The following is a 72,089-nucleotide window of genomic DNA, read 5'->3' on the forward strand; positions in this document are numbered from 1 at the left end:
CCACCCTCTTCACCTTCATGGCTTTGCTGATGAACACATTTGAAAACACATATACATTCATTTTGTGTGCAATGATTCTGCTCCTTAACAAGAACCACAGGCGGCTTGTGATTTTTACAACTAATGGGGTGGGAATACATGTGCATTATCACTTTCACCCATCCACTCCCAAGAGCACACACATGCTCACACACCCATACCCATCCATTGACAAGCACACATGCTCACACCCACCATTCTCAAGCACGTATCCGCACTAACTTTGGCTTACCCTTTACACACAGGCACAAATAATCATACATTCATACATACACCCAAATATTCTAAAAGCACTTACTGGGCTGTGGAGGTGACGGCTGGACCATCGGGTGGTGGGAGGGGGAAATACAGAGGCACTGGAAGAAGCCCCTTCCCAGTACTGTTGAAAGTGAAGAGCCTGTCTGGAATGTAGTAAGTAATCGTAGACTTTCTCCAGATTTTCCAGAATCTGCTATTTTCAATGAGTAAATATATGCCCAGATAATTCTTTGAATGCTTGTAAAGCGACCAATTTCCCATCAGACAAATCAATTTGTTGAGGGAGCATTTAGTCCTTTTCTCAAACTTCTCTTTAAGCTGCCAGCCAGAGCGCCTCCCACATTTGCAATCAACTACTGGATACATTCGGAAGTACAAGAGATAGAGCTTTATGGATTTGCAAAAACATAGTGTAAAGTTAGAAGCAGATATAGGTTTTTCTTGTTGTAAATGTTAGCTGTTTTTTGGTTTCTTCCAGCCACCTTTTTCTGGTGTTGTAAACCAGAAGCTGGATTTGACAACTAAAGAAATATCACTTAAAGAAGTTAATATATTTAGTCTGTTGATATACATGTGTGAAAAATAAAGGGTAGCATGTTTAGCACTGAGTATGTGATGCTTATATACAATGAGAGATCCAGAGGCATGCTTTGTCCATCATCTACCACAGAGTAATGTAATGTAATGTAGTATACCTTTTTATACTCTCCAGCCTCTGTACCTCCTTGACTTTGCTGATCCACAAATTACAAAGCAGATAAAACTTTATTGCTTGTGCAACAATTCTATTTTTTAGTGAAAACAGTGCCAGGCTTTTCTCTTCATGTTATTTATTCAACCCTTAGTTCCATGATTTGTTCAACATTTATTTATGCTTTATAAGCCCTGTCTTTCAGTCCAGTCCATGTTTCTTCTCTATATTCTCATCTTTCACCCAATTTGCCTTCTGCATTATCACTCCAATACAGACTCTGCAGACTATGCAGGTATGTAAACTTTCTTCAGGTTTTCAAGAACCATCTTCGACATGCACCAATTTGTATGTCTTATACCGCGGCTAGACTTTACGCTCAGAAAGTGGTCCACACCAGCTGAAGCAGTTGTTTGTGAGTTTTTTTTATATTGCTCTATTTATTTCACTAATTATTGTTTGCTACAAATAGCATCTGTGACACATCGGTCAAAGTCCATGCAAACACAATAATCTCTGAAGGGAGAATTCTTTTGAGTTTTCTCCATCTAACTTCTGAAAGTGTTACTGCCCAGAAGTAGGATTAGATACCCGAGGATGTACCACTTGAGAAAGTCATTATATTCAGCAGTTTATATACATTTGCTGAAAGCTTTAGGGTTTCCGGTTCTGCACCGCATCACATCTCAATCTGGCATAGGATGGGGAGCAAGTTTGTCTCAAGTATTCTGAGCACCTCTGGAATGCCTTTCGACCTCCATTATCCATATGGGTCCAAATCAGGTTTGAAGCCTACGTAATTGCTGCCTTGTAAATCTGTTTATTCATTCCTGAATCACTGTTTCCACATCGATTTCTACACGTTGTATTTATTTTACACATTTTGCCATATTTTTTCTGGTGAAATGTACATATGGGAAAAATGTGAAGTGCGGTGTTCTTGCGTTACTTTTCACAATTAAGGCGGCACTACCAGCTGAATCAGCATTACTTCTGCACTTGGAATAGGATTGCTGATGTCCTGCTCTATCAGACTCAAATTTGAAACTCATTAGTTGTCCACTCGAAGCAGTGCCGGCTTTAGGGCGATGCGGCCAGTGCGGCCGCACTGGAGCTGAACTGGAGAGGGGGCACTGACCTCAAGGGAGCCCTGTGTTTAGCAATATGTTTATCATTTAAAGGCACATACTGTAGAGTAGCTTGTGGTCCCAGGTTTCAGGCAACAATAAAAATGGCAAGATAATTGTTGCGATTAATATCCCTGCGAGAGAGAGAGAGTTGGGAGTTTTGTCTAGTAGAAGTTTAGACTCACCATAAAGTAGCGCACAGGGTTAAAATGCCTGCTGCACAGAACAGATCTGTATTTTATGTGGATTGCTGAGTGGATTAGAAAGGCCAGCTTTTACACGCGCTTTTAACAAATACAATGTTTGTGAATCTTGAGGAGGGGCACCAAAAAGGATTGTTGCACCAGACGCCACCGGCGCTAAACCCGGCCCTTGTTCTGCGCTGTGCACAGCCCTTAGCACTACTTTTTACCCGTTCAACTAGTCCATTCATTAGTCTTATGTCGACATTTCTCCAGCCTCATCTTTTCCCATGCTCAATGCATCCTTGTTTCATTTCTTACCATTGTGCCTCTGTATTCCTGTATCTTTGCCTTGAGTTCAATGTTTTTCCATTGTTATATGTAGGTCTAGTACATCCACGATGTAGGCATGAGCAATTTTTGGTGCTCTGTGGTCATGCTGGACATGTTAGAACTCATTCACAAAACCATTTTCGTTCATAAAAACACTTTCGCGATCAAAATTGGCTGGATTAGTGTTAGTGCTTACAATAGACTCACAAAAGGTGACCATACAGACTCAGATCCATTTACTCCTACATAATATCACCCTACTTTCTCATAACATTCACAAACTCATGTCTGACCCTTCCACCATCTAAATAGAGGTGGAGATTTACACCCGCAAAGGCTGGACTCTATCTCTTTCCATGATGTGAAGAGGAAGAGACCTCACCCAAACCTCGAGGTCTATAGGGATAGGGATGTGCACAATTCCAATCTGTGGGGAGTACCTAACCACAAAAAGTTTCAAGACTTTCTCAAGGGCCATCTGGAAAACTGAGAATGGCTCAGCTTTCCAAACATACCACTGGTAGGGATTCAGAAGAGACAACAATTCTTAATTCTGTGCACATGCTTAGGAGTAAATGCACAAGGGTTGCTTTGTGAATCTGGCCTCCTGTGTATCGCTGTGGATTTATAAATCTAAGAGTGTATATGTATAGGTTGTAAAGTAACATCTTTCCACTGCTTAAAGACTTCTTTTCTGTTTTACTTTTAGACTCCTTCCACCAGTACACAAAAAAGTGAAGTTGTCAGACCGAAAATAGTAAGTCTTAGACGCAAAACAGATTTTTGAAAGCTGGTAGAATGCTTTTCTGCCCTCCGAGGCCATTAACACTTTTCACAAAAACAAATTTACTACTTTAAAAAGATTGCATGTTTAATCAAATTAATGCCTCCAGCCAGGCACCAATAAGGTAGATGGCAATATTTAGAAACACAAGAGGAAAACATAGAAAAAGAAAAATCTGGATAATGTATTTTACTGACTTGCATTGAATTGGAGGCAATATTAGGGGGAGTCCGCTAAAATAAGGCCAGGATAAATAAAATTTGGAGTCTCCTGGCTGAATCCAGCGTGTTGGCATGCATGCACCAGCCAATTCAGGATTCTCAAGTAACTCATGAGCTACTCCTCTCTGCAGCTCAGCTTACTAAATTAGAGGCTTTAGTTTGGTTTAATGAATGTATGTATACCAAAATTGAAAAGCATACATTCAAGATGAAAATGTATGCACTCTGAGAACGTTTAAGGTGATGGTTGATGCTAGTGTGTGTGTGTAGTTATGGTAGAGGGAGGCATGCTCAACGTTTGGTATTGAACCCAGATCAGTTGACTGGGGGTGAGTGTTTTTTTTTTTTTTTTTTTTTTTTTTTTTTAAAAACCTTTATTTGAGCAAGCAGAAACGTACAAGGATGGGCCTACAACCACACGGGCCAGCCGCTAAAAAGGAGTAGACACATATCACATAAGCCCGCAGAGGTAACCGTCAATCAACAATGCAATACTCCACATTAAATACAGGACCAAAACAGGTTTTATATATATGAAAGAACAAACATACAAAAAGGCGAGAGTGTATCACTGAAGGTCAGCCCAAGGGACGCAAGGGGGGGACAGCAGCGGAGGTGCAGTAATAATATCCTAAGCACTAAGGAGTATGGAGCGGGGGGGGGGGGGGGGGGCAGATATCAGGAAGAAGAAGGGGGGGAAGAGCCGGTGACACCAGCTCAGTCCCTATATGAAGATTCCGGGAACGCTAGCCTAGGGAGATAGGGTAATCTCGATAGTGTCCACAAGGGGAGGAGTACAAATGTCGCCACGGTATTCGTTCCATTGACCCCACACCTTCACCCATGCCCTGGGTCTACCCCTGGCCACATAAACAGTTTTCTCACGGAACATGGACCAGTCCATATTATCCTCCCATTGCGCGAGGGCAGGGGGCCTGGAGGCCCCCCAGAGTTGCGCAATATCTCGCTTCGCAATCATATAGCCCAGGGTGGCCCATCTAGTCTGTGCCACCGAATAGTCCGTGGGCTCCCAAACATTCAAAAGACAGCGACGAGGTTCCGGTCGCAAGGATATCCCCGTCACCACAGTCATCAGATCAAGCACGGCCACCCAATAAGCAGCCACCATCGGGCACTCCCAAAGAATATGCAGGAAAGTAGCACGCAAACCACATCCACGCTTACACAGTCCATCAGAGGAAAAGCCCATCACCATCAGTCGCGGTCCCGTCACGTACACCCGATGAAGGATCTTCAATTGGACCAGACGGAGTCGAGCCGGTATAGCCACCTCCTTCGGAGAGGAGAGGGCCGATTGCCAATCCTCATCATCAAGTTCCAACCCATCTCCCATCCACTGTTCCCGAAGTCGGGCCAATAAGTCAGTCCGATTGTTGATCAACTTTTTATAGATCAGGGAGATAGTGCTATCAGGAAGATGTCCGTCAAGGATACGGTCTTCAAGTGGGGAAGAGTCAGGCGGAATCTCACCAGGAGCAAACACCGAAACCAAAGCGTGCCTGATCTGTAAATAACGAAAGAATTCCCGACTACTCAGGCCATAGTCAGCCTGGAGGGCCTGAAACGGGCGCACAGAACCCTTAGAATATACATCCCCCACTTTAGAGATCCCAATCAAGTCCCAACGGTCAAAACCCTTGGAAGACCAAAGACCGCCCAGACGTTCCGAAGCATAAAGAGGCGTCGCCAACGTCAAGCGATCCTCCCAGCCCAGGCTCACATTCGCAGCACGCCACACTGTCAAAGCAGTCAAAGTAGGTCCCACAAGATGGCGCCCAGCGGAGCGAGAATAGAGTACTCTATTAAAGTCACCTCCCGGAAGCTGAAGTTTATCCATCTCAAACGCCGGATTACGACCCGGAGAGAACATAGCGTGATTAATAGCGGACAGATGGGAAGCCCAGTAGTATCTCTTAATATCGGGGAGCGCCATGCCCCCATCGTACCACGGGATAGAAAGTTTCGCGAGAGCAATGCGCGGTCGCCCATCCCAAATAAGTTGCCTCTGAAGGCTCTCAATCTCCCGAAAATAGGTCTTGGGGATAGGATCATAATAATTCTGGAGAGCGTAGAGAAACCGCGGTAGTGACATCATCTTAAACAGGGCCGCCCGACCCAGTGGAGACAGGGGAAGTTTGCGCCAGCGGGCAACGTCCAAACGGAGCCTAAGCAACGGGGGAAGGAGATTACGATCAAAACGAAGGGACGGATCCAAGGTAACGAAAACCCCCAAGTATTTGAAACCATCCCGGACCACCTGAGGGGGGTGAGTGTTTGATTCGCTCAAACGCTCCGTCCATCATCCCCTTTTGTATCGCAACGTTTGGTATTGAGCAGGACCAATTTCTGATAGCATTGCATGTCCATTATAATACATGTCCTCCTTACAGCATATTCAACTTTTTAAAGCTATTATTTGACTGCTAAATCATGCGGTGTTGGGGAGATTTAATATTATTATTATGACATTGATGCCAAGAGCATTGCCACTATGGCTGTTATGTATTACCCATATACAAATATTCTATATTAGCAAAGCCTTTTTTACATTTTGCCTGCACAGTGCTTGCATTGTGCTTGCAAAATCTCTTGTAATGAAAAAAAAACTTAAAAGAGGCATAGAGCCCGTCCTTTAATTACCTTTATTTACTATTGGCTGGCTTCTGCGTCTCTTACGGTTCCTGTCTTCTTATTGGTCAGCCGAACCTCCTGCCATTCAACTTCCTCCTAGGCCTCAGAGTTCTAGTCCAAGTTGTGGAGCTTGTACCAAGTACTGCTTCCTGTGTCCTTTCACTATTCGCAGGTACTCTTTTTTAAATTTAACACATGCACTCTTACAGAGTGCGTGTCTGGAATCCTCTCCATCTGTCTGCAGTCATGTGACAGTTTAGCCCCCAATTCCATAACTAGCAGCACCCCTGCTTGTCCCGTCCTCCCTGACCTCTTATCCCCTTGGACAGCTCGGCTGCAGCTTTATTCTTGCTGCTCACCGCGCAGGCCATCCTGCGCCTCGGTCCCCACAGCTTCCCACCAGACAGAGACCCGAGCCTAGGACCACAGCAAAGAGGTACGCTGACTCCCGCACAGGAAAATTCTGCTGAGCTGAGAGCCACTGTGCCCAGAGCAGCCCGAGAACAGCCAGAGCCTCGGACGCTCTCAACGCCGCCTACTGACACCCCTGCCTGCACACACAGAGCTCGAGACTCGACTCTGCCCACTATCTCCTCGCTCCCCGGCGACTATCTGCCATTCTAGTGCTCCACTCAGAACCCAACTCTGCCCACCATCTCTCCACTCCCCAGAGGCAAGGTACCATCTCAGTGTTCTGCTCAGGACTTGGCTCTACCAGCTATCACTCACGTTGACATCTTATTCCTCCTCATGAACTTTTCTTTGTCCTCCCTTACACATTTCTTCATTTCACTACTTTCACTCACTAGTCTCGCTATTTCCTCTCCCCTTGAAGACTTCCTATTCCAGGATCATAGGATGTTAAGCTGACGCCGATACTCTAACCTGGTTCCCTAAGTCTGCAACTCTTTCAGTTATGCTACATCAAGATAGTCACATGCAGGGAGATTAAGGGCCATATGTATGAAGCAAATTCGCATTCGCAAAGGCCGAAATTCACAGAATTTCGGCCTTTGCGAATGCGAATTAGCAAAATGATATGTATGAAGTAAAATCTAGTGAAAAAATAAGGAATCGCAAAATTTGCAATTCCTTATTTTGCAAATGCATTTAAGGAATCGCAATTTTTGCGATTCCTTAAATGCAATGTATGAAGCCAAAAAAATTAGCAAAATGCCTTTAAGGAATCGCAAATTACCACCAACTTCTAGTTGGTGGTAAGTTGCGATTTCCTTGAAAAATGCACATTTCAGCATTTTTCAAAGTGCCATCTGACGCACATACATGCCCTTAGGGCATGTATGTGCGCCACATGTGCACCCATGTATATTCCAGGGGTGCAACAGGGTGTCCTTTGGAAATTATTCTCAATTTGCGATTTTCAAATTGCGAATCGCAAAATTGAGAATACCTTCCAATTCATTCCTATGGGCCTCCTGGTCCATAGAAATGAATGGGAAAGTATTCCTTCATTGCGATTCGCAATTTGCTAATCACAATTAAGGAATACTAACAATTCGCTAAAAAAAAAGCGAATTTGTACATACCAATTTGCGATTCTGAAATAGCGATTTCTTAAAAATCGCTATTTCAGAATCGCAAATCAGTACCTTCATACATATGGCCCCAGATGATTTGCCCACAATCACGGGATGTTGAGTTGACACCAAGGATCACACCTGGATCCCAGCTCCAAAGACAGGAGCTCTTGTTGTTACGCCACATCCACTCCCTACATTGACAAATCCAATAGCTTTCGCAGGCGAAAAAAATCTATTTGCTTTGCCAGTGCTTGCTATGTTACTGTTGACAACTATCCCTGATGAACTGAAGTGATTACTGCTTGTATATTGCATATGGTGGCCACTAATGTGCCTGATGTGGTCCTTATTACAACTCTAATAATATTAGTAGTTCGGTATGATTTTCATCCAACATAAGTAGCTCTAATCACAGAAAAGGTTGGAGACCCCTGAACCAGTTGTTTCTGTTACATAAGACACATTTTTCTCATACTTAAGTGTCAACCCCTGCCGTGGCTCCATGAAACTTACATCAAAACTGACTCTATTAGCAAAACAACAAAAACACAACACCTAAAAACATTTTATGCTTAGAATCTATATTGTTCACACATATGTGGGGAATCCTGCCGTAGGTCCCACCTAAAAAAACAAATATTGCATATGTTCTGACTCCCTTTTATAAAGTTGCATACAAATTGTGTTGTATTGTATTACAACATTTACATAACACGTACTAACCCTATGTGGGGCACTGAGGGCACTGAGGGCTTTGACAAATTAGCTTTATGTAGAGGTTTATAAAGGGAGAATGAAAAATGTCTTAGCTAGCGTAATGGAAAGTTTAATTTCTATTAAGGACTCGGAGACGAGGATTATGCTATTCTTTCTCCACTTTCTCTACTTTATTGAATAGCAGCCATTCAAAGTGATCATTAAAAAAACTACCATTCCCATGAAACATAGGGAATGCCACAAAGTTTTAACAATAGAGATTCCATGCACAGAGTGTTAAGGTGAGTCCACCAATCACAGGGCTCCCAACACTTCATAGTCCTCTGTTTGTCTCCACTCCCCCTCTTTCGTCGCTCAAGGTCAGCCAGCTTGGACGCTTCATGGCTCCTGTTTGTTGGAATCTCCTGCCAGAAGCAAACAACACAACAACACAATTAGGCAACAGCCATGGCTAAGGATTAGCCCTGTCGGGGGAAAGTAACAGAAAACTACAAATGAGAGCATGAACGGTCAAGGTAAACCTGAGTAAACTAAATAATGTAAGTTACAAGAAGTTGTACCTTGGGTGGAATAATCCTTGTCTCCGAGTCCTTTATAGAATTGAAACTTTCTGTTACGCTAGCTAGGAAATTTTTCATTCTATGTCAGGACCGGAGGCGAGGATTATGCTCATTTTAAAGTTTGCTCACCACCAAGTGAACCATGTCAATCACCGATTTGAAGTAAAACCGCTTGAAGGTAGAGTCTGAAGACCAATATGCTGCGTTCAGAATGTCTTCCAGACGAGCTCCGAGTGTAAATGCTTTAGAGACCATCGCCCCTCTGGTGGAACGGGCACCGAAGGCCCGGAGATCAATGCCAGCTTCCGTCATCACCCAACGCACCCATCAGGCTACAGTGGGGGAGGAGAAAGCTTTATACAGCTTTTTAATGGTGATGAGCAGTTGACGCTCACCGGGGGGGCGAAAGTCCTCCAACATCTCCTCATATAGTTTGAGACAGGACACCACGCACAGCTTCGGGGAGTCCGGGAAGGCAGGATAGGAAATGGACTTAGTTACCGTCTTTGTCCGCCTATGGATTGTAAACGTAACCCCTGAAAGGGAGAAAATTCTACCTAACAAGTCCAGAGCCCAGACCTCCGAAACCCGTCTACACAAGACTAGGTAAAGGAGCATGGCTAGTTTTGGCGAAAGCTCCTTCCGTGAAAGGAATCTATTCGGTTGCCAGGAAAGGAACAGGCTCAGGACCTAATTGACGTCCCAAAGGACGGAATATCTGGGCTGCGGAGGTAAGGATAGGCGGATACCTCGGAGTAGGCAACAGACCAAAGGATTTTTCCCCGCCGGGGAGCCATCCACCAAGATGTGACCTGCTGAAATAGCAGAATGGAAGGTATTAATCGTTCTGTAAGCCAGGCCTTCCTCCTCCAGGCTAGCCAAAAAATTCAGAACAGAGGTGACATCTGCTGACATGGGGTTGATACCCCATCGCACATACCAACTGCACCACCTTCTCCAGGTAGAGCGGTAATGTTTAACGGTACTGTCAGCCCAGGCCTTTGACATGAACTTCTCAGCTGCTCCCGAAATGGGGATCCTTGTCTGCGTTGAGAAGAAGTGCTGGAAAGCAGGTTGGAGGGATTGGAGAATCCCAAGAAAGTTCCAGTAGAACCGGAAACCAAACTTGCGAACTCCAAATTGGGATTTCATCACCACACTCGCCCCCTGGCGTCGAACTTGGGCCAATACCGTTGTTATCATTGCGAACGAGGGAAAAGCGGAACCCGCTTCCTCTCGCCAGTCCTGTAGGAACACGTCCGTTTTCTCCACCAAGTGATTCGGTCTCCAGCTGAAGAACCGGGGAAGCTGGTGGTTTAGCTGGGGAGCAAAGAGATCCACTGGAAAGGGACCCCATACTCGCTGGAGATTCGCAAACACTTCCGGGTGTAGCTTCCAGAGACTCTAGTTGTGGAAATGGCGTTAGTGGAAATCCGCCACCTGATTGTCCTGTCCGGGAAGGTATTCCGCTGTGACAGAGATCTGGTGGCCTAGGCAATACTGCCAACAATTTGCTGCCAGATCCGAGAGGGCCTTCGACCTTGTGCTGCCGAGGTGAATGATATAGCGGACCGCTGAAATATTGTCCATTTTGAGGAGGACACTTTGGCATCGGCATTGGTTAGGGTTCAAATGACTAGAACGAAAGAATGGCTTATGGCCATTGATTTGGGCCCAGCAGGAAGTGAAAATAAGAAAGCCTCTTCCCCACCTAGCGATTGTTACTCCAAATGGAAAGCGCAGGCACTTCTGAATGGGTCCGGGTGTCAGCAAGTTACACCGGGAGAAAGTTGGCATATTTCACTGGTCCCAGCCCGGAATACTGATCTGTATCAATAATAGCTGCCAGATAAGGGGTTGGGCTGGATATTCCCCTTATTTCATGCACTGCTTTAACCTGGCCTACAAATTATTTCATTAATCTTCTATTCGTCCCACGCAGTTCAACTCATTTTCTACTCCGTCACACTCCCTCTATTTTACCTCAACCTACTACCCCTCACACACACCTTTCTTATGCTACTAAACCTTTATTACTAGCAGCCCAGAATAAGGTGAGCTATTTACCGCACCCAGAAAATATCTGTCCTCTCAGGTGCTGTATGTAATTGATGCAGTACATACTTATTCACAGATTTCCTCTGGAAAATGTGGAATTACATTTTGAATTGGTGCTTTTTACTTCAGATTTGATATACCTCTGGGTTCACCGTTTTTTTTGTTACCAAGGTGAGTTTTGAAGAGATTTGGTGACTTTATACAGTGATGGGAATTCAATGGCCCACTTTTTTCAGGACCTAACCCAGTAATTTTGCATTCAAGCTTAGATCCGGCCGGACACTTCTTCTCTACTAAGCCTACCCCTCCGAAGGTAGGCACTTCCACGGAAGGGATAGCGTCTTTGAAATACTTTAGTTGGTGTGGCCTGAAAATGTTTTCCTGAGGGCATTCTGAAAAATTCAGACAGTGCAAAGCAAATGTCTTTTGAAATGTAGAAATAGAACTGTACGATGGCAATTGTGGGGTCGACTAACTGGTGTTGTTTTCAACTAGGGGGCTTTCTGAATTGAATTAACTAAATATTCTTTTTAAACAAGTTAAGTTGACTTTGGTATATAAATACACTGAAGAAATGTACACAACGCTGCTATGAAGTGGAAATAATTCAGCCATTCACTGATTTCGAATTGTTCTGAAGAAGGCTGCAATAATTTGTGGGATAGCTGATACATCATATAAACTTACAAACAACAATTTGATCTTGTTTTTAAGTTTTAGGACTCCCTGTAGGTTTGTATTCAAATTAAGTTATGCCGATGTACATGCATTATATGTGTGTAGGCAGATATACATGCAAAATATTTTTTAAAGGATTATATTGTTGTTGAGTGGCTAAGGAACACAACACAATTTTCTTTCTAATTTTTAATGCATTAACATTTTAGTTAATGTCCTTAGACAATAGCTGTTTAGTATTTCTGCCTTTTTTGAAAATAATGTAGTAAGACAATATTTGGTACTTCTCAATATGTGTCAATTTATCAAATATTTACATTTGAATAAAGTATTAAGAAGAACATATTTTTGTGCATATAAACAAAAGAAATATATAGATTTAATCACATTTTCAATCAGTCCCATTTTGGATATTTTGTAAATAAAGAATGGTTATTATCTTTATCCTGTGGGTGGGCTAAGTACCTTTGTTCCACCAAGCTTACATTTTTCAAAGTGAGGGTTCATACACAAAACAAGAGGGGTCACTATGGTTTCTAGAATGTGTTGATACAAGGTCCCTTAACATAGGCTGTTCTGGTAGCTGTGCCCTAGACACACCAGAGCCAGGCTAAAATATTTGGATGCCAGCTCCAGTAACCAACCCAGTTTCAGGTTGGCCTAAGCTTCAGTAAACAAGACAGTTTTAGATTGGCCTAATGTTGCTTAATTAACAAATGCTACGATTAGAAAGGAAAGTGTGAAAAAGGAACATAGATTGGTAGGCATTTTCTAGGCTTTATTGTGCACTTTGATCAAGCAGCCTTACCATGGGAAACCTTTAGAAGCTCTAGCATGATTTAAATATTATTACAACAAACAACAGTTATATATTTGTTTGTATTCTGTAGCCGTTACAAGTCGTAAGAAAAAGGATCCGAAAATTGAAGTCGACTGAGACTAGAGAACAGCCACAGGCCAGACGCACCTTTAATGAACTTCAAAACGCACACCATCTTGGTGGCATCCCCATTCTCAAAACTATGGTACAGTTCTTTCATAGATGTTAAGAGATGTGTCCTTGAATAAGCATTGCAAGAAATGTAAAGTATGTCAAAGATTTAATGCACCAACATTTTATTACAGAATTATCATTTTTTTAAAAGAAGTCTGGAAAAGGAGTATTTGTTCCATCATACAATTAAAAAAGTGATCCAAATGATAGGATATTAAATAGTTGTATCTATGTGTTATCTGAAGATGTAAGCCTCACCCAAAAACCGTAGGTAGCTCTGCATTCAGACAGTACTGCACTAGTGCTTAGAATGTGAGAGGTATAAGTGGGACAAGAGAGTTTGGAACAAAGAAACTCAGGCGATAGGACAGGGAGAGACAAATGAGCACGAAGTCAAGGAACAAGAAAGTAAACAGAAAGAGAAAGACAGAATTCAACGAAAACAAACTTCCTAGAGCCAGGAAGCTGAAGGTTCTTGGACTAACAATTCATGCTAATATGATGCGTACATCCATCAGGAGCACAGCAGAATAGCACTCCTTAAGCCATCACACCCCAAAGGATTACATTCCCAGCTACGCTGTAGCGACTAGTGTGATTACAGGATGTGACTAGAGGATGAGGAAGTGACTACTTTACTGTGCAGTTATGCAACTGATGATAGTGACAAAAAGAAGTGTGAATGTATGAAGGATCCCATCAATGGAAGATCTAGGGCATACCGCAGCTCCAGACACCAAAAACAAGTACAGCGAATATGCTGAGTGAGAGGTGGGAGACCTTTATGCATGGCATTTATTAATATTTCAGTGGGCAAGTGAAATAGATCAAGAGGACAGTCTTTGAGGGGCTGTTTAATCTGCTACTATTAGTACCTTTGGATCTTTTCCCAGTAGAGCTGTGTCAGCGTTTAGCATTCTTTTTTTTCTTTTTCTTTTTAATCCTCATTGGCCTTTACGCCACCCATGTTCGATAGTTTCCGCCCTGGGCTTTTATCTCATATGCTGGCTATGGACTCAGGTATATGCGGCTCTCCAGCCCGGACTGGGCCACCATCCTCTGTACCGCCCTGTGTAGATGATGGCACAGCCACGCTGGAGGCCGCAGCCCGGTCTCCAACTCCGCCTTCACGAAGGAGGAACCTACTCCACATGCCTGCGAGATAGGCCAAGGCCTTAATCATAGGAATTTTTCATTTATGTCCTAATCTCTTACAATATACCAAGGCGGAGGCCCGCTTATTACCCAAAATGTTGCAAAAAAAGTAACCAAAATCTGTGTTTCCTATTCATCCGATCTTTGGAATCTAATGTCGCAAAGTATCTCATGCTTTTTAACCAGTCCATGAGTGTCGGTGTCATAGCTTCTACCCATACTTTACAGATTTCCCTACGAGCTAGCAGAACCCCATAAAAAACTAACTTTACTTTATCATTCATTCTATTATCATGTAAATCGTATCTCCCGGTAATAATTAGTTCAGGGCTTACCTCTATCGTGCGGCCGATTGATTGTGATAGACAATTGCTTACCGCCTCCCAAAATTCCCTGATGTTTAAGCATTCCACAAACATGTGCAGGTCGTCCACATTTATATTTCCGCATTTTGGGCACTCAACCCGTCCTCCAGCTTTAAACTTCGATAATCTGCGGGGAGTCCAATAGGCTCTATGGATAGTAAACAGAACATTTCGCCTTAAATTTGCAGATTTTACTGTTTTATAAAGAATAGTCATCATTACTTGCCATTGATTTTCTGTAGCGATGTCCGGCAAGCAATCTCTCCATAACAGTTCCGGCAATGTGAACGGGCCATCTTCCATCTCCACCATTTCCCAGTACCACATCGCAACTTCCTTCTTGAATAATTGTGAAGAAAATATTTTGTCTTCAAAGTCATTCTGGAGACCGATATCCGACTTATTTGCCCAGCTTTGCATCTGCAAGTATTTGAACTTAGATAACCCTTTACCCCACACCTGTGCCCCTTCTATCCAACCAATCAATATTCCCTCTGGAAATAGTTTAGCATTCTTGTAGATCCCATAATGGCTCTCTTAGCCACAAACTGCCTGACATTAACAGAGAGTCCGCTGGCCTCTCATGGGGCACTAGTAATGGAAGTTGAATAGAATAAGAATAGTTGCAGGGCACACTTAGATCTCAATCTGCACTTATTCAACTAAATCTCACCCCCAGTCGATGCCTCACTCTGTATTGGCAAACAGTCAGTAGCTGATATATTGAAAATCCAAAAAGAAATAATGCTGCACTAAATCTGCTTCCTTGATTTGTGTTATGCCACATCACCAGTCCAAAAGAACCTCTATTTCCGAACCTGACCTTGGGCCTTGTGTACAAAGTTGGGGTCAAAGCGCCCACCTCTCTAGTCAGGTTTTAGCATTTCATTCTTAATCTTGGCCACAGTACTTTCAGCTCGTGCCTCTGTGCTCTATTAAAAATGTGTGGCTCAGGTCCCAAATCACTGTTTTGGCCGTAGGGTCCCAAATAAAATCCCGACCTAATGTCTTTTTTCCCAATGTTGGCTTCAACATCTTTCTCCTAACCTCTGCACGGTAAACAACCTTTACAACAAAACTTTTACAACGCACTACCATTACAACGCGGTCATTACAACGCAAACCATTACAACGCATTGCGCTGGGGGAGGCTCTAGGATAGGGAATAGGTTAATTTACTATCCAATAACCTTCCCTAGTGTCCACGGGGACTGGAGTTGGAATAGTGAATTAAACTATTCACTATACAACACCCAAAAGCACTATGCGTTGTAATGGATTGCGATGTAAAAACCCCGTTGTAAAGGCAGGCGTTGTAATAGCCTGTGTTGTAACATCATACATCCCCTCTGCACTAGTGTCCCTTTTCCAACAATAATCACCGCAGTAGACCTTCAATTCCAACCTTTACATTTCTACTCTAATTGTTTCATTTAGGTGAAGGTGATCTGCTATTCCAGGATGGCCTGATTTAACGGAGTATCTTCAGCTGGCCTCAAACTAGAAAAATGTTATCCAAAGCCTTGGGCACCCCTGGTACCCATGCATTATCAGGTCCATAGGAAGTAAACGAAGTCCAGACAGTAAGGGCTCATTACGATGGTGGGCAGACCTGAGTCCGCCCACCATTGTTGCGGTGTTTGGGACCGACCGTCAAACATGCAGCAGTCCCACCACTGTAATTAGGATGCACCGGCCACATTGGCGGGCGCATTTAGGGCCTTTAACATTGCGGACAGCGCTGCTGGCTGCATTACCATATGCATTGTTAAAATGGCATGCATTGCATTTCCCTGCACTACGTGGCAAGCACCATGCGGTGCCTGCCACGCATTGCATGGAAATGTAGGGGGGTACCGTGGGTACCCCCCCCCCAGTGCAGCAACACTGCCTCCCACAACAAGGGGGGCCCGCTACGGGCCCCAAATCCCTTTCCACCTGTCTTTTTGCTGTGGGATGTTCACTGCAAAAAGACAGGCGGAAAGGTATATTGTAATCTCTACGGCGGTGCCTGCAAGGCACCACCGGAATGCTGCCCTATCTTTTGGTTCTGCAAGGCGGGCAGAAATGGACCGCCTTGCAGAACCCCATGCTGCCCTGAGGTTTCCCCATGGCATCATAATCTGGCAGGGGAAAACTGCTGTCAGATGGCAGAAGGACCTCCACCGCCGGCCCTGCAGTGGTGGTCATTCCGCCATCCTAATCGGCCCCTTAGGCTCAATGTCCCACAGAAGTCAAACAATACTGTCTTTATTACATTCTCATCCCTGAGAGTTTCAGAGCGTATCTCTTATGAGGCCATTTACTGAATGTGAAGAGGCCACAATTTTAATTCATCATGATGTGTGTTTGCAAATATAAAATGCAATTTTAAGATGTTCTATAACTATATGTTCTGCTTGTCTATGCAAGAAAAAACAATGGCCAAAAGTGTTGTAATAAACTTGTCAACAACAAAGATGCACTTTGTAATGATTGCTTCCCACCAAAATGTTGGGCACAACTTTGAACTGCCATTGTTTCTGGATATAAGATGGTCCAGCAGGTCAGCTCAGCGTTCACCCTTTCACCTGAAGCTCTGTACAACTGTGCAGTGCGTTTCTGCATCAAGCGAGGAATATACTTCAGGTTGAGGCAACAACTTACTAATGCTACGTCTGAGTGCAGAAATGGCTTAGGATGCCTGGCTTGTAGATAAACTGACTTGATTCAGCTCAGAGTCCCAGTCTTTCCATGTGCTGCCTTGTAGATGTTTTCTTTGACAAAGGGCTGCCAAGACTTTTGCGTAGCCCAAACACTGCAGCGAGGCAGAGAGAGTGTCACTGGTACAGATTGTTTTGTGATGTGTATACTGGCTGCCGTCTATCACCCCTCCCTGTTTTGCCAAAGCCTTATGGCATCCCTTTAATGTATGTGCACACCGGCAGTAGATTTTCTAATGGCCTGTGAGTTCAATTGCTGAGGACTGCTGAAATGACTGTTGGGGCAGCAATCTCTATGTTGGGCCCATGAGCCCTCTACCCAACACCTGATGCCCTCTATTACGCCTTGTTTCTTCTGAACTGTTAATGGCCTAGAACCACCTTTCTGAATGTAGCTGTCATCACTACCGCCATGATGTGAGAAGGAGAAGATTGTTAGTCACAGGGAGATTGTGATTTGCCCAGAATCACAGGTAGTTGATCGTCCCTACCGAAACTCAAACCCAGTTACCCAGCTTCGAGGTCGACCCATCTAGCCGTTAGGCCACATCCTCTCCCTTGCACTGCATGTAGACTGGTTCCAGAGAATGCACCTAGTCAATTGTAGCACAAACAGTAATACACAGTATCACAGTTCTGTTGAGTTCATTTAGGTCTTGAAACCTGAATACCGCTCATCAAAGTTTCTACATCTGTATCATAATCTCAAGAAATGTGTAAAGTAGGCCCGACCATGCACAGCCGTGTAATCAATGATGTAATTTCTGATGTAGCAGTATTGTCATCAGGATGTCATAGATCACGTCATGATCCTTAAACTTTGGATAACTTGCCTGTTCTGGTAGACTATACGGCAATTACTCCTTTGCACCTGAATGACGTAATCAATTGGAACACATTCAGAATCTTGTGAACTTCTCTCACATGGATTCTGAAAACCCAAACATTGACTGGAGTACCAGCCTCTCAACTTCAGTGACCTCATACTACACCCAAACCCTTCTAGATAAAAGAACACACAGAGCAGAATAGACATGCTTTATAACACTGAACAATTTAGCTGTGTGTTAGTATGCTTGCTTAAGGCACTCAAAACACACAAGCACTAATGTTAAATTCATGCATAAAACAAAACATTAAATTAGACGTTAACGCTACGATAGCTTTATCATACTAATTAAAATAATTAAATGACCGACTTAGCCTTGCTACTCTGCTAATCCTGTGCTGTAATGTAGCTATTTCCAACCAGTAATCAAGCGACACAATAGATATTTATATGCCTAGCAGTTTATTGCCGAATTGAAGCCATTAAGCATGTCTGTTAAAAAAGTACAGTCTTGCAAATACGTGTATTTTACTTGCTTTTATTCTGCAGTCATTGAATAAGGAAGCAGACAGTGCATGTGCTTCAGGTGCAACGAGCAGCCGGCATGGATCTATATGGAAGCAATTACGATCCGGCCTTACCATTAAACGCTCAAAGAAGGACGACTGGAATGAAGCAAATCCCACCAGCTTGACCAACGTGAAGGTAGAGTCCATCATAAATACAGACAGACCCATCAGCTTTTAACTACTGCATTTCAAAGGCAAAGCTATTCAGGTTACATTCGAAATTTAGGAGGAGAGTTCCATAAGGACTTGGTACCTCCAGAAAAGATTGGGTTTGATTCCTAAATTTAGAAAAGCACTGGATATGAACTGGAGAACTGAGAATCGTAGAAGTTCTTTACCTTCTAGAGATATACACCTCTAATAGGTACCGTAGGAGGTTGTTGCATAGCAATGGCCTTACAAACTGTCATTTGTTTGAGTGGTGGGTTGAGCTTTTAGGCCCTTTCACCAAGATGGATTCTCCATCCCCCTGGTGCAAGTGAATGAGGCCTCTGCCTGCCTGTGCCCTCTCAACACCTCCTCTACTGACTTAAAGGCTAGTGCCTAGGCACATCAGTGGGGAATAGAGAGACATATGGGATCAGCTGGGCCTGGTAAATATCAGAACGACCCTTGTGCAGGTGCACAGCTGCAAGAGCCAGTCACCACCAGCTTCTTGCTGACAGAACTGAACATGAACCCACGATTAACTTCTTAAAGGTACAGTGTGACAGTGAATCCAGTACTGTATCCAGTACCAGATACAGAGGCAGCTTTGTTACAATCCAGAAGAGTGCATACCTTGTACATCCATTAAAGACAATTTATTGTGAAGTGCACAACACTGATTGTCTGATCATGATGTTCTTCCCACACCACCTCCCTGAGTAAGCCTTGGACTGCTCTGCCTTGCTATCCTGAGGGCTAAATGCAAACCCACTTCCCAGGGCACTTGTAATGAGGGTATTCATAATAAGTTCAGAGACTCTACATGCACATTTTGTGGTGGTTTCTCTCTGAGACTGCTAAGGTTCACACAAGAGGCACTCAAGAAAGATACAGTGAATCTACCACCCTAAACTGGGTGGCAGTCCACCATTATTTCCAGTGGTTTGGAGTTATTTCATTGCTGTTCTCACTGGTAAGGCCGGTGGCAGTTCATCATAGGAAGCGCTGCCTTCAGCCACTACCTAAGCAGAGCAGCAGAATGATGAGGGCAGTAGACAGACATCCACTATCCTCTAAATCAGACCCTTTGGGAGATGTTTGTTGGCTCAATGACACATTTAAATATTTGGCAAACCACACGTTGATACCATAATAACCTGCAAAGTTTGAATACTTTTAATACAAGGCGCCATACTCCGATGAAAGCAGTGCCAACTATCCAGCACTTCAAATGATACCAACCCAAACATCACTGTCTCACTTCTATCCAATCTGTAGCCACCCAAAGAACAAGAGAACCAGAATTACACATGTAATGAAATGAGCAGAAACAGAGATTCCTCTAAAGACAAGAAACAATCGGGCGATGTGGAAACACGAACTTCCTCTCCAAGCGGCCTGTTTCCTAAAAACATCAAGGTAAGGGTGGAGCAAATGTACAAAAGAACTTTATTTTCAAAGCTTTATTTATTCAGCATGACTTGAAAGCAACAAATTACATTGTGATGAGAGCATGAAGCAAATATAGGACATCGTTCATTCAAATACATCTAACCAGTGTTCATTTTCTCTCTATGTGATGCCCTTCCATCTCACTCGCTGTCTTTGAGTCATGACCCTTTTACCAAAGCAACCCTAAACAAAAAGAAAGAAAACCAGCCCAACGTTGTTGTAAACAAGACCCCTCCCACTACCCCGCCCCTCTTTCCCTGGGGGTGGTGAATAATCTTTCTGAGTGGCAAGGAGTAGTCGGTCCTGCATCTAAGTTAGTCTTGCAGGGCCAAGAGGGATTAGACGTATATCTGAAAGTGTTCGGGCAAGGGTGAGAAACCATCCTAAAGCTGGAAAAGGTGAAGTGCTCTTATCAAAGAAGGGCCTACCACTGATGGGAGGCCACTCGAAAGAAAGGAAACCAGCAGGCCCCACCGATTCTCAAAACTTTTGTAATCATCTATGAAGATATCTGCTAATCTTTTCACTTGTAGGTTGGCTCCAGTAGGTTTTTCAAGATAAATGCAAGTTCAGGAAGAGCAAGTTGCTTACATTCAGTAATACTGATCCCAGAGGTCCCTTTTCGTGTTCTTGGCCAAATTCATTCCCAGTATCATAGCCACCACTGTAGGAATCAATCTGTGCCAAATAATTCATGGATTACATGAAACCTTCTGTAGGGCAAAGGCACAGTGTCAGAGTCAAGAGGCTGGCTGAATGGCTCTGACTCAGTTAAAGTAGCATTAGTCGAGGTCAGCATGGCGCTGGCTCAGCATCAGACAGTCCTATAGGTTGGCTGCCATCTATGGAGCCAAAACGCAACCAGAGGGTCCAGCTGGTGCCAATGCAAACCCACCAGCAGAAGTCCAGTTGGGAGGCCTCTCAGCTCCTTAGTGCCAGAAAGGTTGCATCAATCAATCAGTTCATTTGTTCATTTGTAGAGCGCACTGCTTACCCGTGAGGGGGGGCAAGGGTGCAGCTACTGCTCGAACAGCCAGGTCTTGAGGAGTCTCCTGAAGGCCAGCAGGTCCTGGGTCTGTCGTAGGCGGATGAGGAGGGTGTTCCAGGTTTTTGCGGTGAGGTGGGAGAACGATCTGCTGTCGGCAGTCGCTCGGCCGATGTGGGGGACGATGGCGAGGGCGAGGTCAGCGGAGCGAAGCTGGCGGTTCGGGGTGTAGAAGGTGAGTCGTTCGTTGAGGTACGCTGGTCCGGTATGTGGAGTGCTGTATGCGCGTGGGTGAGGAGCTTGAAGGCGATCCTCTTGTTGACGGGGAGCCAGTGCAGGTCTTTCAGGTGGGCTGTGATGTGGCTGTGGATGTCGAGGATGAGGCGTGCAGATGCGTTCTGTATGCATTGTAGTCGTTTCTGGTGTTTGGCTGAGGTTCCTGCATAGAGAGCGTTGCCGTAGGCCAGTCTGCTGCTGACGAGGGCCTGAGTGACCATCCTTCTGGTTACGGTGGGGATCCATCTGTAGAGCTTGCGGAGCATTCGGAGGGTGTTGAAGCAGGAGGAGGATACATCGTTTACTTGCTGGGTCATTGACAATGCAGAGTCCAGGATGACTCTCAGGTTGCGTGCGTGGTCAGTGGGATCGGTGCAGCTTCCAGTGCGGCCGGCCACTACAAGTCGTCGGGATCACTGAGCCTTCTGTCATGATTTTTTGAGGCACTGCCTCGTAATACCCGGGATACTATGGCCCTTTTTAATGTCCCGGTTAAAGGCTGGAATAAGTGTGAGAACTGCAAAAATGCACCCATCGCTAACTAGGAATCAGCCAGGTTTTATGCTGAAAGGCTGGTCATTTGTCTGCCCTAAATATGCTAACTACATCCTTAGCTAATAAGGCCAACTTATCCTTTGCAGCACTCCAAGTATCAGCATATTGATTTGGCTAAACCCACTAGAGTCCTTTTGTACTGGAAAACTATCAAGAAGGGCCACACTTACCGGTAGCCCAATAACATTATCAAATAACCAGTCAGTTGGCAGTGAAGAAATAGCAATCAAGAAACTCTGCGGAGAGGAGCCCCGTCGTCCACACCAAAATCAGTGCGCCGAGAAGACTGACGATTTACACATGAGACAAGTCATTTATACCTCATTACATTACATGAAATAACCATATTTGGCAACCTCCCAATAGGTACACGATCTTAAGGAAGAACCATATATAGCACACAAAGCCTGCTCAGAAGTCTGTTTTGGCTATTATGGGGAAGGTCAGAAAGGTTAACTCCATTTCGTCTTGGTACATGGAAGTAACGGCCTGGCGCAGGCAAGAATGTGCTTATCACCTCTGAAGCCAGACGTGACCTTGGGTCTTAGAGCAAAGAAAAGCATCGTGAATTCAGCTGTCCTGTAACTCAACTAATTGGAACTCGCTCAGTAACATGAAAAACAACACGTGATCACTACCCAGGCCAGAGTCGACAAATACAAAATGGCGTTAGTGTGGTTTCTCTAAATGAGGTGTAACTTAAACCATAATAAGAACCAAAGGCTACTCTTCGTTATTAACACTAAATGGTACATAACTATGAATACATGAGCATGCAGCTACATCAGGCTAACAATGTCATATTAGTAATGACAGAAACGGAATTTCGGTACCACAGTCCAGCGGATGAGTCATTGGCCACTGCAATATTATAGTGGCACATTAAAAGGTAAGGACATATGTGATCCAAGTATGCCACCAGAAAAGGGTGTGGCACCTTAGAGAAGCATTTGTTTTTGTTTAAAAAAAATTCTTGGGATTTTTATTTCCCATGGTACATCATTGTATTACATTGATAACAGACTTAATATCATGTTAACTCAGGCAATGCAGACAGCAAAAGAAACACACATTATGGAGCATTCATCTCATCGTGTATCCCGTAGTTCCAATTAGAAACATTAAGATTGTACATGAATCCCACCTTCAGTGGTCTGGTGTAATCTTCGGTATGTTGATTAGTGCTGTGTGCCTGTGCCTGTATGCGTGGGTTCCCGCACGGGGGTGGGTTGATATGTAGTCCCCCACTCAATCCCTGTCTATCGCTTTGGTTGATGGCCATGTGTAGGTTCTCAATGTATAGAAACCATCTTGTGGTGTCATAGGGTGAATGTGTAACAATGAACTGTAGAGGGGTGAACGGGGGGGTCCTGGGGAGCCCATAATTAGAAAGTATTGTAGTCGGTATTGTAGCATCTTGCTACAAAGAAATACAGACTCTGATCACTGTCTTACTGGAGCTTTATTATGCATGTCTGTTACTTTCCCTGTCCCTACTCTAACTGCCCTCCTCTCACTCCGTCTCCTCCTCTTCCTGTCCTCCCCTAGCTCCACCCACAACCACTAGACTGCTAACATTACAACATCTCCCCCTTTTGTAACAAAACAAATAAACACACTGACTTCTTAGTCCATTTCTTCGATAAGTCTTTTGGGTGGACGTGTGTCACGATGAGGTCGTGGCGACTTGGCTCTCGGACTAGTATTGTTCCGTGTCTCATCGATTGAACCAGTGTTTTCGCAACCAACTGACCGTGGTTCTTCAGAACCAGGAGTGTCCATTTCACTCAGTAGGGTTCCAGTGGTGTCTTGTGGCAATTTCTTGAAGTGCGAGATGTTTCTCGTGATTCGCCGCTGCTCTGACTCTGCAGTCAACATAGTTCCTTTCCTTTTCGTAATCACTAACGGTTCATCCTTGAATGGGCAGTCGGTCTTTCTCTGCTGCTCTTGCCAGACGAGCACATGGTCTCCTTCATGTAACGAGAGTGACCTTGCTCTTCTCCGTCGATCTGCATATGACTTCATTTTGTCTTTCCGGCGCGTGTCGGTTTCCATCATTTCTTGATGGTCTCGAGTGGATGACAATGATGGTCGCAAGGCCCCTTCCCACGTTGGAATACTGTTCCTCATGGGACGTCCCAGCATGAGTGTCGCCGGGCATTGCCCCGTGGTCGCATGAGGAGTTGTCCGGTAAGCTCGGAGGACTTCATTGAGTGCCACTTGTAAGTCTTTTCCCTCCGCGGTCGCATGTTGAAAAGTCTTTTTAAGCGTGGCCATGAATTTTTCAATTGTTCCATTGGCCTGTGGCCAGAGGGGTGTGATCTTGCGATGATGGAAGTCCAGATGTTTTGCAAATGCTGCAAAGTCTTGTCCATTAAATGGGGGTCCGTTATCTGTCTTCACTTTTGAGGGAACACCCCAGGCCGCAAAAACTTCATCAAGTACTTTGAGAGTACTCGCGGCGTTTCTAGATGGTACAAAGTATGCAATGGGATATCGAGAATGCTCATCAATGAGGGCCAGCACATATTTGCCCGATGACAGGGGTCCATAGAAATCAATAGCAATTTCTTGCCACACCCCCGGTGGTAGAGGGGTCATGTGTAGTGGTGCTGGAGGATCACTTTTGCTTGTGAGTTGACAGAGGTGACAGTCCTTCAAAGTGGCTTCCACCATTTGGTCGAGATATGGAAACCACACTCGCTCTCTTAACCGCATCAGCGCTAGCGGTTTTTCCGCTGTGCGCTGACTTTTTTAAAATACCGCGTTACATGACGAGCTGAGCTCGTCATGAGTGTACGAGCGGCGCAACTCATGACGAGCTCAGCTCGTCATGAGCGCGGAAGGGGTTAATGCACGTTTGGTTGACACAATGCTCCGATGTCCTTCATGGGCAAGGGCAACTACTCCTTGTCGTAGTTGAGTGGGAATCACAATTCTCTGGTCTCGTAGCAGTATGCCATCAGTGGTGGCTGACAATTCGCTGCACACGTGTTGGAAAGCTTGCATTTCTTGTTTGATAATAGGATCAGTCTCTTCATCCTTAGAATCATGTCTCCACTTATTGTGCCGAATCCTGCGCAGGACCTTTTGCAGGACAACATCTTTGGCAGTACTCTCTCGGATGGTGTCCATTGGGATAGCGGGAGGTAGAGCTTGGTCAGTCACAAAGTGTATGTACTCTTCCGCACTGGAGGAATTAGAGACTGACGATGCAAGTGGGTGCCTGGACATGTAGTCAGCCGGGTTTTCTGACTTCCCCGGCTTGTGGATGATAGTAAATGTGTATTCCTGTAGCCTTAGGCCCCACCTCTCGATTCTAGGGGGCATCTTGGATCGTGGGTTTCCATAAATGGTGACGAGAGCTTGGTGGTCTGTGATTAAAGTAAAGTGTTTACCATATATGAAAACATGAAAATGTTCACATGCCCACACTACGGCAAGACTTTCTTTCTCGGGCTGCGAGTATGCCCGCTCCGGGTCAGTCAAACTACGACTCGCATATGCAATGATTCGACGTGGATCTGAGTCGTTGTCATACTGCGCCAGGATGGCTCCAAGCCCGACGGGGCTAGCATCCACAGTTATCTCAGTCTTTCTTTGTGGGTTAAAATATGACAGGTGATCCGCAGATGCCACTGCCTTCTTGATCTCCTTGAATGATTTCTCGCATTGGGGAGTCCATTCAAATGGTTGGCCTTGTTTGGTCAAAAGGCGGAGGGGATGGCTGATTGTTGCGTAGTCCCTGATATACCGAGCACAATAACTGGCCATCCCAAGAAATGACCTGAGCTCACTGACGTCCTGGGGACTCTTGGTGTTGTTCAGAGTCCCAATTTTGTCAGGATCAGGTTTCATGCCAGCGCCTGAGAAGATATGACCAAAGAATTTCAATGTGTCTTGGTGAAATTCACATTTCTCTCTGTTTAGAGTCAGGTTTGCCTCCAGTAGTGCGTGACAAACACGATTGAGTGCAATATCATGTTCTCGTAGATCAGAACCATATACAAGGATGCCATCACTATAGTTGAGCGTGTTGGGAATGTTCTGGATGACTTGTCGAATAGCTTCTTGAAATATTTCAGCTGCTGAGGAGACTCCAAAACTGAGTCTCTTATATCTGAACAACCCCAGATGGGTTGCGAACGTGGTGATGTATCTTGACTTGGCCTCTAATTCTAGTTGGTGGTATCCTTTATTTAAGTCCAACTTGGAAAACAACTTCGCCCCGTTGAGAGCTGAGATCATATCGCTCAAGTGTGGTCCCGGATGTCGTTCTCTTTCGATTGCAGTGTTGGGCAGGCGCATGTCCACACAGAGTCTGACTTTGTTGGCTGTGCCCTTTTTGGGGACGATAACTACTGGGGACACCCATGGTGTTGGGCCCTCGGTGCGCTCGATGATGTCAGCGGCTAGCAAGTCCTGGAGTTCTTCTTCCTCGGCGGTCTGTAGATGGAACGGTACCCGTCGAGGATGTTGAGCAACGGGTCTGACTTGTTCATTAATATGCAACCGCACTTGACAGTCCTTTAACTTGCCTAGCCCTTGAAATAGTCTGGGGAACTGACGGGTCACATCTTGGTTTCCGCTGACCTTGAAGAGGATTTCCACTAGGTGAAGGCGTTCAGCTGTCGGTAGGCTCAGCAGACAGTCCGCTTCTGGGCCTTTGATAATGTGGATGACTGCAGAGATGGTTGTGTCCTCATGTTTAAGAGTCGTCGAGAACTTCCCAAGGCAGGGAAGTGGCTTCTTAACCATCCATGTGAAAACTCTGACTGGTGCAAAGGACAGAGGGGGACGCGGACTCATTCTTTCATATTCAGTGACTGGAATATAGTTCAGGGATGCACCCGAGTCTAGTACAAACTTTGTATCATGATTGCCAACTTTAATGTCTAGCCGAGGATATGTCTTAAGTTGGTCTGGATCTGCGGCTAAGTTCAGATATTCAATGGTATATGTTGAGTTTCTGGATGAAGGCCTAGATTCCTTGGACGGTGACCTCCGTTCCCACCTGGACCGACGTGACTCCCGGCTGGAGTGTGAAGACCCAGACGACTGCTCAATTTGTTCTTGGACCGCTCGTGCATGGTGTCTTCGGGTGTTGGATCGGGACACTCTTGAGGCACCTCTTCTTGTTTCGGGCTGAGCTGTCTTAGTGGCTCCACTTCGTCTCTCTTTGTGGTATTCCCCACACATTACTTCAAAATGATTAGTTCTACCGCACTTCCGACATCTCTGACCCATGGCAGGGCAACTGTCTACATGGGGGTAGTCATACCCGCAACGAAAGCATTTCCTCACGTTCTCGGGTCTTCTCTCTTTCTTCCATGGTTCCCGCCGCTGGTATCTTGACTGCTCTTGACGAGATGATCGGCGTGACCTCCATTGTCTGTCTCTCGAACTCCTTCGATGGTCACTTTTAGCATGTACACGTCGCACTTGTTCGCGGCTTCCTTTATGCCCTGTTTCGATGTCGGCTGCATACTCTTCCGCTTGATCAAAGACTCGTGTCATTTCTTCTATATCGTCTAGGCTATGTTCCTTCCTTAGTAACCGTCTCCTCAGTTGGTCGGAGTGACATCCATCAATTATTTGCGACTTTATTGCAGCATCTGTCGAGAAATTATCAAAGGCACAGTGCTTGGCTAGTCTCCTCAGGCGCATCATGAAAGTGCTCATTGGTTCCTCCTTCCCTTGACGAGCCGAGTGGAATGTATGTCGTTCATAGTCGACGTTCTTTTTGTGAAGAAATCTTTTATTTAGTGCGTCTCGCACTTTGTCATAGGTGTCCGCTTCCGTGGCAGGAAGGTCTTTGATTATTTTGACTATCTCCCGCCCCGCCAAGTTGCGCAGGGCAATCAACTTCTTTTTGTCCACGATCACTTCTGATCCTTCGATGTAATCTTCAAATTCTTCTAACCATTCTTGCCATTTAGGACCCATGGTTCCCCCAGTGGTCACTTGGAGAGGTTCGGGTGCTCGCAGGTGCGACCCACCTGGAGCCTTAGGCCTAACATCGCCCACTGGCTGCTGATTGCCATCATCATTGGACATCTTTGCAGTGCTTGTTTGTGTCTTTGTCACACTCGCTTGGTTTCACTAGTGCTTGTTTACTTTCTGTTGCCAATGCTTGTTTATTTTCTGACGTCACTGCTTGTTTCTTTGTCAATGCTTGTTTATTTTCTGACGCCAATGCTTGTTCCTTTGCTAATGCTTGTTTATTTTCTGTTGCCAGTGCTTGTTTCTTGGCCAATGCTTGTTTATTTTCTGACGCCAATGCTTGTTTCTTTGCCAATGCCTGTTTATTTTCTGACGCCAATGCGTGTTTCCTCGCCAATGCTTGTTTATTTCTGCTGCCAATGCTTGTTTCTTGCTTAATGCCTGACTTCAAAATGGCCGCTCTATGATGATCAAGGGGTCTGTCCTGACAACCACCTGACTTCAAGATGGCCGCCGTCACTGCAATCACACACGAGGCTTTCTCTCTCTCTCTGCTCATTCGTTTTCCACTTGCTCTGGACTCACCGGCAGACAGCTTCAGGCCACAACGCTGGCCAGGATACCTTCTCTTGGTCACTGCTGGCACCAGGTGAGGTTGGGGTGGGCTCCCAGCCCGCTTTCTCGGTTCCCGCTCGTTTGCGCCGACAGTGCGCCAAACCTCACGCATCGGGCGTGAGGTTTTCAACCTCCGACGAGCGCTCGGGCTCTGATTTTGGCGCGTTCAGCGGCGCTTGCTGGCAGTCCGTTACGGACGATGTCCGCTGCTCTGGGGGCACTTCTTCTTTACTTTTGGGCACAATGCAGGGTCGGAGTGGGTTCCCGATCTTTGTACATGGGCCACTCACCCCAGGCACACGCTTCCCGCGTGAGACGCGTTTTACCGCGATTAGTGTTTTTGGTTGTCAAGCGATTCGGCGCTCGCTTCTGCAGTCTCTCTCGGCTCCCTCGCAGCCTCTGGAGGGGTAAATTCAACAGCTGCTGGCCTCGTCCTTCTGGCGGCAGCGTGGCTCTACTCGGCAGCGTTTTCTGTTCGCTGCTTGGGACAGGGTGTTTCTTCAGGGTGTCGCAGGTAGTGGGTTTAGTATCCCACCCTCGTCGCCAGTTGTAGCATCTTGCTACAAAGAAATACAGACTCTGATCACTGTCTTACTGGAGCTTTATTATGCACGTCTGTTACTTTCCCTGTCCCTACTCTAACTGCCCTCCTCTCACTCCGGCTCCTCCTCTTCCTGTCCTCCCCTAGCTCCACCCACAACCACTAGACTGCTAACATTACAACAGGTATCTATCGTGTGGTCGGTTCCATTTCGTCTACAAGATGTCCGTGGTTGTGGAATTGGACTTGGATTTGGAGGACTGAGGACGTCCAGGGTAGATTATGTCTCCTGTCACAAGTCGGGGTATTAGTGTAGCGGGCCCTATTTTTGGGTCAGACCTCGTGACACCTTAGAGAAGCATTGATGCAAATTTAGTGACTGTAGGCAGTAATTACAATTTTAAAATGATTTGCAGAATTCTTTTTTGAATCGCAAAAGGTGTTTAGTACATTGAAAAATAAACACACTTTGGAGGATATAAACTGTGCGATTTTGCGAATTGTGTTATGTGTGCCTACAAAAGTGTTTCATACTTAAGGCCCTGTCTCACCCAGTCCTGCATTTCTCCAGCATCTCACCCATTGATGAGAAGCACACAAATCCTCCATCAAATGGTAGATCTGTAAATTTCGGTATGGAGAAGATATATAAACCCAAGCATGGCCATGCGTACAAACTGATGTCCTACAGGAGCCTCAAGGGCTGTCTCTTTGTCTTCTGCAACTAAATAAGGAACTACTCAATTGCATCTTGATCCTGTTTGTCTAAAGGGGACTCAAATGATGAGCCTCGACCCATTCCCTTCTGAAGAGCAGCAGCGACAGTTGCAGAATAAGGAGGAAGACTCGCTTAACCACAAACAGTTCTTTTTTTACTTTTGGTGGACTTTGCATCCAAGGATTTTGAAGAGGAGGTGTCAGAATGTGACCTGGACAACACAGAGTCTCCATGCTCTGAAGAGGCTGGGTAGAGGCATGAGATGTCAATGTCGAAACTAATATTTATGATTATGTAATAGGTTTCACCTTCTACAACTCCCTTCTCAAAACCCAGGCAAAGCCATTTGTCTTGGATTTTGGAGATGTTAGTTAAGTATGTAAACTAATATACTTCTTAATTTATGATCCCTTGTACTCGTTCTTCTCTTCTCCAAGCCTGCCTGATGCTAATGTATTCTAAATGATCCTATTTGTGCCTTGGCTGCCCATAAAATGGCATTGATTACCAGTATGATGGCCCAGCATGATGCCATGTGTAAGCACCATTGTGTCAGGGCATGCATTTTACCAGGCATCACCACCACTGTGCCATCGCCTGGATGTTGCCAGGGAACACCTCAGTGTGCCGGGGCCTGCAGATTGCCAGGAATTAGCACTATTGTGTCAAGTCCAGCATCTAACGAGTGGAAGCAAACACTTGCTCCTCACGCACACGCAAGACGCCCTCACAAACATGCGCTAACGCACATACACAGTTACAAACACAGTTATGCACACATGCACCTGCACACAGATAGACATACCTGCGCACACAGACACTCTCTGACACACAGACATATGCCCCCCACACACACACACGCACTCAACTCACAAACATAGCGCAACACCATTTTTGACTTACCTGCTCCAACTGCTTATCTTTTTTTCTCCTCTCGCTCACTTACGCTTCCTGGGTTAGAGGGAGGAGGGGAAGTGACTTGGGCAGCTTGGGAGTGTGAGGAATTTAGGGTGAAGTGGGTATGAATGCCTAGCAGGGCCAGAGGCCGGTAGCGCTGCAGACCAACAACAAATGAAGCAAGGGGAAGAGCAGAGGGGAATAAAGCAGGCCTGAGTGCTCAGCGGGAGTGCAGAGGAGAGTTGTGCAATCAGGTGAAAGAGAGGAGTGACCAAAATGAGTGACTGGGGAGGGGGCTTGTGGAGATGTGAACTAAACGAGGAGGTTGGTGAGGGGTTTCAGCAGCCATCAGATGTTTTGGGGCGGTGGGGAGTATGGAAGGCACTGGCAGAGGGATTTGTTCACTCCACCCATGCATATCCATGGGCAGGGAAAGACCATGCAGGCCTCCTTGCTATGTGAGTGGAAGGATACACTCTTTAGCTCACATAGCAACAGATTCAATACAACTGTGTTTTAAGGCATTAGCAAAGTAGGCAATTACCCATGGCCCCACCTTCCAAGGGCCCCCCTGGGAAAGTAAATGTTCATGTTCGTTCTCTCTCTCCCTCCCTCTCTCTCTCTCTCTCTCCCCCCTCTCTCTCTCCCTCCCTCCCTCCCTCTTTCTATATCTGTATCTAAACCTTTCTCATTCTATCTGCCTACTTCTATCCCTGCCCCTGCACAGTTTCATCTTAAGAATTTTTGGAGCCCCTGTTTTTGAGTGAATCCCATTTCTGAAAGCTTGTTTGGAATCAGGAAGGCTTCAATTACCCCAATTTAAGGAAATAACATTAGAAGTTGTCGCAAATAGGGGATGCCAAAATGTGCCTTGCCCAGGGCCTCAAAATCATTAAGGCAACACAGCTTGAACTGCTCCTAGCAAAGAGAGAGAAAAACCCAATTTTACTTTTATCAACAATAGGTTTCAGTTCAATTTTCTGGGTGCAGCGCCATTAAGGCAACACCCTAAAAGACCTGCAGAAATCATTTAGAAAAGAGGTAAACAATATGAAGATATAAATACATGAACATATTTTGTTGTTTGTAATGGCTTCTGCTCTGTATCAGCATTTGTAGTTTTAGATTCAGTATCATTATTTTTAACTTGGAGAAGAGTGCGGAGTGCGCCCGCTACCTCCGAAAGTGGATCACTTTCTACCTTCCATCAAGATCCCTTCGCTCGTCTTCTCAAGCCAGGGCAGTCACCCCTAAGATTCATCGAGCTCGCATCGGCGGCCGCGCCTTTAAAAATCTGGCGCCACAACTGTGGAACGATCTTCCTCTCGCGCTCAGGTCCTGTTCCAATCTCCTGACATTCAGGAAGGACTTGAAGACCTGGTTGTTTCAGCAATAAGTCTCTTCCATCCCTGCTTTGTTTCTCAGGACTTTTTCGGCCTGACTCTCCCTCTGTCCCCCTCCTGTCTTGTGAGGCTCCAACAGCGCCGGGACACTCCTTGGAGTAGCCGTGCGCTATAGAAGCACCCTTTTAACATAACATAACATTACATTATCATTAAGCAAAATGTTTGGGTCTAGAAAATGCTTGCATACCTGCATCTGTAAAGTATTTGGCTAATTTAGCTCCATAAAATATCTCAGACATTTACAACAGGGAAGCTACAAACTCCCTTGCAGTAGAAGCAGTGGCAACCAAGAAAAGGGGGTATCAATAGTGTTTTGATGTACAGTATCATCTACACATCTACACTACTGTATGTTGGTTAAAAACCTTCAGATGGATCCTGATTTTAATTTGGCAAAAGTGGAAGACATGATTTGTTTGGGAAAAGTGGGATATAAATGAAGGGAGCCCCTGTCATCTGGAGAGAGCTACTGTAGAGGTGATCTGACAGTGAAAAATCTGGGCTCCCAATACTGCTCATTGTAGGAGATATTTGTTGCCTCACCACTTTTTGGCACTGACGTCTTACCTGCATTGAGTTTTCAGATGTCTAAACTGCTTCATTTGCAATTGGCCTCAATCCCTTTACTGAATGTTTTCTCACTTTCACTATCCTCTTCCCTCTCCTTCTACTTCACTTACTTCTTTAAATGTAGAAAATCAGAAGAAATCCCAGGCAGTCTCTACAACATGGGTACTCACAAACTTTCTCCCTGGGGTCAAATTTACAGTGTGGTTTGTGGCTGAGGGCCGCACTGGTGGGGGCGGTGTCAGTGGGGAAGGAGGGCGGGGCTAGAACAAAAAAAACTGTGACCATGAGGTTGAACAAAGGCCCCTGCAATGGACGCCTTCGTCCACTGAGCCACCAGACCCGGCATACACATATCTTTCTCTCTCTCTCTGTCGCCCTCTCTCTCTGTCTCTGTCTCTCTCTCTCCCCCTCTGTCTCCCTCCCTCTATCTCCCTCTGTCTCCCTCCTTCTGACTCCCACCCTCTGTCTCCCTCCCTCTGTCCCCCTCTCTCTCCCTGTCTCCCTCTCTCTCCCTCCCTCTCTCTCTCTCTCTCTCCCCCCTCTCTCTCTCCCTCCCTCCCTCCCTCTTTCTATATCTGTATCTAAACCTTTCTCATTCTATCTGCCTACTTCTACCCCTGCCCCTGCACAGTTTCATCTTAAGAATTTTTGGAGCCCCTGTTTTTGAGTGAATCCCATTTCTGAAAGCTTGTTTGGAATCAGGAAGGCTTCAATTACCCCAATTTAAGGAAATAACATTAGAAGTTGTCGCAAATAGGGGATGCCAAAATGTGCCTTGCCCAGGGCCTCAAAATCATTAAGGCAACACAGCTTGAACTGCTCCTAGCAAAGAGAGAGAAAAACCCAATTTTACTTTTATCAACAATAGGTTTCAGTTCAATTTTCTGGGTGCAGCGCCATTAAGGCAACACCCTAAAAGACCTGCAGAAATCATTTAGAAAAGAGGTAAACAATATGAAGATATAAATACATGAACATATTTTGTTGTTTGTAATGGCTTCTGCTCTGTATCAGCATTTGTAGTTTTAGATTCAGTATCATTATTTTTAACTTGGAGAAGAGTGCGGAGTGCGCCCGCTACCTCCGAAAGTGGATCACTTTCTACCTTCCATCAAGATCCCTTCGCTCGTCTTCTCAAGCCAGGGCAGTCACCCCTAAGATTCATCGAGCTCGCATCGGCGGCCGCGCCTTTAAAAATCTGGCGCCACAACTGTGGAACGATCTTCCTCTCGCGCTCAGGTCCTGTTCCAATCTCCTGACATTCAGGAAGGACTTGAAGACCTGGTTGTTTCAGCAATAAGTCTCTTCCATCCCTGCTTTGTTTCTCAGGACTTTTTCGGCCTGACTCTCCCTCTGTCCCCCTCCTGTCTTGTGAGGCTCCAACAGCGCCGGGACACTCCTTGGAGTAGCCGTGCGCTATAGAAGCACCCTTTTAACATAACATAACATAACATTATCATTAAGCAAAATGTTTGGGTCTAGAAAATGCTTGCATACCTGCATCTGTAAAGTATTTGGCTAATTTAGCTCCATAAAATATCTCAGACATTTACAACAGGGAAGCTACAAACTCCCTTGCAGTAGAAGCCGTGGCAACCAAGAAAAGGGGGTATCAATAGTGTTTTGATGTACAGTATCATCTACACATCTACACTACTGTATGTTGGTTAAAAACCTTCAGATGGATCCTGATTTTAATTTGGCAAAAGTGGAAGACATGATTTGTTTGGGAAAAGTGGGATATAAATGAAGGGAGCCCCTGTCATCTGGAGAGAGCTACTGTAGAGGTGATCTGACAGTGAAAAATCTGGGCTCCCAATACTGCTCATTGTAGGAGATATTTGTTGCCTCACCACTTTTTGGCACTGACGTCTTACCTGCATTGAGTTTTCAGATGTCTAAACTGCTTCATTTGCAATTGGCCTCAATCCCTTTACTGAATGTTTTCTCACTTTCACTATCCTCTTCCCTCTCCTTCTACTTCACTTACTTCTTTAAATGTAGAAAATCAGAAGAAATCCCAGGCAGTCTCTACAACATGGGTACTCACAAACTTTCTCCCTGTGGTCAAATTTACAGTGTGGTTTGTGGCTGAGGGCCGCACTGGTGGGGGCGGTGTCAGTGGGGAAGGAGGGCGGGGCTAGAACAAAAAAAACTGTGACCATGAGGTTGAACAAAGGCCCCTGCAATGGACGCCTTCGTCCACTGAGCCACCAGACCCGGCATACACATATCTTTCTCTCTCTCTCTGTCGCCCTCTCTCTCTGTCTCTCTCTCTCCCCCTCTGTCTCCCTCCCTCTATCTCCCTCCTTCTGACTCCCACCCTCTGTCTCCCTCCCTCTGTCCCCCTCTCTCTCCCTGTCTCCCTCTCTCTCTGTCTCCCTCTGTCTCCCTCCCTCTGTCACCCTCCCTCTGTCTGTCTCCCTGTGTCTGTCTCCCCCTCCCTCCCTCTGTCTCCCCCTGACTCCCTCCCTCTAGCTCCCTTTGCCTCCCTCTGTCTCCCTCCCTCTGTCTCCCTCTCTCTCTGTCTCCCTCTTTCTGTCTCTTTCTGTCTCCCTCTCTCTGTCTCCCTCCCTCTCCCTCTCTCTGTCACCCTCTGTCTCCCTCTCTCTGTCACCCTCTGTCTCCCTCTCCTTCCCCCTCTCTCTCTCTGTCTCTGTTTCCCTCCGTCTCCCTCTCCGTCTCCCTCTCTGTCTCTCTGCCTCTCTGTCTCTGTCTGTCTTAGTCTCTGCTTCTATCTGTCTGTCCCTGTTCCTGTCTCTGTCTGTCCCTGTCTCCCTCCATCTGTCTCCCTCTCCGTCTCTCTGTCTCTGTCTGTCTCTGCCTCTGTCCGCCCCTGTCCCTGTCTCTGCCTCTATATGTCTCTGTCTGTCTCTGTCTCTATCTCTGTCTGTTTCTGTCTCCCTCCCTCTCCTCTCTCTCTCTTTCTCTGTCTCCCTCCCTCTCTCTATCTCTCCCTCTCTCTCCCTCTCTCTCTCTCTGTCTCCCTCTGTCTCACTCACTCTGTCTGTCTCCCTCTCTCTCTCTACCTCCATCTCTCTGTCTCCCTTCCTCTCTCTCCCTCTGTCTGTCTCCCCCTATCTGTCTCCCTCCCTCTGTCGCCCTCCTCCCTCTGTCTGCCTCCCTCTGTGTGTCACCCTCTGTCTCCCTCCCTCTCTGTCTCTCTCTCTCTGTCTCTCTCTCTCTCTCTCCCTCTCTCTTTGTCCCCCTCCCTCTGTCTCCCTCCATCTGTCTCCCTATGTCTGTCTCCCTCTCGCGGTCTCCTTCTCTCTATCTCCCTCTCCCTCCCTCTGTCTCCCTCTCCCTCCCTCTGTCTCCCCCTGCCTCCCTCTGTCTCCCTCCCTCTCTCTCTCTGTCTCCCTCTCTCTGTTTCCCCTCTCTCTCTCTGTCTCCCTCTCTCTATTTCCCTCTCTCTGTCTCCCTCTGTTTCCCTCTCTGTCTCCCTTCCTTTCCCTCCCTCTGTCTGCCTCTGTCTGTGTCCCTCCCTCTGTCTCCCTCCCCCTGTCTCCCTCTATCTGTCTCCCTCACTCTGTCTGTCTCCCTCTGTCGCCCTCTCCCTCTGTCTTTGTCCCTCTGTGTGTCGCCCTCTGTCTCCCTCTGGCTCCGTCCCTCTGGCTCCGTCCCTCTGGCTCCCTCTCTCTCCCTCTGTCTCCCTCTGTCACCCTCTCTCTCTGTCTCCCTCTGTCTGTTTCTGTTTCCCTCCCTCTGTCTTTCTCTGTCTCCCTCCCTCTGTCTCCCTCCCTATGTCTTCCTCCCTCTATCTCCCTCTGTCTGTCACCCTCTGTCACCTCACCCCAGCGTCCCGGGCACACACACAGAGTACTTCACAGGTCTTTAAAAGACCATTTGCTTGTTAATGAGGCTTTGTTGTGAATCGCCCAGCCCCCATAGAGCAGAGTGTCTCGGACCCGGCCCCCAGAGAGCAGATTGTCTCGGAGTCCGCGCTGCTGAGGCGGTGTTTGCTGAAAATCTTTAAAAACACAGGTACAATGTCTGCAAGATCAGCGGGCCGCCAAGGAAGGTTTGCCGGTACGCTGGCGGCCTGCGGGCCGTACTATGAGTACCCATGCTCTAGAAACAAAGGAGGTGTCAAGTTTGATCTCAAGACTTTCCTTTCTACCCATTTAAGGAGTGTGTTTTAACAACTGAAGGGTAGGATGGGGGGGGGGGGGCTTTCAGGCTCTTTGGTACCAGGCCCTGGGTCCAGGTACCCTAGTACTGATGAACTGGGACCTGGGAAAGGGAGACAGGCTCAACCTCCAAAGAGCGGGACTTAACTAAGGCCTAGTAGGGTATTCAGCAGGCACATGCTCCTTGGGGTTCCACAGCAGGAGCATCCTTATGTGATAGAGTACAAATCTATTCAGGAATGAACAGGTCATTCAGTGCCTCAAGTATGAACACTTTGCAGCTTGGTTCCGACATATACTCAGAAAGGAGGGTACCAGGAGCTTTCCCCTCCTGAGTGGGTGGCAGAAGCATCTGGAACAGAGGTAGCTACCCTATTACTGGTAACGATAAGTGCTGCCAATTCTGATACAATCCCTAGACCCAAATACCCTTTAATTAAATAAGTGTGACATTTTCCATCCACCTTAAAAGCCCATGATCACCTTTGATACCGAGCTCTTCAGGGTCATCAAGAATAAATGCTTTCACATGGATACATTTAATTCAGAAAAAAAGACAGCTCACAAGATTAAGGTTTACCCGTCACACGACTTTGGTCTTGTGAAGGTCAGCTGCTGAGAACTGTTTGTTGCATGCCATGCAACCGCCTGAAGCATGCTGTAAAGAGAGAGAGTGGCATTGGGAATCAATATTTTCCATATCCAAATAAGCCCCCAAAAAAGTAGCGTGATGCGTTCTTTCTAGTAAGCAGCGGGGGGAGAAGACGAGCCATTTCCTGAATAGGGAAACAAGGGAGTAGCCAATCCCTCAATCCTGCCTATTTGGCATAAATAAAAGGAATTAGGTGAAGCAGTGAATGATGCATTTATGGAGCTTATGCATGTGGAAGGAGGCTTGAGGAAAGATGTCCCAAAGTTCTTAAAGCAGCACTGCTCTTTTTTGAGACACTTAAGGAAGACAGAGTAATATTTTCCTTTAAAACTCCATATTTCTGCAGAGATATGATTCCATGATGGAGGTCATCTTCTTTGTGACATCTCTCAGATCAGGCCCAAAGCAAAAACGTAATTGTGCGAGGGTTCAACAATGGCAGTTCAACACAACTTACATATCAATTTTATAATAGCTCAGGTTGTGCTAGACTAGACATCGACATTTCAGTTTTTAAACAGAATTTCTGTGGATTCAGTGACCAAATGCGTGATAGAGTTAGAAGAGGATTGTACAGTCCTTTAAAAAACTTGGTCTAACAAAGGAACTGGTGAGCTATATTCAGAAGGAATATTGTATCAAGTTGCTTAAATATTGTTCACATGAGTCTTTATTTAATTTTGTTGGTCAAGAGAACATGTGTGTCTTTAAGGAGGAGGAGTGGGCTATAGGTCAATTTAAGTGAGTATTATTTGATATAAATAACAATGTTCGTTTTATTTCTTGTTTTGGCTTTTCATTTAGGACACTCCGGCCCTAGACATGGCAAAAGAACCAGTAGAAGAAGAGAAGAAAACTGAATCTTGCCTCAGCATCCCTGCCTTTTTCCGTAGATTTGGAAGAAGAAGAAGAAGGAACAGCAATGTAGAACATCTCTTAGAGGAGGGACAAGAAATGGACTGCAAGCCTGTCAGGCAAAAGGAACCAAGTCCATAGTGCTTTCAATGAAAACAAATGATCACCTCCAATTTTTATATCTCATTTTTAATTGTCAACAAACGCAATGTAAAATTGAAAATATTCCTTCAGCATATTTGGTGATTTATACTACAAATACCCTCTGTTTCATAAAGGAAGTCAATGAATAGAGGAAGAAATGTTTAATGCAGACTTGGATGAGCCAATGGGCTTCTTATGTAAGCAACTCCAAAAACACAAAATGTGAACCTTTCCTGTCTGTAATCATGCCCTGCTCAGCAGTGGCTGTATTTTAAAAAAATAAGAATATATTCCATTTTGGAAACTAAAATTCCCTCAACCGAGTAAGCATATTTGTGTCTCAGAAGGTTTTCTGCATGGTATCTGAGTGAAAATCTCCAACTCTTCTATTGTGTCTGTGAGGAGATCTCTTCCAAAGTGGAGGCGTTCTCCATACTCCTACGGAAATGTTTTTGTAGAACATGTGAATGGGACCATGGAGAGTAGCTATAACATGGGGAATATTTGCACATCAACAGGAGGAGTTTAAGACAATTTAAGTGGGGTTTAGGGAGGGGAAGGAAGATGTTAGGGAGCGGCATGTTAATGTACCACTCACAAAAGAGTGAGACCATTGTTATTCACAAACTGAATCTAAAGTTACTGCAACCCTAAAGGTATCAAAACAGTATTAAATGTACTCCAGCCCAACTTTGAGGTGAGTATAGCACCAAACATGGTCACTCTCAGGTACTGCATATACTTCCTTAGAAAATTCAGGAGGCAGTGACTTAATCTAACCTAACGCAGCTCTAATTTAGGAAAGAGTTGAAGACACACTTTTTTAAAGAACACCTCATCACAATGCAGTAACAGTCCAATGAGCACATTCTTCTCCTATCATTTGTTGATTGTATGCTTATCTTTGACCCTGTACAGTACTTCGTTGTCTTTCTGGCTAGATTCATGCTATACAAATACCATATATATATGAAAACACCAGAATTCCCACTGCTTGCTTCACACTGGAAACAACGATAGGACACGGACTCCAATTAGGTGCCTGATTTCTTTTATTCAAAAGATCAGACGCTTCGGCATGGTGGCATGATGCGTTTCGCCTTACTATACGGCTTGATCACATGATGAGACATCCGTCTCCCACAGTATTTAAACACATTATTGCACCACTCATTGCGTCACGTGATTCAGTGAAGATAGAAGAAATACTTTGAAGTATTAAACCACTTCGAGTTCCAAAAGACATCATATTATTCTTTTTTTGAAAACCACAATAAAAATGTATTATGTTTTCAAATGACTGGATACATAAGGGTTTGTTGTAAACACTTGGATAATATTGGTTCAAATACCGAAGTAAATCAAAAATTTTGGATAGGCATATACTTTCAAACAAACAATCAGTTTCGTAAAAATACATGATTATGGATATAGAGTATACATGTCTGATCTATAAATCACCTAAAACTTCAGTAATTGATAGCAGTTTCCTTTATATCTTGCTCTCACCCTTTAGTTTGTTGCAACCATCGTTATTTGGTTGGCCATTTGTCTATGTGTGTACTCCATATGGGGGTATACCTCAAAGTACTTCTGAAAGGAGTAATTAACGTGAATAAAGTATATAATATTTATATATATGTATATATATATATATATAAAGGCCTGAAAGTAAGTACAAAATAGCTCAGAATAATATAAAGCATTGTTAATGCCATCACTGATACACCTTCCTTAGATGTAGCAAGTCTGTGTTATGTGCAACATTGACCCTATACCATACACTTCACGGGTAGCCTAAGTTCACAATAACGATCAACCAGGTAAATATGGGAAACTCTCATTGAACATGGTGTTCAGAAAAGTGGGTACTGTAAACAGTATTTACTCTATGGAGAGAGTGTACTCTGTACCACACTGTTTGCAGACAGTGAAACTCTCATGAGAAATACACTACACAGTATTAGAAAGTATCTACTAAGAACAGTCCACATTCTATGCAACACTTGTCGAAAAAGACACTATTCGCTTAATACAAGCAAGGTCTGACGATGCTAAAGATCGTACTACCTGCAGCCTTCATACATTAGTAAACAAAATTACAGATTTCCCATCTTTGGAAGCAAAAGAAGCCCATGTACATAGTGTACACAGTCTTCTATGTTATGTAGAAAATTGTCATGCTGAAAGGATTCAGTCTAATACCTAAGGCTACTTACAAGTCTTAGTATTTACTGCGTAGAATCTTTGCCCTGTTGGAACTGCACACAAGGTTACTCTTCAATACAAAGATTTATCCCATGTTTGATACCTCTACACACCTGTGATGCATTAGAAGCACATGCATTTTGTAAACACTTACACCCATTAGCTGGACACTGGCTAAACAAAAATAGATAGAAAAATAGAAAAATATTATGGTAGTTACCCGCTACTGTATAAACTATACAACAAATTAATTGGATGATGTCATCTGTGATGTCATTATACAAGTCATAGAACATGTTACGAGTGATGTAATATGTGTTGATCATAAGCAGTGAATGGCAGGGACGCAAGTTATAGTCAGCTCTGCTAACTATAACCAGTGACTTTCTGTGGATCTTTGAGTTAAAAACGTTAATGTTGTCACTCACCTATTCACCTATTTATCACTTTACTTTAACCTTTGTTTTTTCCAGTGAATTTCCAAGTTGTTTTCAGTTCAGTTAAATTTCAAGTTTTTTAAAACTTGAAGTAATATTTTATTGCCATATGTAATGCCAACCCCATGCGCCCACGGGCTTTGGCAGCCAACCCCATGCTATGCATGGGCTTTCATTGCATGGGGTTGGCCGCAGGGCCTGTCTTATAGCTGGGCCCTGCTTGCAACTCCCTGAAGGCAGCCAATCCCATACTGTGCACAACCTTTGTATGTGCCCAGATGGGGTTTGCCCTTAGTGCTTGCCCTTCATCAGGCTGTCAACCCCACACTGCACACAGCCTTTGGTGCCTGCAGCCTAAGGTTGTCCTTCGGACCCATGGAGCACCGTTCCTGTGGTTAAAACATAAATATTAAGGGGAGGAGGTGTGCAGCGCCCTCCCACACCCTTAATTAGCCCCAGAGACCTTCTCTCCTGAGGCCAATTCCAATCAAAATTGGAGGGGGGGCCGAGTGAACCCACTTCTCACGCCTTAAAAGGCCATGAGTACCCTATCATCTGAGTCCAAATACAGTTAAACAGGGAAGAAGGGCATGCAGCCTCTCCCAAAGCCTTAATTGTGAACAGGGACCACATCCCCCGGGATCAAATGCAATAAAAACAGGGTGTGGGGGGGACCAAGCAGCTTCCATCCCAAGCCTTTTGAATCCAGGAGACCTTCTCCCCAGGGCCAACATCTAAGGGGAGGGAGGACTTGCAGTCCCCTTCCATGAACCTTATTAGGCCCCGGGGAGCCCATCCTGAGGCCTTTATTTTTTAAAGGGACCGGGGCTGCATGGCCTCCCTCCCAGAGCCTTACCAGGACTTGGGGACCCCAACCCCGGGGCCAATCCAATTAAAAAGGAGATGGAACCTTAATAAGCCCCAGGGAACACATCTACAGTGGCCAAGTGCAATAAAAACAAGCATTGGCATAGCCAATAGGTCTCGCTTTTGAGACCTTATAAGTGTTTACACATGCAACACTTGATGTTGCAAGGATATTGTGCTGGATAACTAAACACTTATAATGTCCTAAAGGCGAGACCTATCGGCTATGCATTTGGGGGCCTTATAAGTGTTTAGGTAGAGCTATTGACTTTGCCAATGTTTCTAAGCTGTGCAGTAGAGAAGTGTGGCTGCTGTGCAGCATGCTGAGAAGTTGTAATTAAAAAGTGTAAGAAGCACTGAGTGATGCTGTTGGGTCGTTGAGTGCTGCTGTGCCAGCCCTGAGGTATGCTGTGGTGGCATTGATGTTGTGCTGGCCTTGAGTGATGCTGTGGTGGTCCTGTGTGATGCTATGGTGGTGCTGACTGATGCCGATTGATGCTGTGGCACGGCAGAGTGATGCTGTGGTAGCATATAGTGATGCTGTGGTGGTACTGAGTGATGCTGTGGTGCTCCTGAGTGATGCTGTGGTGGTGCTTCCTGATGCTGTGTTGGCGTTGAGTGATGCTGTGCTGGCCTTGAGTGATGCTGTGGTGGTCCTGAGTGATGAAGTGGTGGCGCTTCCTGATGCTGTGGTGATGCCGATTGATGCTGTGGATCTGCATAGTGATGCTGGGGTAGCATTTAGTGATGGTGTGGTGCTATTGAGTGATGCTGTAGTGTTCTTGAGTGATGCTGTGGTGGTGCTGAGTGATGCTGTGGTGAAGCTGAGGGATGCTGTGGTGGCCCTGAGTGATGCTGTGGTGGTGCTAAGTGATGATGTGGTGGTGCTGACTGAAGCTGTGGTGGTGCTGAGTGATGCTGTGGTGGCCCTGAGTGATGCTATGGTGGTGCTGAGTGAAGCTTTGGTGTTGCTGACTGATGCTGTGGTGGCATTGAGTGATCTTGTGCTGGCCCTGAGTGAAGCTTTGGTGGTGCTGACTGATGCTGTGGTGGCGTTGAGTGATCCTGTGCTGGCCCTGAGTCATGCTTTCGTGGTCGTGAGTGATGCTGGGTTGGTGCTGACTGATGCTGTATTGATGCTGATTGATGCTTTGGTGCTTTAGTGTGATGCTGTGGTGGTACTGAGTGTTGCTGTGGTGTTCCTGAGTGATGCTGTGGTGGGTCGGAGTGATGTTGTGATGAAGGGGAGTGATGCTGTGGTGTCCCTGAGTGATGCTGTGGTGGTGCAAAGTAATGATGTGGTGGTGCTGACTGATGCTGTTGTGGTGCTGAGGGATGTTGTGCTGGCCCTGAGTGATGCTGTGGTGGTGCTGAGTGATGCTTTGGTGGTGCTGACTGATGCTTTCGTGGCGCTGAGTGATATGACTGGGTCCCTGAGTGATGTTGTGGTGGTGCTGATTGATGCTGTGGTGCTTTAGTGTGATGCTGTGGTGGTACTGAGTGATGCTGTGGTGTTCCTGAGTGATGCTGTGGTGGTGCTGAGTGATGTTGTGGTGAAGGCGAGTGATGCTGTGGTGTTCCTGAGTGATGCTGTGGTGGTGTAAAGTAATGATGTGGTGGTGCTGACTGATACTGTGGTGGTGCTGAGGGATGTTCTGTTGGCCCTGAGTGACACTGTGGTGTTGCTGAGTGATGCTGTGGTGATGCTGAGTGTTGCTGTGGTGGTGCTGAGTGATGCTGTGATGAACCTGAGTGATGCTGTGGTAGTGCTGAGTGATGTTGTGGCGGAGGTGATTGATGCTGTGGTGGCACTGAGTAATATTGATGTGTCCCTGGGTGATGTTGTGGTAGTGCCGAGTGATGCTCTGGAGGTGCTGATTGATGCTGTGGTGAAGCTGTTGCTCTACAGAGTGATGCTGTGGTAGCATATAGTGAGGCTGTGGTAACATATAGTGATGCTGTGGTGGCACTGAGTGATGATGTGGTCTTCCTGAGTGATGCTGTGGTGGTGCTGAGTGATGCTGTGCTGGCCCTGAGTGATGCTGTGGTGGTCCTGAGTGATTCTGTGGTGGTGCTGCGTGATGCTCTGGTGATGCTGATTGATGCTGTGGCACTGCAGAGTGATGCTGTGGTAGCATTTAGTGATGGTGTGGTAGTATTGAGTGATGCTGTGGTGTTCTTTAATGATGCTGTGGTGGTACTGAGTGATGCGATGGTAGTGCTGAGTGATGCTGTGGTGAAGGTAAGTGATACTGTGGTGGCCCTGAGTGATGCTGTGGCGGTGCTGAGGATGATGTGGTGGTGCTGACTGATGCTGGCGTGGTGCTAAATGATGCTGTGGTGGCCCTGAGTGATGCTGTGGCACTGCAGAGTGATGCTGTGGTAGCATTTAGTGATGGTGTGGTGGTATTGAGTGATGCTGTGGTGTTCTTGAGTGATGCTGTGGTAGTGCTGAGTGATGCTGTGGTGAAGGTGAGGGATACTGTGGTGGCTCTGAGTGATGCTGTGGTGTCCCTGAGTGATGCTGTTGTGGTGCTGAATGAAGCTTTGGTGGTGCTGGCTGATGCTGTGGTGAAGTTGAGTGATCCGGTGCTGGTTCTGAGTGATGCTTTGGTGGCCCTGAGTGATGTTGTGGTGGTGCTGACTGATGCTGTGTTGATGCTGAGGCACTTTAGTGTGATGTTGTGATGGTACTGAGTGATGCTGTGGTGTTCCTGAGTGATGCTGTGGTGGTGCTGAGTGATGTTGTGGCCCGCATCAGTTATAGGTGGTTGTCCATGTGCCCACCCTGAGCACCTAGTGACCAACACGTTGGGGGCCGCAGCCCCAGTGCACCAGCCGGCTGCCCGCATGGTGCAGGAGCCATCATTGCTCCCATCTGGATGGAGCAGCTGTCTTTGCTTGCTCCCTCCAGATGGGAGCAATATGTTGTTCTATTTTCTTGCCTGCATCAGTGCGAGGGTCGTAACAGATCACATGTCTGCTCCCAGCTGGCGAGAGCATTTTTAAATCGCAAGCAGGCAAGCAACCACAAATAACTTACAAAAAGAACACCTCTCTTCAAGATCTCCTAGTCAGAAGCCATTTTCAGATAAAACCACAGACAAATTGGCTTATGGATCAACGTAAAGGATTTAAACCTTGCTCCTCCTGTAAAGCTTGCAAAATTGGTACCAGTAAAAAAAGCATTGAGGAACCCAATGGCAAGATAATGTACATTGACCAACAAATCACTTGCACATCTAAAAACGTGGTTTATGTAATCGAATGCAGATGCGGGATCAAATATATAGGCAGCACCACCTATATGTTAAAAAAGAGAATCCTGGAACACATCAGGGCAGTGAAAAACAAAAACATGCTATATGCCACGGCAAAACATATAAATGCATGCCAGGAAGGAGACTGGAGAACAATGTGATTCTATGGACTTAAAATGCTAACCAAAATAGAGAGAGGTGGGGATACAGTTCGGAAATTGCGACAAATTGAGTCCCGCCTGATCATCCGATTACGAACAAAAATACCGAGAGGTATGAACTTTGGGGAGGACCTCCACTTACATTTAGAGTGAATGTGACAGTACCAGTATGAATGTTCAAAATTGAGCAGGGTACTATACCCGAGAACGAAACTGACATTGATTGGGAACTATTCCATTTATGAACCTTAAAGAATTCAGTCTGCCCATGTGACTTAACATGTATTGCACTGCATTAATGTATTTACAAAATATGAGATCACACCAGTCTTTCTTTTATGGGTTGAAATTGTGTATATAACTGTTTCCGCACTACATATCCCATAATGCCTCCTAAAGGCTAAGATGGGCCAGTATAAAAAGGAAAAGAGTAGAAGGACTAACTGACCGTGAGCAAAGCCTTGTGTGGCTGAAACGCGTTGGTGGGGTGAAGCTCTGATTAAAAGGCTTCAAAAAACAATCTGGTTGTGCCGCTCCTTTTGTAACAAAAATATATATATATATATACATATATATATATATATACATATATATATATATATATATATATATATATATATATATATATATATATATATATATATATGTATATAAAGCGATTCAAAGGACTTCTGCCAGTTACGTCGTACGCCTGCAAGTTGCCGGTGCCAGCCGTGGCGGCAGAAGCTACATAAATCACAAAGACACAAAGAACCCAAATCCCAGTCGGGAAGGAGGCGGCACACCCGTTTCAGCGTTTCAGCCACGGAAATTTATTAAACAAAAGCAGCAAGTTTCAGCCGCACAGGCCTTTGTCGAAATTTCCTTGGTATATATATATATATATATATATATATATATATATATATATATATATATAGTAGCAAATGAGCCCTTGAGCTCTACACAGGTCACTCAAGCTTTCCCCACCATCCGGCTTTGTCACCTTGCTGAAACACGCATCAAGGCTTTCAATTCATCTGGCCATCTCCGACGCATTTTAAGGCTGTTCCGCCCCGTAGTCATGGAATGTGCACAGCGGGAATCAAAACACTCACACCTTGTTCCTTTCAACCCTTTTATTGACTGAAAGTTCGCTCATGATGGGCGTGGCTCTGTTCAGAACGCAGCGCTGCATGCTGGTAATTGCAGTTTATGCAAGCAGTGAGTCCATTTAAAACCTTGAGTAGGCTTGATCCCACTGTGGTTAGCACTATTAACTTCCTTAAGTAGGTATGAGTCGTCTTGTATGCGTGTGTTTTCTCCTTTGGGGAACGCGCATCCATGGACTGGAAAGGATTCCTGTCCGACGCCCTTTCAGTCTTCCAAAGCACTTCCAAGGAGGACGAAAGTGGTGCTCCTGTGTCACGGCCAAGGGAAGCCGTGTAGTTATGTGGAGTAGCAAATGAGCCCTTGAGCTCTACACAGGTCACTCACGCTTTCCCCACCATCCGGCTTTGTCACCTTGCTGAAACACGCATCAAGGCTTTCAATTCATCTGGCCATCTCTGACGCGTTTCAAGGCTGTTCCGCCCCGTAGTCATGGAATGTGCACAGCGGGAATCAAAACACTCACACCTTGTTCCTTTCAACCCTTTTATTGACTGAAAGTTGGCTCATGATGGGCGTGGCTCTGTTCAGCATGCATGCTGGTAATTGCAGTTTATGCAAGGAGTGAGTCCATTTAAAACCTTGAGTAGGCTTAATCCCACTGTGGTTAGCACTATTAACTTCCTCAAGTAGGTATGATTCGTCTTGTATGCGCGTATTTTCTCCTTTGTGGAACGCGCACCCATGGACTGGAAAGGTTTCCTGTCCGACGCCCTTTCAGTCTTCCAAAGCACTTCCAAGGAGGACGAAAGTGGTGCTCCTGTGTCACGGCCAAGGGAAGCCGTGCAGTTATGTGGAGTAGCAAAGGAGCCCTTGAGCTCTACACAGGTCACTCACGCTTTCCCCACCATCCGGCGTTATCACCTTGCTGAAACACGCATCAAGGCTTTCAATTCATCTGGCCATCTCCGACGCATTTCAAGGCTGTTCCGCCCCGTAGTCATGGAATGTGCACCGCGGGAAACAAAACACTCACACCTTGTTTCTTTCAACCCTTTTATTGACTGAAAGTTCGCTCATGATGGGCGTGGCTCTGTTCAGCACGCAGTGCTGCATGCTGGTAATTGCAGTTTATGCAAGCAGTGAGTCCATTTAAAACCTTGAGTAGGCTTGATCCCACTGTGGTTAGCACTATTAACTTCCTTAAGTAGGTATGATTCGTCTTGTATGCGTGTGTTTTCTCCTTTGGGGAACGCGCACCCATGGACTGGAAAGGTTTCCTGTCCGACGCCCTTTCAGTCTTCCAAAGCACTTCCAAGGAGGACGAAAGTGGTGCTCCTGTGTCACGGCCAAGGGAAGACGTGTAGTTATGTGGAGTAGCAAAGGAGCCCTTGAGCTCTACACAGGTCACTCACGCTTTCCCCACCATCCGGCTTTGTCACCTTGCTGAAACACGCATCAAGGCTTTCAATTTATCTGGCCATCTCTGACGCATTTCAAGGCTGTTCCGCCCCGTAGTCATGGAAAGTGCACAGCGAGAATCAAAACACTCACACCTTGTTCCATTCAACCCTTTTATTGACTGAAAGTTCGCTCATGATGGGCGTGGCTCTGTTCAGCACGCAGCACTGCATGCTGGTAATTGCAGTTTATGCAAGGAGTGAGTCCATTTAAAACCTTGAGTAGGCTTGATCCCACTGTGGTTAGCACTATTAACTTCCTTAAGTAGGTATGATTCGTCTTGTATGCGTGTGTTTTCTCCTTTGGGGAACGCGCACCCATGGACTGGAAAGGTTTCCTGTCCGACGCCCTTTCAGTCTTCCAAAGCACTTCCAAGGAGGACGAAAGTGGTGCTCCTGTGTCACGGCCAAGGGAAGCCGTGTAGTTATGTGGAGTAGCAAATGAGCCCTTGGGCTCTACACAGGTCACTCACGCTTTCCCCACCATCCGGCTTTGTCACCTTGCTGAAACACGCATCAAGGCTTTCAATTCATCGGGCCATCTCCGACGCGTTTCAAGGCTGTTCCGCCCCGTAGTCATGGAATGTGCACAGCGGGAATCAAAAAACTCACACCTTGTTCCTTTCAACCCTTTTATTGACTGAAAGTTCACTCATGATGGGCGTGGCTCTGTTCAGCACGCAGCGCTGCATGCTGGTAATTGCAGTTTATGCAAGGAGTGAGTCCATTTAAAACCTTGAGTAGGCTTGATCCCACTGTGGGTAGCACTATTAACTTCCTTAAGTAGGTATGATTCGTCTTGTATGCGTGTGTTTTCTCCTTTGGGGAACGCGCACCCATGGACTGGAAAGGTTTCCTGTCTGACGCCCTTTCAGTCTTCCAAAGCACTTCCAAGGAGGACGAAAGTGGTGCTCCTGTGTCACGGCCAAGGGAAGCCATGTAGTTATGTGGAGTAGCAAATGAGCCCTTGAGCTCTACACAGGTCACTCACGCTTTCCCCACCATCCGGCTTTGTCACCTTGCTGAAACACGCATCAAGGCTTTCAATTCATCGGGCCATCTCCGACTCGTTTCAAAGCTGTTTCGCCCCGTAGTCATGGAATGTGCACAGCGGGAATCAAAACACTCACACCTTGTTCCTTTCAATCCTTTTATTGACTGAAAGTTCGCTCATGATGGGCGTGGCTCTGTTCAGCACGCAGCGCTGCATGCTGGTAATTGCAGTTTATGCAAGGAGTGAGTCCATTTAAAACCTTGAGTAGGCTTGATCCCACTGTGGTTAGCACTATTAACTTCCTTAACATTTACATTTATTTATATTACATTTATATCGCGCATTATCACCGATTGGTATCTAAGCGCTTGTACTTGGGAAACTCATCATCACAGGAGGACAGGCAAAACAAATTATATTGAACCCCAGGCTTCTCGGAAAAGCACCGTTTTTAACATTCGCCTAAAAGGCAATAAATTTGGTTCCTTCCGTAGACCTGGAGGCAGCTTATTCCAAGCTGCCGGCAGGGTGGTTGAAAATGCGCGTCCACCAAGGGTGGTCAGACGATAACGCGGGCTTACCAAAAGAACGTCCTCAGACGAGCGCAAAGTTCTTCTAGGAATATACTGCACCAGTCTAGCTTTAATATAACTGGGGGCATTGCCAAAGACCGCCTTGTGTGCGATGCATAGACCTTTGATTAAAATCCTCTGCCTGATGGGCAGCCAATGTAATTGGTATAGCAGAGGAGAGGCATGCGTGCCCCTAGCTTTTCCGAATATCAGTCTAGCTGCATCATTCATCACAATTTGCAGTCGCGAGAGTAATTGCTGGGTAAGCCCAATATAAAGGGCATTCCCGTAATCCAAGCGCCCTAGAATCATTGCCGACACCACCGTCCTTAGAGTGGAAAAAGACAGCATTGGCGAGATTTTCCGAAGTTGCCTAAGGAGGCCAACGCATGTGCCTACCACCGACGACACTTGATCTTTCATAGATAGGTGACCATCAATGTGGATGCCCAAGCTTTTCACCACATTCGCTGGTATTGGGGCCATACCCAACTCCTGAGGCCAGAGAAGATCGTTCCACGGGTTGCCCGAGATGGTAATGGGCAACACTTCGGTCTACTCTGGATTGATCTTTAGGGAGTTGGAAGACATCCAGTTACTCGTGAACTTTAGGATGTTGTGTAACCTAGCTTGGGCTTCAGATGGATCCTCAATTTGTATGATAATCTGAGTGTCGTCGGCATAGTTGTAAATCTGGCACTGCATCTGGTTTAGAGCGGCAATCAGAGGCTGCAGGTATATATTAAAAAGGAGCAGCGAGAGGGCGGATCCCTGCGGTACCCCACAGGTTATTGCCGCTGATGTAGAGATCACATCTGACAGCTGGACCCTCTGCGATCTTCCCTGCAGGAATGAAGTCAGCCAGCCCAGTGCGGTCCCCCCGATGCCCAGATCTCTCAGGCGTTTCAGCAGTAGGTTGTGATTCACCGTGTCAAACGCAGCTGAGAGATCTAAAAGCACCAGGGCCCCGGGGATCTTTTTGTCGGCTCTACATCTTAATTCATCCAGAATGGATATCATCACCAGCTCCGTGCTATGATGTTTTCGAAAGCCTGCCTGATTCCGCTCTAACAAAGCGTTGGTTTCCAGATGTTTTGAGAGGTCTATTAAGACGTGCTGCTCTATCAATTTGGCCAGAAAAGGTAATTGAGAGATGGGCCTGTAATTTTTTAGATTTTTGACGTCGGCACCCGATTTCTTGAGAAGCGGTATCAGTCTAGCTTCTTTAAATGAGGTGGGAACCTGACCCATCTCTAAAGATCTATTGAAGAGGGTAAGTACATCCTCTTCCAGACCTGACATCGCTAGTTTGAAGACGTTAGGTGGACAGGGATCTGCCTGCGAGCCAGAATTTATTCTCTCTACTAAACTGGCCAGCATTTCCTTGGTAATCAAGGGAAATTTGTTTAAACACTGATGTACCTCAGGGGGCTCTGGCGTAATGAGTAATGGACAGTCCAAGATTGGTGTCCGAGATATTTCACACTGGATGTCTTCAATTTTTCTTGTGAAGAAATCCTGGAAATTCTGACAGTCTACCTGTGAGAACTCTGGTTTCTGCTCTTTAATGTTCCTCAATTCCTTGAGTACCTTAAAGATTTCTTTTTGCGGAACCCGGGCTGACGCTATTCTATTTTCAAAGAACTCTGCTTTACGAGCCAGTATAGCCCTTTTGTATTGTGCGAGTTCCTGCACATATATATTCCGGGCGTTATTGTTGTAATCCCTCCTCCAGGCTCTCTCCGCCTTACGAAGCGCCTGTTTCTTAGACCTTAAGGTTTCATCAAACCAGGGGGCCCCCCTCCCTCTTTCCACCCATTTCACCTTTTTTGCTGGAGCTACAACATCAATGACATTCTTCAGTTTGTCGAGTAGTTTTTGGCTGCCTACCTCAACACTCTCATTAGTTATATTTAATTCAACGGAGTTTAAGAGATGACCGGCCAACTCTTCCTTGTTAATGTCATTCCATCTTCTTACCATTTTCCACACTGTTCTCTGTCTGTTCCCACCCTGTTTAACCTTTCTCTGGCCTGTAATGAGATAGTGATCCGACCAAACGCATGGTGCCACATTAACCTTGTCAGGCAAGGAATCCGTGGTCCACACCAGATCTAGTGTATGGCCTTTGACATGAGTAGGGCCGGACACCATTTGACTCAAGCCCAGGGCCGTTAAGGCCTCTTCGAGGTGAAGTGCTTGCCCTACCTTTGGTGCGAGCTCCCAATGAAAATTAAAATCTCCCATTATCATCAAATTCTCATATCGAGACCTGAGGTCATGTACGACCTCCAGGAAGGGATCCAGAAAGGTTGGTTCAGCCCAGGGAGGACGATATATCAGTAGGATGACCCAACAAATAGGGCCCCTCTCAAATTTCACTCCTAGGGCCTCTGCTCCACCAAGATTTTCCGCGCAGATCTTTTCAGTCTTCCAGTCATTTTTATAGAAAAACGCTACCCCCCTCCTCTCTTTGTTCCCAAACGATTGAGACAGAGAGCCTTAAAATCCGGGGGGAGAGAGGCTACCAAGTCCGGTGTTGAGGACTCCTCCAGCCACGTTTCTGTGACCCCTAAAATATCAACACCGTCATCCTGTAATAGGGAAAAGAGTTCTAAATGGTGCCTCTGTACGGAGCGAGTATTCAGCAGACCGTACTTAATAGTGGTGTCAGCCGTCCGACTATATCTCCTTTCCTTCGGCTGTGCGACCCGATAAAGCCCCTCCTGTCGTAATATAGCTATACACTCCTGGGTGGGTTGTAAATCCGCTCTATTTAATTGTAATAAGGAAATTCTATCATACCTGGTAAAAAGGCCAGGGATTGTGGCCCCTGGTCCCAACTGGGCGCGGATGGGCGCAGATAGGCTCGCCTCTGGCGCGCCCATGGCGCGGCCGCTGCGCGTCACCGCTGCGCGTAGGCATGTGGCTGGTTAAAATAGACGTCGTACAATCGCCGCCTGACAGCTAGAACGCTGCCCTAAGATGGCGCCCAAAAGCACGTCCTCACTATCCCTAATATGGCGCTGATGTTTGTGGCCGTGGTGAGAGACCCGCTAAAAACAGCGGTGAGGGAACAATTTAAATGCAGGTGAGTGGGCATACACCTAAAAATTCTGTAGGGAAAGTAATCTCCCCTTTAATAAAAAATTGTAACTACAAAAATAAATGCTTTAAAAATAGACGCGCTGCCGGTGGTATTAAGCGCTAATGCCCTCTGAAAGTCCTCGGATTACAATACTTCTCTAAGTGGCCTTCTCCTGAGTAATTCCGTTCCGTTCTGTACGAGACCTGCCTGCAAATACGACCGTCTTAAATAGACGTCGTACAATCGCCGCCTGACAGCTAGAACGCTGCCCTAAGATGGCGCCCAAAAGCACGTCCTCACTATCCCTAATATGGCGCTGATGTTTGTGGCCGTGGTGAGAGACCCGCTAAAAACAGCGGTGAGGGAACAATTTAAATGCAGGTGAGTGGGCATACACCTAAAAATTCTGTAGGGAAAGTAATCTCCCCTTTAATAAAAAATTGTAACTACAAAAATAAATGCTTTAAAAATAGACGCGCTGCCGGTGGTATTAAGCGCTAATGCCCTCTGAAAGCCCTCGGATTACAATACTTCTCTAAGTGGCCTTCTCCTGAGTAATTCCGTTCCGTTCTGTACGAGACCTGCCTGCAAATACGACCGTCTTAAATAGACGTCGTACAATCGCCGCCTGACAGCTAGAACGCTGCCCTAAGATGGCGCCCAAAAGCACGTCCTCACTATCCCTAATATGGCGCTGATGTTTGTGGCCGTGGTGAGAGACCCGCTAAAAACAGCGGTGAGGGAACAATTTAAATGCAGGTGAGTGGGCATACACCTAAAAATTCTGTAGGGAAAGTAATCTCCCCTTTAATAAAAAATTGTAACTACAAAAATAAATGCTTTAAAAATAGACGCGCTGCCGGTGGTATTAAGCGCTAATGCCCTCTGAAAGCCCTTGGATTACAATACTTCTCTAAGTGGCCTTCTCCTGAGTAATTCCGTTCCGTTCTGTACGAGACCTGCCTGCAAATACGACCGTCTTAAATAGACGTCGTACAATCGCCGCCTGACAGCTAGAACGCTGCCCTAAGATGGCGCCCAAAAGCACGTCCTCACTATCCCTAATATGGCGCTGATGTTTGTGGCCGTGGTGAGAGACCCGCTAAAAACAGCGGTGAGGGAACAATTTAAATGCAGGTGAGTGGGCATACACCTAAAAATTCTGTAGGGAAAGTAATCTCCCCTTTAATAAAAAATTGTAACTACAAAAATAAATGCTTTAAAAATAGACGCGCTGCCGGTGGTATTAAGCGCTAATGCCCTCTGAAAGCCCTTGGATTACAATACTTCTCTAAGTGGCCTTCTCCTGAGTAATTCCGTTCCGTTCTGTACGAGACCTGCCTGCAAATACGACCGTCTTAAATAGACGTCGTACAATCGCCGCCTGACAGCTAGAACGCTGCCCTAAGATGGCGCCCAAAAGCACGTCCTCACTATCCCTAATATGGCGCTGATGTTTGTGGCCGTGGTGAGGGAACAATTTAAATGCAGGTGAGTTGGCATACACCTAAAAATTCTGTAGGGAAAGTAATCTCCCCTTTAATAAAAAATTGTAACTACAAAAATAAATGCTTTAAAAATAGACGCGCTGCCGGTGGTATTAAGCGCTAATGCCCTCTGAAAGCCCTCGGATTACAATACTTCTCTAAGTGGCCTTCTCCTGAGTAATTCCGTTCCGTTCTGTACTTAAGTAGGTATGATTCGTCTTGTATGCGTGTGTTTTCTCCTTTGGGGAACGCGCACCCATGGACTGGAAAGGTTTCCTGTCCGACGCCCTTTCAGTCTTCCAAAGCACTTCCAAGGAGGACGAAAGTGGTGCTCCTGTGTCACGGCCAAGGGAAGCCGTGTAGTTATGTGGAGCGGCAAATGAGCCCTTGAGCTCTACACAGGTCACTCACGCTTTCCCCACCATCCGAATTTACGATCTTCCAACACAGTGTTTCAAACTCAAGCCTACCACTCTCCAAACTCAGCCACTCACCGTGAGTAAGAAGAAAAAATCCGACTGTGTGGGAGCATTCGTGCACATTGAGAACCAACTGCATGATGGGATCTGCAGTCCGCATAGCACGAACTGGCCGAGTGCTCCTTAACGAGATGTGGTGCAGGTGAGCCCTACGCTACTTTAGAAGGAGGGGCATAATCAATAAAAGAAAAAAGAAAAAAAGAAAAAAACTTTGAGATTGCAACAACGGAGGCATCTGATGAGGCAACCGCCGAAACGTGTCATGCCAATACAAAATAAAGAATTCCTTTGAAACCCTGCCGTGTCCCCTCATCCTTTTCAATGGAGAAGGGTACCTGAGGATATATATATACCTGATAAACAAACTTTCCAACTTTGTATGGCAACCTAATTACCTCCTGATCTCATTAGACGTCACATCCCTCTATACCAGTATTCATCATAGGGATGGAATTAGAGCAGTCAAACACTACCTTGCTAAGAGAATGAGTAATTGTACAGAACACTCCAATATGTTGATAGAAATGATTTCATCGTGTTTAGAAAATAATGTGTTCTTGTTTTCCAATCAACATTTTTTACAAACTAGAGGTGTGGCAATGGGGGCCTGCTTCTCTCCGAGCTATGCCTGCTTGCATATGGGCTATTGGGAGGAGCAGGTCCTCATGGTGGATTTCTCAGCCACCATGGAACTCAAGGTCAAAGGTTGGTGGCATTACATTGATGATCTGTTTATGATCTGGGATGGTTCTGAAGCAGATGCTGAGGCATTTATTGAACAGTTGAATGTAAACAACTTGAATTTGCATTTCACTAGTACAATAAGTTCAAAATTGATTGTATTCCTGGATGTGGAGGTCTATATTGATCATGACAAAATGCACACCAGATTACATAGGAAGCCTACAGCAGGTAATACCTTATTACATGCCCACAGTCACCACCCTCTCCACCTGATAAAGAGCATCCCCTATGGGGAGATGCTCCGCATCAGACGGATATGTAGCAATGAATTTGACTGTCTCAAAGCACAAGATGAGTGCAGATCTAGATTTCTGGCCAGAGGCTATGATCTGCTTACCATCAACTCTGCTCAAAAGAGGGCCAACTCTGTTGAGAGAGAGCTTTTGCTGCCTACAACGGAAGCCAAAGGCAAAATCAGTCACGCTGAGGCTAATAATGAAACAAGACTGATAATGACTTTCAGTAACCAGCATAAAACCATTCGCAATATAGTAAAAAACAATTGGTTTCTCATCAGAAGTGACCCTGTAATTGGTAATTTGGTGACAGTCAGGCCTAACATTACTTATAGAAAAGCTAGGTCCATGGAGACGAGTTTGGTCTCCAGCAGCCCCGAGGTACCCACTGGCACATGGCTTGCAGGAAGCAAAGGGTTTTTAAAATGTGCAACTTGCAAGGCCTGTAAAAATGGCAGCAGCAGATCTGAGTACACAATACCTTTCTCCCCAGTCCCACTTAAGATCAGAGAGAAGCTCAACTGCAAAACAGAATTTGCTGTCTATGTCTTGCAATGTCCATGCGGGCTCAGGTATGTGGGCAGCACTAGGCCCCAGGTTCACAAAAGAATATTGCAACATCTGAGGGCCATCATCAATGCTGATCCCACATATCCTGTGGCAAGACATTTCGAATTGGTCCACGATAAGAATCCACAGGGCCTTACTTATTTTGTTATTGATTGGGTGCCACCACAACGCAGGGGAGGCGATAGGGAAGGCCTGCTTCGTAAACTTGAGACCCGCTACATCATCTTACTGGACAGTAAGATGCCTAATGGGCTCAACAAGAGTGAAGACTGCCACACATACCTCTAACCGTGTCACTTTATGGGGTTCCTGTCTCTAAGTCCTATACTGAACAAATACTTACCATCTATTTTTCCATTAGATTAACTTAATTCCCTTATCTTCCACATTTTCCATCAGGTAGATCATTATGATCACATTTTTTAATCACTTTTTTTCTTTGGCACAATTGTTTTTGCTAATCCATGTTATTTGCACTTTAATGCGTGTAGATGCACAATCAACCAATTTGCACTGAAACCATTAGCTACTTTGCACAGAGGACGGTCTTGCCCACATGGGCATTATTAACCAAAACCATATATTTATATATTGTTTTTAAACATTGAACCAACTTATTTATATACAGCATATTGAATATATATATATATATTTTTATACGTGTTTTAAAATTATCTTATTGTTGTTTTATATTAAACAAACGGTTGATAATAATGTGAGGTATGCCCACAGTTGGCAAAAGTTATACCCTTCTATGCAAAATGAGTTTAAGTTGGTCATTGATATAGGTGCATGAACAAAAACTGGGGTATTAGCATGGTTGTGTATATGGCGACCCCCTACATGCAGACTAGTCGTTTTCTAGTGTCCAGCAACTTCACCAATGGTTCCTCTATAGCAAGAAATGTGTTTTATGTTATGTATTCATACAGTAATTGCAAAGTTAACTACTTTTTAACAACATGAGTACTGAATTGAATTGAATTTATTATATTTATTTTCTTGTCACAGTGCTGCTAAATGCTTGAATTGTGTTAATATCAGTTGTGCATTCACGCATATAGTATGTTTTCTATGTCTATTATGCACTCGTGCACTTTAAAAATGGTGATTTGGCCTGTGTACTGCGTCATGTGATCAAGGCTCCACGAGAGCCGAAACGCGTCGTGGCAAACTGGTGTTGGGCAAAATAAATCTTTGAGGAAACACCAACCGTTGGGTCTCGTCTCGTCTTTTACAGATATTGGCTGTTGGCGTCACATACCGCATATATATATATATACACACACACACACACAGATATACACACATATGTCCTTCACCACAGCCCGCTTGAAATGTAACAGACTCCGACAAGGCTCAGGTTCACCGCATATCGTGTTAATAATGATTTAGTCCATGTGTTGTGGCATCTTATATCACAGTCCTACCTCCCAAATTTTCCCGATAAAATATGTCTCCACTGTTACGTCCCACTCTGAGAGTGAATGACTCCGCACAGAAAGCCGTCCTCAGGCCTGCCGATTACATGCGAGGCGCAGTCACCTCCGTGTAGACACATACTAAAGTCCTGACAATTGCCTCAGAGTGCACCAGTCTTTTACGCGTGCTCCACCAGCGTCTTGTGATTGTCTTTAATACCCAGGCAGTGTCCCATTGTGCAATTAAATAATGCTCTCCTCTCGCCCCAATGTGTTTTAATGATGGGCGGCATGCTGACCGCGTATGCCAACACCGGGCGCATTACCGCATACCTCGAACTCCAACATCGGAAGGGCTCCACCGCGTGTATATTCCATACAATCTTCACTCTCTCCCATTGCTGTGGAGCGCCTGAACGAGAGGACGTGTCGGTAACAGCACGGGCAGCTTGTTTGAAACATCCTTCATGGGATGCCTCTCTTCTACCTGATCCTTCTAGATTCTCTGTAGATCTCTTCACTTCGAGCCTTGTTGGCTGAGAAAATAAAAATGCTATGACGCAGCCAGTATTGACCACATCATAGCATTTTTTACTTTAAGCCATGTGGCACAGCAGCTCAACCATTGTGCAGCATGTAAAAAAGCATTGACAATGCAAACAGATGTCACATAGGCGAAGACTATTGCCATTGCCAATGCTTCTTATCTTTGAGGTTCCAGCAACATACAGACTCGTGATGCGGCTAACAATGTGCATTAGTGCATTAATAGCAATACTAAAGGTGCATGTGTGTGAATACTTTAAACTAAGGGTCTTATTACGAGTATGGCGGTCCTCAGGACTGTCATACTTGTGGTGGAGGTTCAACCACAGACACACTGTGGATCTTTCCACGCTATTCTGAGTGTGGTGGTCGCACTGCCATAAGACCACTTGCTCTGCCGTGATCAAGGATCCCGCTGGGCTGGTGGTCTGCATCCAGCATGAATATGCTGGCGGTGCAGCAGCTGACACTGTCGAGCATATTACAAGTTGCCTTTTCACCGCCCTCTTCTTGGCGGTGAGCCCGCCATGAAAAGGGTGCTAGAGAGGCAACTAAGGAGGCCCAAATAGGGTCTCCTGCCGGATCTGGGCCACGGTGTGTATGGGGGGGCACATATTGTTTTACTCCATAATTGCATCCCTGTTCCTGCAAATGTTGCATGCATGGAACACCGTGCAGGAATGTGCAGCCAGCGAGCCTAGAAGCCCACCATCGTGAGACCACCACAGCACCACCTGAGCAAGCTGGATTCGGCTCTGAATCCAGCGGGCAGGCACACTACAGCTTTGGTATCCTCCTTCAGACGGAGGGGTGGTGGTCTCACAGGTAGACCCCCAAAGTCATGATATGGCCCTAAATCTTACAGTAAGTAGCATTGTTTTAAAGATCGGGGTCTAGCCTACCAAATCAAGGCTGAAACACAAGACTGATTGGTGGTATTGCGAGCGTAACCGGTGACAACTCTGCCAAGTCCAGAGGGTCAACACCACATATACATTGCCCATTGCTCTTCTGTGTTCTACAGTACACTTTTCCCCTTTTAATAAACTGTTGACTTGGTGTCCACTGTGACATGCCTGACCACTGCTTTAGTGGCTGCAAACTGTGCTTAACTTGCAGACATTCTTAAAACACTGCTTCTGGGGTGCAATGCCATTTCACAGGGAGCACTTACTAATACGGACTCCAGAGTTCTTCTTCTTAACATACAGCGTTCTTTTGAATCCTGTGTACTCCAATCTGATGTGGCAAGTGCGCATTTCTTCTAAATCAACCAGCCAGAGGAGGACCATGTTAGTTATATAAACACAGCAAACCCGGTGAATTTAAAATGCACTGAATCAGAAAAAGTTATAAGATTCACAAGTACGGAGGACATTCCCCATCCTTTCCCAAATTGGACCGGTCTCTTCTTTCAAAATTGTTTTGCTTCTTACACTAGCAAGAAATCTAAAAAACAATTACAACCTGAGCAGGGGAAAAACAACGCTCTGCGGGGCTATAGGCGAGGGACTGCAGAGACAAGCACTCAATAAGAGTGCATGTCGAAAAGTAAAAAAAGAGTACCAGCAGGAACCTTCAGTGGAAGGACACTAACCACTGGAAGCAGTACTAGGTCAGGGCTTCACCTGCATGACTAAAACTCGAAGCTCAGGAGGAAGATGGAGGCGAGGAGGAGGCACTGGCCAATAGGAAACAAAGAAACAAGAGTGGCATGGGAGCCGGCTAATGGTAAGTAAAGTGACGTGAGAGCACTTGAGAGCCATCCAATGGTAAGTAAAGATAAGTTATAGGCAAGCTCTAAGTCCCTTTGGAGATTTGTGTTAAAATACAAGTGATTTTGCAAGCACAGCGCAAGGGCTGTGCAGGTGAAACCTACAAATAAAATGCTTTCTAATTGCAACACTTACAAAAACGATAAATAGCCATTTCATAGACAGGATCCTACCCTTCTTGACAGTTTCCATGCACTTTAACATTACCTAATCTCCCCTAGCCTATCTATTCATTCCGCCAACCATTCGGATGAGCTCCCATTAATGATCACACCCAACTCCTATTCATTTAATCTTCCACAAAGAATCTGGAGCAACTGAAAGGGGGATTTCTGTAGGATCACAGAACTAATACCAATAACCAACAATAATAATTAACCAGTGCATTAACTACTAACCTTAGGTTCTGGAATAAATGGCTACTAGTTGCTAATCACTTCAATGGCTCTCATCAGGAGTGGTAGCCCTGCATGTATATTCAATTATAGTACAATGCAAAGCAACTAGCCCCAGGTATGATGGAGTACACATGCCCTGTATGTTGGTGGACTCTTTTGTGCATCCGCCAGCATTGATAGCCTTTTGTGGATTTTCTACCTCAATGTTTTTTCAAGAAAAAGTGATTTTCAAGTGGTGGACATGGCCACTTTAGTGGATAAACCTCTACCACTGTGGTGATCAACTCTCGAGACTGCAGATGTTCAACCACTGCGTTTGGGGAGGAGGTAATTTTACCAACATGGGAGACTGAAAATCTGCAATTATAGCCTGATTTAGAGGTGAGCAGTAATTGGACTTCAATAAATCAAGCATTGGCAAAGCCATTAGGGCTTTTATTTTTGTCTGTCTGCCTTTTGGCTTTGTAAATGCTTGTATTGTTTTGTAATTTTTTTGTGTAAAATGTTATTATTAGAGCAGCTGCGTAGTCCTCACCATTAGAAAAATAAAAACACTGACTAGAAGCAAAAATGTTTTTGGGGTCTCAAATACAATGTCATAGTAATCCCCGACACTGAATGGAACGACTTTGAATGCTCCTTGCTGGTTGCGAAAGAATAGAAATTTGCCGCTCACAGTGATATTAGCTAATGGCGGTAGTGGGCTGACCCCTTACCTCATGTTGTATACTGTATACTGTAGTGGGTGGGAGAAAAATGTGAATTACCCAACACACAGACCATTGGATGGAGAAGGCTGACAATAGCCCCTATAAGGAAGTATATTTTATACATAGTTTTAGTAAAAGCAAAAGGTCTTTGCTAATTCCAAACCTAAAAACAAAGTCCCCTCGGGCCACCTCTGCATTTCCCTGCCCTACTCTGAGGGAAGGGTAATTCTTTACCACAACCAGAAATACCACTGTGAATGTCTTTGGGTGCTTTTGTTTAGGCTTGGCCATAAACTTCCGCTCCACTCACAGAGTTTTTTCCACGCTGCTCTCTCTGTAGCATGCGGAGTTCCGCATGGAAGTTTTTTCCTTGCTCGTGCTCGCCAACATTAAGTTGGTGAGCGTGAAAGAGGTAAATATTTACTCCAGACTACCTCCCGATCAGATTTCTCAAAATGAGCGGTCGCTGATGGCCACCACCACTCGCGCTGGGGAACCTCCCGTTGGCGTTCAGGAGGCTGCTGCTTGAGTAGAACAACTACCCGTAGCAGCATCTTCTTGCATTGTGCATGGTGTCGTTTGCGCTGATTTTCCAGCGCAGGACAAACAGCTAACTCTGAAAATCAGCACGAATGGCACGACCTAATGCTCTCCGCCTCTTGCGGAACTTCTTGTAGTGTGGCGGAGTTTTGGGGCAAACTCCGCCCAGGCCTAGTTGTGATGCTGCCAGAAATGGTGTCAGGCTGGCCACCCAATTAAGGCAGCCTGTTAGCCACTGTTATCAGCAGCGCCACCAACGTGAACTATGTTGGTCTTTTACTGAACTGCATAAAAATGTCCCTGACATGCAAGGAGAACACTCTCAGCCCCTCAGAGACATCTATAATGTGGGTACTGGGGATATGCCCTCAGTTCAGGGTACATTTCCATTATACTTGGGGGTACATTTAAAAACATCACAAACGGTGATGGCAATTGGAGCATACTGTACAGGCAGCACAGGATTGAGGTCACTGATTTTTCCTCTGGTCGTTCTTTAAAGGTAACCAGCCCTTCCCTGCCGAAGGAGAGGTGTTTCCTCTGCCTCACTGGCGTCTGAGCTTAATAGTTGTCAAAGTCTATTGCAATTTGGGGTTAATTGGAAAGTGGGTTGTTGACTGATTTTCATTTTGGAGGCTGCCACAAGCATGGCAGACGTACTACTGCTTCTATAGTAGCAATAAATGGTCATCACATTTAAGATGTGTTGCCTGAACTGCAAATGTCAGCCTCCCCCCCCCTCCCCCCTCCCCCCAAAAGGGCCTCCTGTGACCTCGCAAGAAATGTAACTGTCTGGCCACTTCCATTAAAGTTGCTTGGCATAGTGAAATTGACATCACCAATGTGGGCACTAGAATTGTGCTCTCAGAATTACGAGTGCCCCTGATATACTGAGACCCACGTCAGCAAAAAAAGCAGAGTGACAGAGCCCCTTCCGCTCCCTCCCCCCCGCCTCCCAGCAATGACACTGTGCCTGACTGATTGGCACTTTTTTATTTTTAGAAGATAAACCCCGCACTTTTTTCCAAGCTTGTATGAGTGAGTTTTACTTTTTTCTGACAGGTCCCCCTCTGGTCTATTTAAAACACTGACAAAGAGACATGGCATTGTGATAGTGTATCATATTGTAATTGCATTAATAAAGGGCTTATTCTCTCTGATGAGGCATTGAAGCGCTATACAGCGAGTAGCACGCTACTCCCAAGGTTAGTGGTTAGTCCTGTGTTTGTAAGTTATTGAGATTAGGCTGGTACTCCAAAGGAAACCATTCGTTGCAGTTACTCCAGTTTCTTTGTGACAGATTACATTAGTAGGAGTTTGCTGTGCTTATTACTGTGAGAACATGCACATAATTGGTGGCATGCACAGATAGCTGAGAGGAGATTAGACAGAGTTAGGTTGAAGGAATACGGTTTCAGGAAAGGAGACAATGTGATCTATGAAGGCCAAGGCCACTTTTTCATGCATGGTTTGGAAAATATACTAGGATTGTGCTCTGAGGATATAAGACTGTACAAAGAAACATCATTATTTGCACGCGATTTATCATATTGACGGTAACATCTGTACACCACTTAAAACCCCTTGTGGGGCACCTAAGTGCCTGTCCACGTGGCTAGCCCGCTGCACATTGTTATGGAAAATTATGTAGCTTAACTCCTGCTCTATGGCGAAAACATACATGGAAACTTCCACAAAGCAATTCGCCATGAAAGGAAAGGAATGAAAACATAAAATACTACTAAATAAACAAGATGTGGTGTCGGGCATTATCGCATCAAGAAAAGGCACAGAAATCAGGTAGTTGGCATGTATTTAACATCGCCACCTCCAAATAAGGTGAAACTTGTTACCATACACACCGCAAACGAAGGGCTCAAAGGATGTATCCATATGTGCCTTTTGCCAAATGACGCTCAGCCAATGGCAACGCTCAGAATCCCAAGCAATGAAGGCCATGGACATTTTCCCCATCAATTTTCTCCATCGTTAGTTGCGTAATCTAAACAATGCTTCAGACAATGATTATATGGTGAATTGTTAGCCATCTGCACTAAACAGGGCATGTTTTCAAAAGTCGTGTTCACCCTCTTCCCCTCTTCAAGATGTACTTTTGCCTCCTAGCCTTTCCTTGCAGATCTGCGTGCAGATGTGGGCTGTGAACAAGGCGCACATGGCTTGTGTGGGCTTTTCTGCGCCTGACTTGTACTGCACACTGCAAAACTGTGATTTGCGTCTTCTCAACAGCGCACAAACAACATTTACCAGAAATCCTCCAAACCACCTCTTCAGACTTCTGCAGAGAACACCGCCAGACTCCACAGCGGAGAGTCAGATTATATATAAATTGCCTTTTCAATTGCCTTAAGCCTCCCTCATGTGTCAGAATGCACAATCAGACATTTATTATCCAAACATTTCCCTTAATGTATTCCTTCCCCGCAAGGCGCATGAGAAATAAAACGTACAAGCACAGAACACAGTCAGACTTGCCAGGAATAATGCCTGCAATCAAGAACTGTTAAGTAACAACCGCTCCCTGCCTGCAGCAGTCCAGCTCCGCCAATCAGCAAACACTCACCATAAATAACACGCAGCTTGAACAACAGCTTAAACTTTCCCCATGCATGCGTATGACTCAACTTAGTATAACTTGTCCTCCCGCCTTCGGCATCCCAGCCGTCACACGCAGCTCTCGCGTCTCAAAAGTGTCACTTTAGGCGACAAACTTAACTGCCTCACGATACATTTTATAGAGAAAATATGCGCGAACTGCCTGCAGAAACTCATCACCACAAAGGCATGCACCTTAACCGCAGAAAAGATTAAAATAAACAAAATATTCACGCAAAATTTCCCATGCATTTTCTAACACCTCACCATCTATATTGTCTCTTATTATTATTATTTTTGTTTTTATTATTTAGAACTCGACCCGAGGTATTGGAGCACTTTGCATGAGCACCAGTTAGGTTACACAAGGACACATTATTATTTTCTTTTTGGTAGGCACAGCGAGATTGAGTGATTTGCCCAGAATCACAGGATGTTGAGCTGACGCCCATGCTCGAACCCTGTTCCCCAGCTCCAAAGTAGGCAGCTCTGGTCATTACGCCACATCTTCTAAATTACCTCTTATTACCCGTAAAGTGTGTGCTTCTCGTGCAAATTGCCTTCCAGTCCCACACCACAGAAACTAGGAATTATTACTAGTACCACACCCTGAGCCCATGCTATTCAAATCCAGTAAGTACCTTGCCACTTAATGCCGGACCAGAAACTGATTCTCAAAGCGGTTAGAGCTCAGCCTTGCTCGACTGGTGTTGTCCATGTATGGGCAGAAATGTCCCATTCCCCTGTGGGTGTTTGCTCTCACCATTTTGACTATTTTAGTCTAACTGGATCCTACTTATATTGGGCTCAGTAATTTTCTTCCACAGAGCCTTGTACCCTGCAATTTCTCTGATTTCCCCACACCTCACAATAGGCTCTAGGGGCCCTCGCCAGAAGGTAAATGTGCACATGTGGACTGAATTCACAAACTGCATTTTAAAGTACATTTGGTAGTACTACAGTAGTAGTACTCACGTGCTACAAAATGCAATTTACAATCCTACATGTGGAGATTTCCACCCCTGCCTCTCTCTTCTGTGCGGATAGCTCTGCCACCAGTGCACACGTACAACTATATTTTAGTGATAAATGTGAGAGGAGTAGGCCATGGAAGGAAAATGGGGAATATGTACACCTAGATGCAATGAAATTAAGGAGGAATAAGGGGGGCTTTAGGGATGGGCATGCAAACACAAACTCCAACCAAAAAAGAGTAAACCTATTGCTATTCATGAACTGAATTTCTAAAGTAACTACAACCAAAATGTCCTAAACCAGTCATAAATGTTCTATGAAACCACCTTGGAGTAAGTCAGCAGTCTACACAGGGCCACTCACAGGCACTCCAACACACTCCCATAGTTAGAAATAGAGGCAGAGACTTAAAATAGCATCCCATAGGGAATAATAGTAATTTGAATTTACATGCATCTATACCCATATACATATAAGATAATTATTATATTGTTTACTTTGAATAATAATGTTCTCTTATATTACAAGTCAAATAATATCTAAAACCTTTCTGAAATAATTAGAAACATTAAAAAAATTCTAGGCAACGTTTAATACATTGTTATGGATATTAGATTAAAAAATAGGTAGGTTGATGTTGTTTCTTATTTATTCTTTAGAGATAATATTTTTCAATTAAATACATTATTTAAAATAATTAACCATTTAATATACATATGAATGAATGTTCTATAACCTTTTATTTTGTTAATTCTAGATTTAAATAAATATTTTAAATTATTTCACATAAATATTTTGTAAGAAAATATATTTAACATGTTTAATATTTAATGCCCTTAATAAGGTTTCCTATAGCTTACCATAGGAAGTTCCCCACCCTGGTGGCAGAGACCTCCTCCTATGTGAACAAATGTATGATTAGTAACTTTACACTTAATAAATCCTGTGCACCAAGGCACCACCAGGGGGAGGAGACATGTGAGTCTGCATCTTTACACTTCGAAATGGTGAATAGCATTAAAGTACAAAGTTACTCCTTGGTGCAGGAGTAGATTCACACATGTAAATTTACTGTTGTGAATTGGGCACATGCATCTTTATTACTATACTTAGGTGTAACTCTATCGTTTTTTGCTATTCGCCATTTCCGAGTGTAGAGTTATACCTACCTAGATGTAGACTTACAGGTGTCCGCACACTTAGATCAGGGAGTGGAGCATCCTGCAATAAGATTTACAATTGCAAAGTTACTACTAGTAACTTTGTACATATAGGTAAAGATCACCACAATGGTGGCAGCGATCTCACAGGAAAGTATAGGAAAAGTTATTCGTTTATTTTTCTGTTTAAAACAATATTGAAATGATTTATTGTAAAATATAAATGTAAACTAAATTTAAATAGTTAATGTTCGTTGAGAACAAAGAAAATAAAATTGTACAGTTATTACCTCATCAAATTAAATAATTAAATGTGTATTGAATAAATATACATATATATCTATAAAGCTGTATTGAATAATATGTAGATATATATATATATAGAGAGAGAGAGAGGGAGAGACAGAGAGAGAGAGAGGGAGAGAGAGAGAGAGAGAGAATGAGTCAGTCACACGGACAAAGCCAAAGACGAGTGCACTCTCAGAGGTAAGATATGCTAGATTTCATGGTGCAGTACAAAAGGGGGTGGTGATGGACGGAGCATCTGAACCAATCAAACACTCACACCCAGTCAAAAGATCTGGGTTTGATCCATCACCGTTCTTTAGCCCACTCTGCCACCCCAGTTCAGACATGGCTATATGCAAATCAGTCTGACCCTGTGCCTCATGGGAACAGTCCAGCCCGAACTGCCAAGCCATGCCTTCCCTGAACCGGAAACAAGCTTCCGAGGACCGGGTTCTGGCATTCCAGCCGTCTTCAGCCCGGCTTGCTTCAATCCAGTGGCAAAGTGAGCAAGAGTGGGCTAAAGAACGGTGATGGATCAAGCCCAGATCTTTTGACTGGGTGTGAGTGTTTGATTGGTTCAGATGCTCCGTCCATCACCACCCCCTTTTGTACCACTTTGGCCGCCATAAGTGTGGCAGGGTATGCTCAGACGTGAGTCCCTTGCTCACTTTGCCACTGGATTCAAGCAAGCCGGGCTGAAGACGGATGTAATGCCAGAAACCGGTCCTCGGAAGCTTGTTTCCGGTCCAGGGAAGGCATGGCTTGGCAGTTCGGGCTGGACTGTTCCCATGAGGCACAGGGTCAGACTGATTTGCATATAGTCATGTCTGAACTGGGGTGGCAAAGTGGGCTAAAGAACGGTGATGGATCAAGCCTAGATCTTTTGACTGGGTGTGAGTGTTTGATTGGTTCAGATGCTCCCTCCATCACCACCCCCTTTTGTACCGCTTTAGCCGCCATAAGTGTGGCAGGGTATGCTCAGACCTGAGTCCCTTGCTCACTTTGCCACTGGATTCAAGCAAGCCGGGCGGAAGATGGCTGTAATGCCAGAAAACGGTCCTCGGAAGCTTGTTTCCGGTCCAGGGAAGGCATGGCTTGGCAGTTCGGGCTGGACTGTTCCCATGAGGCACAGGGTCAGACTGATTTGCATATAGCCATGTCTGAACTGGGGTGGCAGAGTGGGCTATAGAACGGTGATGGATCAAGCCCAGATCTTTTGACTGGGTGTGAGTGTTTGATTGGTTCAGATGCTCCCCCCATCACCACCCCCTTTTGTACAGATTTCATGGTGCAGACATATATATATCTATATATCTCCAAACCATTCTTTTTCCACCAAAAGGAGGTGCCACACTCCATGAAGTGGACCAAAAAAGTTATATTTAAGGCATAGCAGCATATCAATGCGTTCCAGCTAGTCTTCCTGAAGACAGGGAGTGTTAAAGCATTAGAGCACTTATCTATCGATCTATCTATCTATCTATCTATCTATCTATCTATCTATCTATCTATCTATCTATCTATCTATCTATCTATCTATCTATCTATCTATCTATCTATCTATCTATCTATCTATCTATCTATCTGTCTATCTGTCTGTCTATCTGTCTATCTATCTATCTATCTATCTATCTATCTATCTATCTATCTATCTATCTATCTATCTATCTCCTTGTTAAATAATTTAATTACTTTAACATTAGCTTCTGTGGGGTGTTATTTCATTCCCCTTACTCTATCACGTTATGGTTATGTGTTGCAGTACTTGTGAGTGGCATGACTTGCTCTTGTCTAAGGCTTTGCTAGAGCACATTTACACTTGTTTTGACCACCATACCTTACCTTTATCCCTTTCAGTAAAGCAACACACCATTAACAGACTGGAGAGGTGTGGTGCAGCAGCAAGGGCAGCTGATTTCAGAGCACAGGGTTGACGGTTCGATACCTTGCTCTGGTGGCAATTCAGCTCAGCACCATGTGACTCTGGACAATAGCTTACTTAATTTTCACGACGGCCCCCAGCGCCTTGAGACCCATAAGGGTGAGTAGTTTGCGCTTTAGAAATAAGGTTTTGCATTTACATTTATTCATTAGAGTCAACCATGCCTATGAGGCTCCGCTCCCGACTTAAACTGCTTCAAGCCACAGTATGTTAAACGCAACCTTCAAGATTGCACAAGCTCAAGCAAAGGTGCATCTTTACTTTCATGATATAAAGACACGGGAATCAACCTGAAATGCTGCAAGGATTTTTAGCACTCCAGTCAAAAAAAAGAAGAAGTGCACACAGGAGCACCTTCCTGTCACTTAATAAAAAGCAGGGGTGTACGACGTTGGCCAAATCAAAACTTTGCATGGCAGGTTTTTTTTTTCTTCAAATTTTCACACTTTACAAAGTTTTTATTCAGCTACAGTGTGTTACTTCATAGATGCGATACACCATTCCTGCTGATGTGTTGCAGGAATATGAGGGGCAGCAGTTGGAAAGCTGATATGAAACTTCCTTCCCTATGGAGATCCACCCGGGCACGCCCCTTCCCGTACGCTCATCCACCCCCCAATCACTGAAAAGTTTTCTGCACTTCGAACCCACCTCCTTCCTCGGCATGGTCCTTTTCTATCGGTCTTCCACCTGCCCACTTCATCCCTAGACCATGACAAACCCGTACACCCTGCACCCTTGCCCCACACTATACCTATTCCTGCACATCCCCGTCCTCTGTTATGTCTCTAGGGGTCGTTCCCATTCAGAGGATGCTCGGTCCTTTTGACTTAGTGAAGCAGACAGAAAATGTTGTTGGGCCCTCTAGGCGCAATCTCCTCGGTCATGCAACTGCTACAGCAGTATAAATAATTATGCAGACTCAGAGCTATTCTAGACTTTCGCTTCTGTATACTCTATTTATGCAGGCACAAGAGAAAAATGGAGGGCGGGGAGCAGAGGTCTTTATACCCGAGGACACATGCTTTTTTTCAGTGCCCCATATCCAGTCCTTTGTATTACAAGTTCCAAAGGATATAATAGAATTGTAATTTGGAGGAAGGGATACCCTCGCGTATGTGACAAAGTAACCCTGTCCACTAAGATCGTAATCAGGCCCATAGACTTTAAAGTGAGGCTATCCTATTTATTGGCGACAAAGCAGCTTCTGCAGCTAATCCTAGTAGATGGCACGAGATGCTTCATCTACCGTGTTTAAACATTTTAAACAGGTGCTTGTCCTACGGGGCCCCTCTTAAGTTTGCAGACTCAGCACCACAAACAATTCCGGCATGTTTGGATTTGTGATTCAAAGATACAGTATTCACACCGACCACAGAGAACGGATTGACTTTGAACAAATTAACTTTTAATGGAATAGAAATGGAGCGATATTTCTCTAAACCTTGCCTCTAAATACTTACTTTTCTTTTTAAAATGTGGATCTTAACTCATGGAAAAGTGAACGTTTTGCTAGTATGGCTGTGGTGTGGACTTCATTCATAGTCACAGGTAAATTCTGACTGACCATGGACACTTATTTACTGCACATTACCTTGGAAGGGCATACAGCAAAGTGAGGAGCGATGTTTATGTTCAGATTGACCTGCTTTGACGTGCATACTTTACACCCAACTAAACCTGAAGTCAGGGGTGACTTGATGTTTTGACTTCAGATTAGACAGCACAAACCTAGTCCTTCCTGATTCAGAAAGAAACTGACACTACCAACCAGGAAGCCCATGGGAAGGCCCTTCCTTGGTGGCTGTGTAAGCCTTGATGGCTGTCTAAAAGGGCCAGCTTTAGTGGAGGTGGGGCCCTGTGAGACAATGTTTGTTGGCGCCCCCCAATAACCACCTCCATTAGGGAGTCCCTCACTACCACCCTTTAACCCCTTTGCCGCGGCACGAATTTCCCGCGGTGCGGGGGGATGGGCGTGGAGCTGCAGTGCTCATGACGGCTCCCGGACGTCATGAGTCACAGTATGCGTGTGCTCATGACGGCCTGGAGCCGCCCACTGATTAATTCACCCGCACAGGCGGGGAATTAATGGCGCGTGGGCGGAGCGGCAACGTTCTGACGGCTCCAGGCCGTCATGAGCACATGTCTACCGTAACTCATGAGCACCAAAGCGGTTAACAGAGCCCCTCAAGTCTCCATAATTAACCACTCTCTCTCAGATATGTTTAATTTGTTTTATAGCGTCATTGCCACTCATACTAGTGTAGGGTGTCAGAGCACTTTACATCACACACACACACACACACACACACGACACAGAGACAATTAATCATAGGTGTGTAGATTAGTGTATAGGAAATATTACATAAAACAGAGCTACAGGTACAAGGTACAGGTGTCACGTCATCCATTCTGGTAGACAGTATAGTTTAACAGTGCTTGGTCTGAAGAAGCAGAAACTCTGAATTTAAAACTTAACACTATGGTTGGGGGTTCTTTTTAATAATCAGAATGGATTTCTATTCAAATTAACCAGTTTTTCCAACATTAGGATAATGAAAGACAGGATAAAATCATAACGCTGTAATCTATGCCTTGCAGTTTTTATGCAGCTCTTTGGTGACAGTTAATAGCTCACTGTTTTATGTACGGATTATAATTTATAAACTGTAAATCACAAAAGGATCTCTGCGGAAAAAACAGTAATCCACTGACCTATTTGTATTATATGCACTTTTTGATCTGAATGGTACACGTTCTTTGCAGCAGGCATATTAACCCTCTGCGCTAAATTACCACGAGTCAAAAATTCCAAAAGACAAACCCTCAATCTCTCTCTAAGAAGCACGTTAATCACCGGAGTTATCTTGACATTTATATTTTTTGCCTGTAAATTTCTGGAGGACAGGAATGCGGCAGCAGGTGCTTCTAAAACCACACAACACTTCCAAATATGACGCCCCACCCGAAGTCAGTGCCCTGTGCGGTCGCACTGGTCACACCGCACTGTTGAAAGTTGGACTGAGACCGTCAACATTATCGGCGCCCTCTTGCTCTCCTTAACCTTTTTGTGCGCGTAAAACAGCCGCCATTTTGAACACCATGGCTTCCCTGCTCCCCCCGAGAGCCAGCGCGCCTCTCTCCCACTCCTAGCTTCGCCGGCATCCCCCCCGCATACTGACAACCCCCCTGCCTGCACCTGCCGCGAGTCATAAAACCCCTCTTCAGCGCTGCTCTGCCCCAGGCCCTCGTCCTGTTCCCAGCGCGACACCTCCCTTCTTCCCATTTATGATTCCCGGCCCTTTGATGCAAACCCCTTTTCCCCGTGTGCCCGTTCGTCTTCCTCGTTCCCAGGCCGACACCCAGCTCTGCCGATACTGTTCCTTGCCCCTCCCCGTACAATAGAAAGTTCCCCCCAGCAAGGGATCCCCGGGTTGATCAAAGCCCCCCGCCCTACGAGACCCGATCAAACCCCACACACTCCGTGAATCGGCGGAATATCCAGCTGCGCGATGATCATCACCTGTTGTGAACGGGGCGGGGACTTCCACTGTAACCTTGCGTGGGAACGGGCTGGGAAAGGGGGGGGGGGGGATTCTGAGGATGTCTTTCCGTACATCAAAGTATCGACGAGAATGTGTCACATGCAATAAACAGATAAACATGTGTATAAGAGGCCAGGCCTCAGGGATGCAGTTAGAGCACCTCAGAACGATACCTTCTGTCCG

The sequence above is a fragment of the Lissotriton helveticus genome, chromosome 5_1 (genome assembly GCF_964261635.1).
Source record: "Lissotriton helveticus chromosome 5_1, aLisHel1.1, whole genome shotgun sequence".
NCBI lineage: Eukaryota > Metazoa > Chordata > Amphibia > Caudata > Salamandridae > Lissotriton > Lissotriton helveticus.